The following is a 72,089-nucleotide window of genomic DNA, read 5'->3' as shown; positions in this document are numbered from 1 at the left end:
TTTTAGTGGCTGGAACTGGTTTTATCACATTCTGAATTGAACGTTGAAAATGAGCTTTTCAGAGCCAGCAGAGGTCAAAATAAGCAGTAATGCAAACTCAGTCAGAGACAAAGATTTTCACTTGCAACTTGCTTTAACATATTTAACAGTGCATGAAATGTTGTCTAAAACAAAAAGAAAATGCTTTTTAGTGGCTGGAACTGGTTTTATCACATTCTGAATTGAACGTTGAAAATGAGCTTTTCAGAGCCAGCAGAGGTCAAAATAAGCAGTAATGCAAACTCAGTCATAGACATAGATTTTCACTTGCAACTTTCTTAAACATATTTAACAGTGCATGAAATGTTGTCTAAAACAAAAAGATAATGCTTTTTAGTGGCTGGAACTGGTTTTATCACATTCTGAATTGAACGTTGAAAATGAGCTTTTCAGAGCCAGCAGAGGTCAAAATAAGCAGTAATGCAAACTCAGTCAGAGACATAGATTTTCACTTGCAACTTGCTTTAACATGTTTAACAGTGCATGAAATGTTGTCTAAAACAAAAACATAATGCTTTTTAGTGGCTGGAACTGGTTTTATCACATTCTGATCTGAACGTTGAAAATGAGCTTTTCAGAGCCAGCAGAGGTCAAAATAAGCAGTAATGCAAACTCAGTCAGAGACAAAGATTTTCACTTGCAACTTGCTTTAACATATTTAACAGTGCATGAAATGTTGTCTAAAACAAAAAGAAAATGCTTTTTAGTGGCTGGATCTGGTTTTATCACATTCTGAATTGAACGTTGAAAATTAGCTTTTCAGAGCCAGCAGAGGTCAAAATTAGCAGTAATGCAAACTCAGTCATAGACATAGATTTTCACTTGCAACTTGCTTTAACATGTTTAACAGTGCATGAAATGTTATCTAAAACAAAAAGAATAATGCATTTTAGTGGCTGGAACTGGTTTTATCACATTCTGAATTGAACGTTGAAAATGAGCTTTTCAGAGCCAGCAGAGGTCAAAATAAGCAGTAATGCAAACTCAGTCATAGACATAGATTTTCACTTGCAACTTTCTTAAACATATTTAACAGTGCATGAAATGTTGTCTAAAACAAAAAGCTAATGCTTTTTAGTGGCTGGAACTGGTTTTTATCACATTCTAAATTGAACGTTGAAAATGAGCTTTTCAGAGCCAGCAGAGGTCAAAATAAGCAGTAATGCAAACTCAGTCATAGACATAGATTTTCACTTGCAACTTGCTTTAACATGTTTAACAGTGCATGAAATGTTGTCTAAAACAAAAAGAAAATGCTTTTTAGTGGCTGGAACTGGTTTTATCACATTCTGAATTGAACGTTGAAAACGAGCTTTTCAGAGCCAGCAGAGGTCAAAATAAGCAGTAATGCAAACTCAGTCAGAGACAAAGATTTTCACTTGCAACTTGCTTTAACATGTTTAACAGTGCATGAAATGTTATCTAAAACAAAAAGAATAATGCATTTTAGTGGCTGGATCTGGTTTTATCACTTTCTGAATTCAACGTTGAAAATGAGCTTTTCAGAGCCAGCAGAGGTCAAAATAAGCAGTAATGCAAACTCAGTCATAGACATAGATTTTCACTTGCAACTTGCTTTAACATGTTTAACAGTGCATGAAATGTTGTCTAAAACAAAAAGAAAATGCTTTTTAGTGGCTGGAACTGGTTTTATCACATTCTGAATTGAACGTTGAAAATGAGCTTTTCAGAGCCAGCAGAGGTCAAAATAAGCAGTAATGCAAACTCAGTCAGAGACAAAGATTTTCACTTGCAACTTGCTTTAACATATTTAACAGTGCATGAAATGTTGTCTAAAACAAAAAGAAAATGCTTTTTAGTGGCTGGATCTGGTTTTATCACATTCTGAATTGAACGTTGAAAATGAGCTTTTCAGAGCCAGCAGAGGTCAAAATAAGCAGTAATGCAAACTCAGTCATAGACATAGATTTTCACTTGCAACTTGCTTTAACATGTTTAACAGTGCATGAAATGTTATCTAAAACAAAAAGAATAATGCATTTTAGTGGCTGGATCTGGTTTTATCACTTTCTGAATTCAACGTTGAAAATGAGCTGTTCTCAGCCAGCAGAGGTCAAAATAAGCAGTAATGCAAACTCAGTCATAGACATAGATTTTCACTTGCAACTTGCTTTAACATATTTAACAGTGCATGAAATGTTGTCTAAAACAAAAAGAAAATGCTTTTTAGTGGCTGGATCTGGTTTTATCACATTCTGAATTGAACGTTGAAAATGAGCTTTTCAGAGCCAGCAGAGGTCAAAATAAGCAGTAATGCAAACTCAGTCAGAGACATAGATTTTCACTTGCAACTTGCTTTAACATGTTTAACAGTGCATGAAATGTTGTCTAAAACAAAAAGATAATGCTTTTTAGTGGCTGGAACTGGTTTTATCACATTCTGAATTGAACGTTGAAAATGAGCTTTTTAGAGCCAGCAGAGGTCAAAATAAGCAGTAATGCAAACTCAGTCATAGACATAGATTTTCACTTGCAACTTGCTTTAACATGTTTAACAGTGCATGAAATGTTGTCTAAAACAAAAAGAAAATGCTTTTTAGTGGCTGGAACTGGTTTTATCACTTTCTGAATTGAACGTTGAAAATGAGCTTTTCAGAGCCAGCAGAGGTCAAAATAAGCAGTAATGCAAACTCAGTCAGAGACAAAGATTTTCACTTGCAACTTGCTTTAACATGTTTAACAGTGCATGAAATGTTGTCTAAAACAAAAAGAAAATGCTTTTTAGTGGCTGGATCTGGTTTTATCACATTCTGAATTGAACGTTGAAAATGAGCTTTTCAGAGCCAGCAGAGGTCAAAATAAGCAGTAATGCAAACTCAGTCATAGACATAGATTTTCACTTGCAACTTGCTTTAACATGTTTAACAGTGCATGAAATGTTATCTAAAACAAAAAGAATAATGCATTTTAGTGGCTGGATCTGGTTTTATCACTTTCTGAATTCAACGTTGAAAATGAGCTTTTCAGAGCCAGCAGAGGTCAAAATAAGCAGTAATGCAAACTCAGTCATAGACATAGATTTTCACTTGCAACTTGCTTTAACATGTTTAACAGTGCATGAAATGTTGTCTAAAACAAAAAGAAAATGCTTTTTAGTGGCTGGAACTGGTTTTATCACATTCTGAATTGAACGTTGAAAATGAGCTTTTCAGAGCCAGCAGAGGTCAAAATAAGCAGTGATGCAAACTCAGTCATAGACATAGATTTTCACTTGCAACTTGCTTTAACATGTTTAACAGTGCATGAAATGTTGTCTAAAACAAAAAGAAAATGCTTTTTAGTGGCTGGAACTGGTTTTATCACATTCTGAATTGAACGTTGAAAATGAGCTTTTCAGAGCCAGCAGAGGTCAAAATAAGCAGTAATGCAAACTCAGTCAGAGACAAAGATTTTCACTTGCAACTTGCTTTAACATATTTAACAGTGCATGAAATGTTGTCTAAAACAAAAAGAAAATGCTTTTTAGTGGCTGGATCTGGTTTTATCACATTCTGAATTGAACGTTGAAAATGAGCTTTTCAGAGCCAGCAGAGGTCAAAGTAAGCAGTAATGCAAACTCAGTCATAGACATAGATTTTCACTTGCAACTTGCTTTAACATGTTTAACAGTGCATGAAATGTTATCTAAAACAAAAAGAATAATGCATTTTAGTGGCTGGAACTGGTTTTATCACATTCTGAATTGAACGTTGAAAATGAGCTTTTCAGAGCCAGCAGAGGTCAAAATAAGCAGTAATGCAAACTCAGTCATAGACATAGATTTTCACTTGCAACTTGCTTTAACATGTTTAACAGTGCATGAAATGTTATCTTAAACAAAAAGAATAATGCATTTTAGTGGCTGGAACTGGTTTTATCACATTCTGAATTGAACGTTGAAAATGAGCTTTTCAGAGCCAGCAGAGGTCAAAATAAGCAGTAATGCAAACTCAGTCATAGACATAGATTTTCACTTGCAACTTTCTTAAACATATTTAACAGTGCATGAAATGTTGTCTAAAACAAAAAGCTAATGCTTTTTAGTGGCTGGAACTGGTTTTATCACATTCTGAATTGAACGTTGAAAATGAGCTTTTCAGAGCCAGCAGAGGTCAAAATAAGCAGTAATGCAAACTCAGTCAGAGACATAGATTTTCACTTGCAACTTGCTTTAACATGTTTACCAGTGCATGAAATGTTGTCTAAAACAAAAACATAATGCTTTTTAGTGGCTGGAACTGGTTTTATCACATTCTGAATTGAACGTTGAAAATGAGCTTTTCAGAGCCAGCAGAGGTCAAAATAAGCAGTAATGCAAACTCAGTCATAGACATAGATTTTCACTTGCAACTTGCTTTAACATGTTTAACGGTGCATGAAATGTTGTCTAAAACAAAAAGAAAATGCTTTTTAGTGGCTGGAACTGGTTTTATCACATTCTGAATTGAACGTTGAAAATGAGCTTTTCAGAGCCAGCAGAGGTCAAAATAAGCAGTAATGCAAACTCAGTCAGAGACAAAGATTTTCACTTGCAACTTGCTTTAACATATTTAACAGTGCATGAAATGTTGTCTAAAACAAAAAGAAAATGCTTTTTAGTGGCTGGAACTGGTTTTATCACATTCTGAATTGAACGTTGAAAATGAGCTTTTCAGAGCCAGCAGAGGTCAAAATAAGCAGTAATGCAAACTCAGTCATAGACATAGATTTTCACTTGCAACTTTCTTAAACATATTTAACAGTGCATGAAATGTTGTCTAAAACAAAAAGATAATGCTTTTTAGTGGCTGGAACTGGTTTTATCACATTCTGAATTGAACGTTGAAAATGAGCTTTTCAGAGCCAGCAGAGGTCAAAATAAGCAGTAATGCAAACTCAGTCAGAGACATAGATTTTCACTTGCAACTTGCTTTAACATGTTTAACAGTGCATGAAATGTTGTCTAAAACAAAAACATAATGCTTTTTAGTGGCTGGAACTGGTTTTATCACATTCTGATCTGAACGTTGAAAATGAGCTTTTCAGAGCCAGCAGAGGTCAAAATAAGCAGTAATGCAAACTCAGTCATAGACATAGATTTTCACTTGCAACTTGCTTTAACATGTTTAACAGTGCATGAAATGTTGTCTAAAACAAAAAGAAAATGCTTTTTAGTGGCTGGAACTGGTTTTATCACATTCTGAATTGAACGTTGAAAATGAGCTTTTCAGAGCCAGCAGAGGTCAAAATAAGCAGTAATGCAAACTCAGTCATAGACATAGATTTTCACTTGCAACTTGCTTTAACATGTTTAACAGTGCATGAAATGTTGTCTAAAACAAAAAGAAAATGCTTTTTAGTGGCTGGAACTGGTTTTATCACATTCTGAATTGAACGTTGAAAATGAGCTTTTCAGAGCCAGCAGAGGTCAAAATAAGCAGTAATGCAAACTCAGTCAGAGACAAAGATTTTCACTTGCAACTTGCTTTAACATGTTTAACAGTGCATGAAATGTTGTCTAAAACAAAAAGAAAATGCTTTTTAGTGGCTGGATCTGGTTTTATCACATTCTGAATTGAACGTTGAAAATGAGCTTTTCAGAGCCAGCAGAGGTCAAAATAAGCAGTAATGCAAACTCAGTCAGAGACAAAGATTTTCACTTGCAACTTGCTTTAACATATTTAACAGTGCATGAAATGTTGTCTAAAACAAAAAGAAAATGCTTTTTAGTGGCTGGATCTGGTTTTATCACATTCTGAATTGAACGTTGAAAATTAGCTTTTCAGAGCCAGCAGAGGTCAAAATTAGCAGTAATGCAAACTCAGTCATAGACATAGATTTTCACTTGCAACTTGCTTTAACATGTTTAACAGTGCATGAAATGTTATCTAAAACAAAAAGAATAATGCATTTTAGTGGCTGGAACTGGTTTTATCACATTCTGAATTGAACGTTGAAAATGAGCTTTTCAGAGCCAGCAGAGGTCAAAATAAGCAGTAATGCAAACTCAGTCATAGACATAGATTTTCACTTGCAACTTGCTTTAACATGTTTAACAGTGCATGAAATGTTATCTTAAACAAAAAGAATAATGCATTTTAGTGGCTGGAACTGGTTTTATCACATTCTGAATTGAACGTTGAAAATGAGCTTTTCAGAGCCAGCAGAGGTCAAAATAAGCAGTAATGCAAACTCAGTCATAGACATAGATTTTCACTTGCAACTTTCTTAAACATATTTAACAGTGCATGAAATGTTGTCTAAAACAAAAAGCTAATGCTTTTTAGTGGCTGGAACTGGTTTTTATCACATTCTAAATTGAACGTTGAAAATGAGCTTTTCAGAGCCAGCAGAGGTCAAAATAAGCAGTAATGCAAACTCAGTCATAGACATAGATTTTCACTTGCAACTTGCTTTAACATGTTTAACAGTGCATGAAATGTTGTCTAAAACAAAAAGAAAATGCTTTTTAGTGGCTGGAACTGGTTTTATCACATTCTGAATTGAACGTTGAAAACGAGCTTTTCAGAGCCAGCAGAGGTCAAAATAAGCAGTAATGCAAACTCAGTCAGAGACAAAGATTTTCACTTGCAACTTGCTTTAACATGTTTAACAGTGCATGAAATGTTATCTAAAACAAAAAGAATAATGCATTTTAGTGGCTGGATCTGGTTTTATCACTTTCTGAATTCAACGTTGAAAATGAGCTTTTCAGAGCCAGCAGAGGTCAAAATAAGCAGTAATGCAAACTCAGTCATAGACATAGATTTTCACTTGCAACTTGCTTTAACATGTTTAACAGTGCATGAAATGTTGTCTAAAACAAAAAGAAAATGCTTTTTAGTGGCTGGAACTGGTTTTATCACATTCTGAATTGAACGTTGAAAATGAGCTTTTCAGAGCCAGCAGAGGTCAAAATAAGCAGTAATGCAAACTCAGTCAGAGACAAAGATTTTCACTTGCAACTTGCTTTAACATATTTAACAGTGCATGAAATGTTGTCTAAAACAAAAAGAAAATGCTTTTTAGTGGCTGGATCTGGTTTTATCACATTCTGAATTGAACGTTGAAAATGAGCTTTTCAGAGCCAGCAGAGGTCAAAATAAGCAGTAATGCAAACTCAGTCATAGACATAGATTTTCACTTGCAACTTGCTTTAACATGTTTAACAGTGCATGAAATGTTATCTAAAACAAAAAGAATAATGCATTTTAGTGGCTGGATCTGGTTTTATCACTTTCTGAATTCAACGTTGAAAATGAGCTGTTCTCAGCCAGCAGAGGTCAAAATAAGCAGTAATGCAAACTCAGTCATAGACATAGATTTTCACTTGCAACTTGCTTTAACATATTTAACAGTGCATGAAATGTTGTCTAAAACAAAAAGAAAATGCTTTTTAGTGGCTGGATCTGGTTTTATCACATTCTGAATTGAACGTTGAAAATGAGCTTTTCAGAGCCAGCAGAGGTCAAAATAAGCAGTAATGCAAACTCAGTCAGAGACATAGATTTTCACTTGCAACTTGCTTTAACATGTTTAACAGTGCATGAAATGTTGTCTAAAACAAAAAGATAATGCTTTTTAGTGGCTGGAACTGGTTTTATCACATTCTGAATTGAACGTTGAAAATGAGCTTTTTAGAGCCAGCAGAGGTCAAAATAAGCAGTAATGCAAACTCAGTCATAGACATAGATTTTCACTTGCAACTTGCTTTAACATGTTTAACAGTGCATGAAATGTTGTCTAAAACAAAAAGAAAATGCTTTTTAGTGGCTGGAACTGGTTTTATCACTTTCTGAATTGAACGTTGAAAATGAGCTTTTCAGAGCCAGCAGAGGTCAAAATAAGCAGTAATGCAAACTCAGTCAGAGACAAAGATTTTCACTTGCAACTTGCTTTAACATGTTTAACAGTGCATGAAATGTTGTCTAAAACAAAAAGAAAATGCTTTTTAGTGGCTGGATCTGGTTTTATCACATTCTGAATTGAACGTTGAAAATGAGCTTTTCAGAGCCAGCAGAGGTCAAAATAAGCAGTAATGCAAACTCAGTCATAGACATAGATTTTCACTTGCAACTTGCTTTAACATGTTTAACAGTGCATGAAATGTTATCTAAAACAAAAAGAATAATGCATTTTAGTGGCTGGATCTGGTTTTATCACTTTCTGAATTCAACGTTGAAAATGAGCTTTTCAGAGCCAGCAGAGGTCAAAATAAGCAGTAATGCAAACTCAGTCATAGACATAGATTTTCACTTGCAACTTGCTTTAACATGTTTAACAGTGCATGAAATGTTGTCTAAAACAAAAAGAAAATGCTTTTTAGTGGCTGGAACTGGTTTTATCACATTCTGAATTGAACGTTGAAAATGAGCTTTTCAGAGCCAGCAGAGGTCAAAATAAGCAGTGATGCAAACTCAGTCATAGACATAGATTTTCACTTGCAACTTGCTTTAACATGTTTAACAGTGCATGAAATGTTGTCTAAAACAAAAAGAAAATGCTTTTTAGTGGCTGGAACTGGTTTTATCACATTCTGAATTGAACGTTGAAAATGAGCTTTTCAGAGCCAGCAGAGGTCAAAATAAGCAGTAATGCAAACTCAGTCAGAGACAAAGATTTTCACTTGCAACTTGCTTTAACATATTTAACAGTGCATGAAATGTTGTCTAAAACAAAAAGAAAATGCTTTTTAGTGGCTGGATCTGGTTTTATCACATTCTGAATTGAACGTTGAAAATGAGCTTTTCAGAGCCAGCAGAGGTCAAAGTAAGCAGTAATGCAAACTCAGTCATAGACATAGATTTTCACTTGCAACTTGCTTTAACATGTTTAACAGTGCATGAAATGTTATCTAAAACAAAAAGAATAATGCATTTTAGTGGCTGGAACTGGTTTTATCATATTCTGAATTGAACGTTGAAAATGAGCTTTTCAGAGCCAGCAGAGGTCAAAATAAGCAGTAATGCAAACTCAGTCATAGACATAGATTTTCACTTGCAACTTGCTTTAACATGTTTAACAGTGCATGAAATGTTATCTTAAACAAAAAGAATAATGCATTTTAGTGGCTGGAACTGGTTTTATCACATTCTGAATTGAACGTTGAAAATGAGCTTTTCAGAGCCAGCAGAGGTCAAAATAAGCAGTAATGCAAACTCAGTCATAGACATAGATTTTCACTTGCAACTTTCTTAAACATATTTAACAGTGCATGAAATGTTGTCTAAAACAAAAAGCTAATGCTTTTTAGTGGCTGGAACTGGTTTTATCACATTCTGAATTGAACGTTGAAAATGAGCTTTTCAGAGCCAGCAGAGGTCAAAATAAGCAGTAATGCAAACTCAGTCAGAGACATAGATTTTCACTTGCAACTTGCTTTAACATGTTTAACAGTGCATGAAATGTTGTCTAAAACAAAAACATAATGCTTTTTAGTGGCTGGAACTGGTTTTATCACATTCTGAATTGAACGTTGAAAATGAGCTTTTCAGAGCCAGCAGAGGTCAAAATAAGCAGTAATGCAAACTCAGTCATAGACATAGATTTTCACTTGCAACTTGCTTTAACATGTTTAACAGTGCATGAAATGTTGTCTAAAACAAAAAGAAAATGCTTTTTAGTGGCTGGAACTGGTTTTATCACATTCTGAATTGAACGTTGAAAATGAGCTTTTCAGAGCCAGCAGAGGTCAAAATAAGCAGTAATGCAAACTCAGTCAGAGACAAAGATTTTCACTTGCAACTTGCTTTAACATATTTAACAGTGCATGAAATGTTGTCTAAAACAAAAACATAATGCTTTTTAGTGGCTGGAACTGGTTTTATCACATTCTGAATTGAACGTTGAAAATGAGCTTTTCAGAGCCAGCAGAGGTCAAAATAAGCAGTAATGCAAACTCAGTCATAGACATAGATTTTCACTTGCAACTTGCTTTAACATGTTTAACAGTGCATGAAATGTTGTCTAAAACAAAAAGAAAATGCTTTTTAGTGGCTGGAACTGGTTTTATCACATTCTGAATTGAACGTTGAAAATGAGCTTTTCAGAGCCAGCAGAGGTCAAAATAAGCAGTAATGCAAACTCAGTCAGAGACAAAGATTTTCACTTGCAACTTGCTTTAACATATTTAACAGTGCATGAAATGTTGTCTAAAACAAAAAGAAAATGCTTTTTAGTGGCTGGAACTGGTTTTATCACATTCTGAATTGAACGTTGAAAATGAGCTTTTCAGAGCCAGCAGAGGTCAAAATAAGCAGTAATGCAAACTCAGTCAGAGACATAGATTTTCACTTGCAACTTGCTTTAACATGTTTAACAGTGCATGAAATGTTGTCTAAAACAAAAACATAATGCTTTTTAGTGGCTGGAACTGGTTTTATCACATTCTGAATTGAACGTTGAAAATGAGCTTTTCAGAGCCAGCAGAGGTCAAAATAAGCAGTAATGCAAACTCAGTCATAGACATAGATTTTCACTTGCAACTTGCTTTAACATGTTTAACAGTGCATGAAATGTTGTCTAAAACAAAAAGAAAATGCTTTTTAGTGGCTGGAACTGGTTTTATCACATTCTGAATTGAACGTTGAAAATGAGCTTTTCAGAGCCAGCAGAGGTCAAAATAAGCAGTAATGCAAACTCAGTCATAGACATAGATTTTCACTTGCAACTTGCTTTAACATGTTTAACAGTGCATGAAATGTTATCTAAAACAAAAAGAATAATGCATTTTAGTGGCTGGATCTGGTTTTATCACTTTCTGAATTCAACGTTGAAAATGAGCTTTTCAGAGCCAGCAGAGGTCAAAATAAGCAGTAATGCAAACTCAGTCATAGACATAGATTTTCACTTGCAACTTGCTTTAACATGTTTAACAGTGCATGAAATGTTGTCTAAAACAAAAAGAAAATGCTTTTTAGTGGCTGGAACTGGTTTTATCACATTCTGAATTGAACGTTGAAAATGAGCTTTTCAGAGCCAGCAGAGGTCAAAATAAGCAGTGATGCAAACTCAGTCATAGACATAGATTTTCACTTGCAACTTGCTTTAACATGTTTAACAGTGCATGAAATGTTGTCTAAAACAAAAAGAAAATGCTTTTTAGTGGCTGGAACTGGTTTTATCACATTCTGAATTGAACGTTGAAAATGAGCTTTTCAGAGCCAGCAGAGGTCAAAATAAGCAGTAATGCAAACTCAGTCAGAGACAAAGATTTTCACTTGCAACTTGCTTTAACATATTTAACAGTGCATGAAATGTTGTCTAAAACAAAAAGAAAATGCTTTTTAGTGGCTGGATCTGGTTTTATCACATTCTGAATTGAACGTTGAAAATGAGCTTTTCAGAGCCAGCAGAGGTCAAAGTAAGCAGTAATGCAAACTCAGTCATAGACATAGATTTTCACTTGCAACTTGCTTTAACATGTTTAACAGTGCATGAAATGTTATCTAAAACAAAAAGAATAATGCATTTTAGTGGCTGGAACTGGTTTTATCATATTCTGAATTGAACGTTGAAAGTGAGCTTTTCAGAGCCAGCAGAGGTCAAAATAAGCAGTAATGCAAACTCAGTCATAGACATAGATTTTCACTTGCAACTTGCTTTAACATGTTTAACAGTGCATGAAATGTTATCTTAAACAAAAAGAATAATGCATTTTAGTGGCTGGAACTGGTTTTATCACATTCTGAATTGAACGTTGAAAATGAGCTTTTCAGAGCCAGCAGAGGTCAAAATAAGCAGTAATGCAAACTCAGTCATAGACATAGATTTTCACTTGCAACTTTCTTAAACATATTTAACAGTGCATGAAATGTTGTCTAAAACAAAAAGCTAATGCTTTTTAGTGGCTGGAACTGGTTTTATCACATTCTGAATTGAACGTTGAAAATGAGCTTTTCAGAGCCAGCAGAGGTCAAAATAAGCAGTAATGCAAACTCAGTCATAGACATAGATTTTCACTTGCAACTTGCTTTAACATGTTTAACAGTGCATGAAATGTTATCTAAAACAAAAAGAATAATGCATTTTAGTGGCTGGATCTGGTTTTATCACTTTCTGAATTCAACGTTGAAAATGAGCTTTTCAGAGCCAGCAGAGGTCAAAATAAGCAGTAATGCAAACTCAGTCATAGACATAGATTTTCACTTGCAACTTGCTTTAACATGTTTAACAGTGCATGAAATGTTGTCTAAAACAAAAAGAAAATGCTTTTTAGTGGCTGGAACTGGTTTTATCACATTCTGAATTGAACGTTGAAAATGAGCTTTTCAGAGCCAGCAGAGGTCAAAATAAGCAGTGATGCAAACTCAGTCATAGACATAGATTTTCACTTGCAACTTGCTTTAACATGTTTAACAGTGCATGAAATGTTGTCTAAAACAAAAAGAAAATGCTTTTTAGTGGCTGGAACTGGTTTTATCACATTCTGAATTGAACGTTGAAAATGAGCTTTTCAGAGCCAGCAGAGGTCAAAATAAGCAGTAATGCAAACTCAGTCAGAGACAAAGATTTTCACTTGCAACTTGCTTTAACATATTTAACAGTGCATGAAATGTTGTCTAAAACAAAAAGAAAATGCTTTTTAGTGGCTGGATCTGGTTTTATCACATTCTGAATTGAACGTTGAAAATGAGCTTTTCAGAGCCAGCAGAGGTCAAAGTAAGCAGTAATGCAAACTCAGTCATAGACATAGATTTTCACTTGCAACTTGCTTTAACATGTTTAACAGTGCATGAAATGTTATCTAAAACAAAAAGAATAATGCATTTTAGTGGCTGGAACTGGTTTTATCATATTCTGAATTGAACGTTGAAAATGAGCTTTTCAGAGCCAGCAGAGGTCAAAATAAGCAGTAATGCAAACTCAGTCATAGACATAGATTTTCACTTGCAACTTGCTTTAACATGTTTAACAGTGCATGAAATGTTATCTTAAACAAAAAGAATAATGCATTTTAGTGGCTGGAACTGGTTTTATCACATTCTGAATTGAACGTTGAAAATGAGCTTTTCAGAGCCAGCAGAGGTCAAAATAAGCAGTAATGCAAACTCAGTCATAGACATAGATTTTCACTTGCAACTTTCTTAAACATATTTAACAGTGCATGAAATGTTGTCTAAAACAAAAAGCTAATGCTTTTTAGTGGCTGGAACTGGTTTTATCACATTCTGAATTGAACGTTGAAAATGAGCTTTTCAGAGCCAGCAGAGGTCAAAATAAGCAGTAATGCAAACTCAGTCAGAGACATAGATTTTCACTTGCAACTTGCTTTAACATGTTTAACAGTGCATGAAATGTTGTCTAAAACAAAAACATAATGCTTTTTAGTGGCTGGAACTGGTTTTATCACATTCTGAATTGAACGTTGAAAATGAGCTTTTCAGAGCCAGCAGAGGTCAAAATAAGCAGTAATGCAAACTCAGTCATAGACATAGATTTTCACTTGCAACTTGCTTTAACATGTTTAACAGTGCATGAAATGTTGTCTAAAACAAAAAGAAAATGCTTTTTAGTGGCTGGAACTGGTTTTATCACATTCTGAATTGAACGTTGAAAATGAGCTTTTCAGAGCCAGCAGAGGTCAAAATAAGCAGTAATGCAAACTCAGTCAGAGACAAAGATTTTCACTTGCAACTTGCTTTAACATATTTAACAGTGCATGAAATGTTGTCTAAAACAAAAACATAATGCTTTTTAGTGGCTGGAACTGGTTTTATCACATTCTGAATTGAACGTTGAAAATGAGCTTTTCAGAGCCAGCAGAGGTCAAAATAAGCAGTAATGCAAACTCAGTCATAGACATAGATTTTCACTTGCAACTTGCTTTAACATGTTTAACAGTGCATGAAATGTTGTCTAAAACAAAAAGAAAATGCTTTTTAGTGGCTGGAACTGGTTTTATCACATTCTGAATTGAACGTTGAAAATGAGCTTTTCAGAGCCAGCAGAGGTCAAAATAAGCAGTAATGCAAACTCAGTCAGAGACAAAGATTTTCACTTGCAACTTGCTTTAACATATTTAACAGTGCATGAAATGTTGTCTAAAACAAAAAGAAAATGCTTTTTAGTGGCTGGAACTGGTTTTATCACATTCTGAATTGAACGTTGAAAATGAGCTTTTCAGAGCCAGCAGAGGTCAAAATAAGCAGTAATGCAAACTCAGTCAGAGACATAGATTTTCACTTGCAACTTGCTTTAACATGTTTAACAGTGCATGAAATGTTGTCTAAAACAAAAACATAATGCTTTTTAGTGGCTGGAACTGGTTTTATCACATTCTGAATTGAACGTTGAAAATGAGCTTTTCAGAGCCAGCAGAGGTCAAAATAAGCAGTAATGCAAACTCAGTCATAGACATAGATTTTCACTTGCAACTTGCTTTAACATGTTTAACAGTGCATGAAATGTTGTCTAAAACAAAAAGAAAATGCTTTTTAGTGGCTGGAACTGGTTTTATCACATTCTGAATTGAACGTTGAAAATGAGCTTTTCAGAGCCAGCAGAGGTCAAAATAAGCAGTAATGCAAACTCAGTCATAGACATAGATTTTCACTTGCAACTTGCTTTAACATGTTTAACAGTGCATGAAATGTTATCTAAAACAAAAAGAATAATGCATTTTAGTGGCTGGATCTGGTTTTATCACTTTCTGAATTCAACGTTGAAAATGAGCTTTTCAGAGCCAGCAGAGGTCAAAATAAGCAGTAATGCAAACTCAGTCATAGACATAGATTTTCACTTGCAACTTGCTTTAACATGTTTAACAGTGCATGAAATGTTGTCTAAAACAAAAAGAAAATGCTTTTTAGTGGCTGGAACTGGTTTTATCACATTCTGAATTGAACGTTGAAAATGAGCTTTTCAGAGCCAGCAGAGGTCAAAATAAGCAGTGATGCAAACTCAGTCATAGACATAGATTTTCACTTGCAACTTGCTTTAACATGTTTAACAGTGCATGAAATGTTGTCTAAAACAAAAAGAAAATGCTTTTTAGTGGCTGGAACTGGTTTTATCACATTCTGAATTGAACGTTGAAAATGAGCTTTTCAGAGCCAGCAGAGGTCAAAATAAGCAGTAATGCAAACTCAGTCAGAGACAAAGATTTTCACTTGCAACTTGCTTTAACATATTTAACAGTGCATGAAATGTTGTCTAAAACAAAAAGAAAATGCTTTTTAGTGGCTGGATCTGGTTTTATCACATTCTGAATTGAACGTTGAAAATGAGCTTTTCAGAGCCAGCAGAGGTCAAAGTAAGCAGTAATGCAAACTCAGTCATAGACATAGATTTTCACTTGCAACTTGCTTTAACATGTTTAACAGTGCATGAAATGTTATCTAAAACAAAAAGAATAATGCATTTTAGTGGCTGGAACTGGTTTTATCATATTCTGAATTGAACGTTGAAAGTGAGCTTTTCAGAGCCAGCAGAGGTCAAAATAAGCAGTAATGCAAACTCAGTCATAGACATAGATTTTCACTTGCAACTTGCTTTAACATGTTTAACAGTGCATGAAATGTTATCTTAAACAAAAAGAATAATGCATTTTAGTGGCTGGAACTGGTTTTATCACATTCTGAATTGAACGTTGAAAATGAGCTTTTCAGAGCCAGCAGAGGTCAAAATAAGCAGTAATGCAAACTCAGTCATAGACATAGATTTTCACTTGCAACTTTCTTAAACATATTTAACAGTGCATGAAATGTTGTCTAAAACAAAAAGCTAATGCTTTTTAGTGGCTGGAACTGGTTTTATCACATTCTGAATTGAACGTTGAAAATGAGCTTTTCAGAGCCAGCAGAGGTCAAAATAAGCAGTAATGCAAACTCAGTCAGAGACATAGATTTTCACTTGCAACTTGCTTTAACATGTTTAACAGTGCATGAAATGTTGTCTAAAACAAAAACATAATGCTTTTTAGTGGCTGGAACTGGTTTTATCACATTCTGAATTGAACGTTGAAAATGAGCTTTTCAGAGCCAGCAGAGGTCAAAATAAGCAGTAATGCAAACTCAGTCATAGACATAGATTTTCACTTGCAACTTGCTTTAACATGTTTAACAGTGCATGAAATGTTGTCTAAAACAAAAAGAAAATGCTTTTTAGTGGCTGGAACTGGTTTTATCACATTCTGAATTGAACGTTGAAAATGAGCTTTTCAGAGCCAGCAGAGGTCAAAATAAGCAGTAATGCAAACTCAGTCAGAGACAAAGATTTTCACTTGCAACTTGCTTTAACATATTTAACAGTGCATGAAATGTTGTCTAAAACAAAAAGAAAATGCTTTTTAGTGGCTGGAACTGGTTTTATCACATTCTGAATTGAACGTTGAAAATGAGCTTTTCAGAGCCAGCAGAGGTCAAAATAAGCAGTAATGCAAACTCAGTCATAGACATAGATTTTCACTTGCAACTTTCTTAAACATATTTAACAGTGCATGAAATGTTGTCTAAAACAAAAAGATAATGCTTTTTAGTGGCTGGAACTGGTTTTATCACATTCTGAATTGAACGTTGAAAATGAGCTTTTCAGAGCCAGCAGAGGTCAAAATAAGCAGTAATGCAAACTCAGTCAGAGACATAGATTTTCACTTGCAACTTGCTTTAACATGTTTAACAGTGCATGAAATGTTGTCTAAAACAAAAACATAATGCTTTTTAGTGGCTGGAACTGGTTTTATCACATTCTGAATTGAACGTTGAAAATGAGCTTTTCAGAGCCAGCAGAGGTCAAAATAAGCAGTAATGCAAACTCAGTCATAGACATAGATTTTCACTTGCAACTTGCTTTAACATGTTTAACAGTGCATGAAATGTTGTCTAAAACAAAAAGAAAATGCTTTTTAGTGGCTGGAACTGGTTTTATCACATTCTGAATTGAACGTTGAAAATGAGCTTTTCAGAGCCAGCAGAGGTCAAAATAAGCAGTAATGCAAACTCAGTCATAGACATAGATTTTCACTTGCAACTTGCTTTATCATGTTTAACAGTGCATGAAATGTTATCTAAAACAAAAAGAATAATGCATTTTAGTGGCTGGATCTGGTTTTATCACTTTCTGAATTCAACGTTGAAAATGAGCTTTTCAGAGCCAGCAGAGGTCAAAATAAGCAGTAATGCAAACTCAGTCATAGACATAGATTTTCACTTGCAACTTGCTTTAACATGTTTAACAGTGCATGAAATGTTATCTTAAACAAAAAGAATAATGCATTTTAGTGGCTGGAACTGGTTTTATCACATTCTGAATTGAACGTTGAAAATGAGCTTTTCAGAGCCAGCAGAGGTCAAAATAAGCAGTAATGCAAACTCAGTCATAGACATAGATTTTCACTTGCAACTTTCTTAAACAAATTTAACAGTGCATGAAATGTTGTCTAAAACAAAAAGCTAATGCTTTTTAGTGGCTGGAACTGGTTTTATCACATTCTGAATTGAACGTTGAAAATGAGCTTTTCAGAGCCAGCAGAGGTCAAAATAAGCAGTAATGCAAACTCAGTCATAGACATAGATTTTCACTTGCAACTTGCTTTAACATGTTTAACAGTGCATGAAATGTTGTCTAAAACAAAAAGAAAATGCTTTTTAGTGGCTGGAACTGGTTTTATCACATTCTGAATTGAACGTTGAAAATGAGCTTTTCAGAGCCAGCAGAGGTCAAAATAAGCAGTAATGCAAACTCAGTCATAGACATAGATTTTCACTTGCAACTTTCTTAAACATATTTAACAGTGCATGAAATGTTGTCTAAAACAAAAAGATAATGCTTTTTAGTGGCTGGAACTGGTTTTATCACATTCTGAATTGAACGTTGAAAATGAGCTTTTCAGAGCCAGCAGAGGTCAAAATAAGCAGTAATGCAAACTCAGTCAGAGACATAGATTTTCACTTGCAACTTGCTTTAACATGTTTAACAGTGCATGAAATGTTGTCTAAAACAAAAACATAATGCTTTTTAGTGGCTGGAACTGGTTTTATCACATTCTGAATTGAACGTTGAAAATGAGCTTTTCAGAGCCAGCAGAGGTCAAAATAAGCAGTAATGCAAACTCAGTCATAGACATAGATTTTCACTTGCAACTTGCTTTATCATGTTTAACAGTGCATGAAATGTTATCTAAAACAAAAAGAATAATGCATTTTAGTGGCTGGATCTGGTTTTATCACTTTCTGAATTCAACGTTGAAAATGAGCTTTTCAGAGCCAGCAGAGGTCAAAATAAGCAGTAATGCAAACTCAGTCATAGACATAGATTTTCACTTGCAACTTGCTTTAACATGTTTAACAGTGCATGAATTGTTGTCTAAAACAAAAAGATAATGCTTTTTAGTGGCTGGAACTGGTTTTATCACATTCTGAATTGAACGTTGAAAATGAGCTTTTCAGAGCCAGCAGAGGTCAAAATAAGCAGTAATGCAAACTCAGTCATAGACATAGATTTTCACTTGCAACTTGCTTTAACATGTTTAACAGTGCATGAAATGTTGTCTAAAACAAAAACATAATGCTTTTTAGTGGCTGGAACTGGTTTTATCACATTCTGAATTGAACGTTGAAAATGAGCTTTTCAGAGCCAGCAGAGGTCAAAATAAGCAGTAATGCAAACTCAGTCAGAGACAAAGATTTTCACTTGCAACTTGCTTTAACATATTTAACAGTGCATGAAATGTTGTCTAAAACAAAAAGAATGATGCATTTTAGTAGCTGGATCTGGTTTTATCACATTCTGTGATGGACGTTGAAAATGAGCTTTTCAGAGCCAGCAGAGGTCAAAATAAGCAGTAATGCAAACTCAGTCAGAGACATAGATTTTCACTTGCAACTTTCTTAAACATATTTAACAGTGCATGAAATGTTGTCTAAAACAAAAAGAAAATGCTTTTTAGTGGCTGGAACTGGTTTTATCACATTCTGAATTGAACGTTGAAAATGAGCTTTTCAGAGCCAGCAGAGGTCAAAATAAGCAGTAATGCAAACTCAGTCAGAGACAAAGATTTTCACTTGCAACTTGCTTTAACATATTTAACAGTGCATGAAATGTTATCTTAAACAAAAAGAATAATGCATTTTAGTGGCTGGAACTGGTTTTATCACATTCTGAATTGAACGTTGAAAATGAGCTTTTCAGAGCCAGCAGAGGTCAAAATAAGCAGTAATGCAAACTCAGTCAGAGACATAGATTTTCACTTGCAACTTGCTTTAACATGTTTAACAGTGCATGAAATGTTATCTTAAACAAAAAGAATAATGCATTTTAGTGGCTGGAACTGGTTTTATCACATTCTGAATTGAACGTTGAAAATGAGCTTTTTAGAGCCAGCAGAGGTCAAAATAAGCAGTAATGCAAACTCAGTCAGAGACATAGATTTTCACTTGCAACTTGCTTTAACATGTTTAACAGTGCATGAAATGTTATCTTAAACAAAAAGAAAATGCATTTTAGTGGCTGGAACTGGTTTTATCACATTCTGAATTGAACGTTGAAAATGAGCTTTTCAGAGCCAGCAGAGGTCAAAATAAGCAGTAATGCAAACTCAGTCAGAGACATAGATTTTCACTTGCAACTTGCTTTAACATGTTTAACAGTGCATGAAATGTTGTCTAAAACAAAAACATAATGCTTTTTAGTGGCTGGAACTGGTTTTATCACATTCTGAATTGAACGTTGAAAATGAGCTTTTCAGAGCCAGCAGAGGTCAAAATAAGCAGTAATGCAAACTCAGTCATAGACATAGATTTTCACTTGCAACTTGCTTTAACATGTTTAACAGTGCATGAAATGTTGTCTAAAACAAAAAGAAAATGCTTTTTAGTGGCTGGAACTGGTTTTATCACATTCTGAATTGAACGTTGAAAATGAGCTTTTCAGAGCCAGCAGAGGTCAAAATAAGCAGTAATGCAAACTCAGTCAGAGACAAAGATTTTCACTTGCAACTTGCTTTAACATGTTTAACAGTGCATGAAATGTTGTCTAAAACAAAAAGAAAATGCTTTTTAGTGGCTGGAACTGGTTTTATCATATTCTGAATTGAACGTTGAAAATGAGCTTTTCAGAGCCAACAGAGGTCAAAATAAGCAGTAATGCAAACTCAGTCAGAGACATAGATTTTCACTTGCAACTTGCTTTAACATGTTTAACAGTGCATGAAATGTTATCTTAAACAAAAAGAATAATGCATTTTAGTGGCTGGAACTGGTTTTATTACATTCTGAATTGAACGTTGAAAATGAGCTTTTCAGAGCCAGCAGAGGTCAAAATAAGCAGTAATGCAAACTCAGTCAGAGACATAGAGTTTCACTTGCAACTTGCTTTAACATGTTTAACAGTGCATGAAATGTTGTCTAAAACAAAAAGAAAATGCTTTTTAGTGGCTGGAACTGGTTTTATCACATTCTGAATTGAACGTTGAAAATGAGCTTTTCAGAGCCAGCAGAGGTCAAAATAAGCAGTAATGCAAACTCAGTCAGAGACAAAGATTTTCACTTGCAACTTGCTTTAACATGTTTAACAGTGCATGAAATGTTGTCTAAAACAAAAAGAAAATGCTTTTTAGTGGCTGGAACTGGTTTTATCACATTCTGAATTGAACGTTGAAAATGAGCTTTTCAGAGCCAGCAGAGGTCAAAATAAGCAGTAATGCAAACTCAGTCAGAGACAAAGATTTTCACTTGCAACTTGCTTTAACATGTTTAACAGTGCATGAAATGTTGTCTAAAACAAAAAGAAAATGCATTTTAGTGGCTGGAACTGGTTTTATCACATTCTGAATTGAACGTTGAAAATGAGCTTTTCAGAGCCAGCAGAGGTCAAAATAAGCAGTAATGCAAACTCAGTCAGAGACATAGATTTTCACTTGCAACTTGCTTTAACATGTTTAACAGTGCATGAAATGTTGTCTAAAACAAAAACATAATGCTTTTTAGTGGCTGGAACTGGTTTTATCACATTCTGAATTGAACGTTGAAAATGAGCTTTTCAGAGCCAGCAGAGGATAAAATAAGCAGTAATGCAAACTCAGTCATAGACATAGATTTTCACTTGCAACTTGCTTTAACATGTTTAACAGTGCATGAAATGTTGTCTAAAACAAAAAGAAAATGCTTTTTAGTGGCTGGAACTGGTTTTATCACATTCTGAATTGAACGTTGAAAATGAGCTTTTCAGAGCCAGCAGAGGTCAAAATAAGCAGTAATGCAAACTCAGTCAGAGACAAAGATTTTCACTTGCAACTTGCTTTAACATGTTTAACAGTGCATGAAATGTTGTCTAAAACAAAAAGAAAATGCTTTTTAGTGGCTGGAACTGGTTTTATCATATTCTGAATTGAACGTTGAAAATGAGCTTTTCAGAGCCAACAGAGGTCAAAATAAGCAGTAATGCAAACTCAGTCAGAGACATAGATTTTCACTTGCAACTTGCTTTAACATGTTTAACAGTGCATGAAATGTTATCTTAAACAAAAAGAATAATGCATTTTAGTGGCTGGAACTGGTTTTATCACATTCTGAATTGAACGTTGAAAATGAGCTTTTCAGAGCCAGCAGAGGTCAAAATAAGCAGTAATGCAAACTCAGTCAGAGACATAGATTTTCACTTGCAACTTGCTTTAACATGTTTAACAGTGCATGAAATGTTGTCTAAAACAAAAAGAAAATGCTTTTTAGTGGCTGGAACTGGTTTTATCACATTCTGAATTGAACGTTGAAAATGAGCTTTTCAGAGCCAGCAGAGGTCAAAATAAGCAGTAATGCAAACTCAGTCAGAGACAAAGATTTTCACTTGCAACTTGCTTTAACATGTTTAACAGTGCATGAAATGTTGTCTAAAACAAAAAGAAAATGCTTTTTAGTGGCTGGAACTGGTTTTATCATATTCTGAATTGAACGTTGAAAATGAGCTTTTCAGAGCCAGCAGAGGTCAAAATAAGCAGTAATGCAAACTCAGTCAGAGACATAGATTTTCACTTGCAACTTGCTTTAACATGTTTAACAGTGCATGAAATGTTGTCTAAAACAAAAAGAAAATGCTTTTTAGTGGCTGGAACTGGTTTTATCACATTCTGAATTGAACGTTGAAAATGAGCTTTTCAGAGCCAGCAGAGGTCAAAATAAGCAGTAATGCAAACTCAGTCAGAGACAAAGATTTTCACTTGCAACTTGCTTTAACATGTTTAACAGTGCATGAAATGTTGTCTAAAACAAAAAGAAAATGCTTTTTAGTGGCTGGAACTGGTTTTATCATATTCTGAATTGAACGTTGAAAATGAGCTTTTCAGAGCCAGCAGAGGTCAAAATAAGCAGTAATGCAAACTCAGTCAGAGACATAGATTTTCACTTGCAACTTGCTTTAACATGTTTAAGAGTGCATGAAATGTTATCTTAAACAAAAAGAATAATGCATTTTAGTGGCTGGAACTGGTTTTATCACATTCTGAATTGAACGTTGAAAATGAGCTTTTCAGAGCCAGCAGAGGTCAAAATAAGCAGTAATGCAAACTCAGTCAGAGACATAGATTTTCACTTGCAACTTGCTTTAACATGTTTAACAGTGCATGAAATGTTGTCTAAAACAAAAACATAATGCTTTTTAGTGGCTGGAACTGGTTTTATCACATTCTGAATTGAACGTTGAAAATGAGCTTTTCAGAGCCAGCAGAGGTCAAAATAAGCAGTAATGCAAACTCAGTCAGAGACAAAGATTTTCACTTGCAACTTGCTTTAACATATTTAACAGTGCATGAAATGTTGTCTAAAACAAAAAGAAAATGCTTTTTAGTGGCTGGAACTGGTTTTATCACATTCTGAATTGAACGTTGAAAATGAGCTTTTCAGAGCCAGCAGAGGTCAAAATAAGCAGTAATGCAAACTCAGTCATAGACATAGATTTTCACTTGCAACTTGCTTTAACATGTTTAACAGTGCATGAAATGTTGTCTAAAACAAAAAGAAAATGCTTTTTAGTGGCTGGAACTGGTTTTATCACATTCTGAATTGAACGTTGAAAATGAGCTTTTCAGAGCCAGCAGAGGTCAAAATAAGCAGTAATGCAAACTCAGTCAGAGACAAAGATTTTTACTTGCAACTTGCTTTAACATATTTAACAGTGCATGAAATGTTGTCTAAAACAAAAAGAAAATGCTTTTTAGTGGCTGGAACTGGTTTTATCACATTCTGAATTGAACGTTGAAAATGAGCTTTTCAGAGCCAGCAGAGGTCAAAATAAGCAGTAATGCAAACTCAGTCATAGACATAGATTTTCACTTGCAACTTTCTTAAACATATTTAACAGTGCATGAAATGTTGTCTAAAACAAAAAGATAATGCTTTTTAGTGGCTGGAACTGGTTTTATCACATTCTGAATTGAACGTTGAAAATGAGCTTTTCAGAGCCAGCAGAGGTCAAAATAAGCAGTAATGCAAACTCAGTCAGAGACATAGAGTTTCACTTGCAACTTGCTTTAACATGTTTAACAGTGCATGAAATGTTGTCTAAAACAAAAACATAATGCTTTTTAGTGGCTGGAACTGGTTTTATCACATTCTGAATTGAACGTTGAAAATGAGCTTTTCAGAGCCAGCAGAGGTCAAAATAAGCAGTAATGCAAACTCAGTCATAGACATAGATTTTCACTTGCAACTTGCTTTAACATGTTTAACAGTGCATGAAATGTTGTCTAAAACAAAAAGAAAATGCTTTTTAGTGGCTGGAACTGGTTTTATCACATTCTGAATTGAACGTTGAAAATGAGCTTTTCAGAGCCAGCAGAGGTCAAAATAAGCAGTAATGCAAACTCAGTCATAGACATAGATTTTCACTTGCAACTTGCTTTATCATGTTTAACAGTGCATGAAATGTTATCTAAAACAAAAAGAATAATGCATTTTAGTGGCTGGATCTGGTTTTATCACTTTCTGAATTCAACGTTGAAAATGAGCTTTTCAGAGCCAGCAGAGGTCAAAATAAGCAGTAATGCAAACTCAGTCATAGACATAGATTTTCACTTGCAACTTTCTTAAACATATTTAACAGTGCATGAAATGTTGTCTAAAACAAAAAGATAATGCTTTTTAGTGGCTGGAACTGGTTTTATCATATTCTGAATTGAACGTTGAAAATGAGCTTTTCAGAGCCAGCAGAGGTCAAAATAAGCAGTAATGCAAACTCAGTCAGAGACATAGATTTTCACTTGCAACTTGCTTTAACATGTTTAACAGTGCATGAAATGTTGTCTAAAACAAAAAGAAAATGCTTTTTAGTGGCTGGAACTGGTTTTATCACATTCTGAATTGAACGTTGAAAATGAGCTTTTCAGAGCCAGCAGAGGTCAAAATAAGCAGTAATGCAAACTCAGTCAGAGACAAAGATTTTTACTTGCAACTTGCTTTAACATATTTAACAGTGCATGAAATGTTGTCTAAAACAAAAAGAAAATGCTTTTTAGTGGCTGGAACTGGTTTTATCACATTCTGAATTGAACGTTGAAAATGAGCTTTTCAGAGCCAGCAGAGGTCAAAATAAGCAGTAATGCAAACTCAGTCATAGACATAGATTTTCACTTGCAACTTTCTTAAACATATTTAACAGTGCATGAAATGTTGTCTAAAACAAAAAGATAATGCTTTTTAGTGGCTGGAACTGGTTTTATCACATTCTGAATTGAACGTTGAAAATGAGCTTTTCAGAGCCAGCAGAGGTCAAAATAAGCAGTAATGCAAACTCAGTCAGAGACATAGATTTTCACTTGCAACTTGCTTTAACATGTTTAACAGTGCATGAAATGTTGTCTAAAACAAAAAGAAAATGCTTTTTAGTGGCTGGAACTGGTTTTATCACATTCTGAATTGAACGTTGAAAATGAGCTTTTCAGAGCCAGCAGAGGTCAAAATAAGCAGTAATGCAAACTCAGTCAGAGACAAAGATTTTCACTTGCAACTTGCTTTAACATGTTTAACAGTGCATGAAATGTTGTCTAAAACAAAAAGAAAATGCTTTTTAGTGGCTGGAACTGGTTTTATCACATTCTGAATTGAACGTTGAAAATGAGCTTTTCAGAGCCAGCAGAGGTCAAAATAAGCAGTAATGCAAACTCAGTCATAGACATAGATTTTCACTTGCAACTTGCTTTAACATGTTTAACAGTGCATGAAATGTTATCTAAAACAAAAAGAATAATGCATTTTAGTGGCTGGATCTGGTTTTATCACTTTCTGAATTCAACGTTGAAAATGAGCTGTTCTCAGCCAGCAGAGGTCAAAATAAGCAGTAATGCAAACTCAGTCATAGACATAGATTTTCACTTGCAACTTGCTGTAACATAATTAACAGTGCATGAAATGTTGTCTAAAACAAAAACATAATGCTTTTTAGTGGCTGGAACTGGTTTTATCACATTCTGAATTGAACGTTGAAAATGAGCTTTTCAGAGCCAGCAGAGGTCAAAATAAGCAGTAATGCAAACTCAGTCATAGACATAGATTTTCACTTGCAACTTGCTTTAACATGTTTAACAGTGCATGAAATGTTGTCTAAAACAAAAAGAAAATGCTTTTTAGTGGCTGGAACTGGTTTTATCACATTCTGAATTGAACGTTGAAAATGAGCTTTTCAGAGCCAGCAGAGGTCAAAATAAGCAGTAATGCAAACTCAGTCAGAGACAAAGATTTTCACTTGCAACTTGCTTTAACATATTTAACAGTGCATGAAATGTTGTCTAAAACAAAAAGAAAATGCTTTTTAGTGGCTGGAACTGGTTTTATCACATTCTGAATTGAACGTTGAAAATGAGCTTTTCAGAGCCAGCAGAGGTCAAAATAAGCAGTAATGCAAACTCAGTCATAGACATAGATTTTCACTTGCAACTTTCTTAAACATATTTAACAGTGCATGAAATGTTGTCTAAAACAAAAAGATAATGCTTTTTAGTGGCTGGAACTGGTTTTATCACATTCTGAATTCAACGTTGAAAATGAGCTTTTCAGAGCCAGCAGAGGTCAAAATAAGCAGTAATGCAAACTCAGTCAGAGACATAGATTTTCACTTGCAACTTGCTTTAACATGTTTAACAGTGCATGAAATGTTGTCTAAAACAAAAACATAATGCTTTTTAGTGGCTGGAACTGGTTTTATCACATTCTGAATTGAACGTTGAAAATGAGCTTTTCAGAGCCAGCAGAGGTCAAAATAAGCAGTAATGCAAACTCAGTCATAGACATAGATTTTCACTTGCAACTTGCTTTATCATGTTTAACAGTGCATGAAATGTTATCTAAAACAAAAAGAATAATGCATTTTAGTGGCTGGATCTGGTTTTATCACTTTCTGAATTCAACGTTGAAAATAAGCTTTTCAGAGCCAGCAGAGGTCAAAATAAGCAGTAATGCAAACTCAGTCATAGACATAGATTTTCACTTGCAACTTGCTTTAACATGTTTAACAGTGCATGAAATGTTGTCTAAAACAAAAAGATAATGCTTTTTAGTGGCTGGAACTGGTTTTATCACATTCTGAATTGAACGTTGAAAATGAGCTTTTCAGAGCCAGCAGAGGTCAAAATAAGCAGTAATGCAAACTCAGTCATAGACATAGATTTTCACTTGCAACTTGCTTTAACATGTTTAACAGTGCATGAAATGTTGTCTAAAACAAAAACATAATGCTTTTTAGTGGCTGGAACTGGTTTTATCACATTCTGAATTGAACGTTGAAAATGAGCTTTTCAGAGCCAGCAGAGGTCAAAATAAGCAGTAATGCAAACTCAGTCAGAGACAAAGATTTTCACTTGCAACTTGCTTTAACATATTTAACAGTGCATGAAATGTTGTCTAAAACAAAAAGAATGATGCATTTTAGTAGCTGGATCTGGTTTTATCACATTCTGTGATGGACGTTGAAAATGAGCTTTTCAGAGCCAGCAGAGGTCAAAATAAGCAGTAATGCAAACTCAGTCAGAGACATAGATTTTCACTTGCAACTTTCTTAAACATATTTAACAGTGCATGAAATGTTGTCTAAAACAAAAAGAAAATGCTTTTTAGTGGCTGGAACTGGTTTTATCACATTCTGAATTGAACGTTGAAAATGAGCTTTTCAAAGCCAGCAGAGGTCAAAATAAGCAGTAATGCAAACTCAGTCAGAGACAAAGATTTTCACTTGCAACTTGCTTTAACATGTTTAACAGTGCATGAAATGTTGTCTAAAACAAAAAGAAAATGCTTTTTAGTGGCTGGAACTGCTTTTATCATATTCTGAATTGAACGTTGAAAATGAGCTTTTCAGAGCCAGCAGAGGTCAAAATAAGCAGTAATGCAAACTCAGTCAGAGACATAGATTTTCACTTGCAACTTGCTTTAACATGTTTAACAGTGCATGAAATGTTGTCTAAAACAAAAAGAAAATGCTTTTTAGTGGCTGGAACTGGTTTTATCATATTCTGAATTGAACGTTGAAAATGAGCTTTTCAGAGCCAGCAGAGGTCAAAATAAGCAGTAATGCAAACTCAGTCATAGACATAGATTTTCACTTGCAACTTGCTTTAACATGTTTAACAGTGCATGAAATGTTGTCTAAAAAAAAAGAAAATGCTTTTTAGTGGCTGGAACTGGTTTTATCACATTCTGAATTGAACGTTGAAAATGAGCTTTTCAGAGCCAGCAGAGGTCAAAATAAGCAGTAATGCAAACTCAGTCATAGACATAGATTTTCACTTGCAACTTCCTTTATCATGTTTAACAGTGCATGAAATGTTATCTAAAACAAAAAGAATAATGCATTTTAGTGGCTGGATCTGGTTTTATCACTTTCTGAATTCAACGTTGAAAATGAGCTTTTCAGAGCCAGCAGAGGTCAAAATAAGCAGTAATGCAAACTCAGTCATAGACATAGATTTTCACTTGCAACTTGCTTTAACATGTTTAACAGTGCATGAAATGTTATCTTAAACAAAAAGAATAATGCATTTTAGTGGCTGGAACTGGTTTTATCACATTCTGAATTGAACGTTGAAAATGAGCTTTTCAGAGCCAGCAGAGGTCAAAATAAGCAGTAATGCAAACTCAGTCATAGACATAGATTTTCACTTGCAACTTTCTTAAACAAATTTAACAGTGCATGAAATGTTGTCTAAAACAAAAAGCTAATGCTTTTTAGTGGCTGGAACTGGTTTTATCACATTCTGAATTGAACGTTGAAAATGAGCTTTTCAGAGCCAGCAGAGGTCAAAATAAGCAGTAATGCAAACTCAGTCAGAGACATAGATTTTCACTTGCAACTTGCTTTAACATGTTTAACAGTGCATGAAATGTTGTCTAAAACAAAAACATAATGCTTTTTAGTGGCTGGAACTGGTTTTATCACATTCTGAATTGAACGTTGAAAATGAGCTTTTCAGAGCCAGCAGAGGTCAAAATAAGCAGTAATGCAAACTCAGTCATAGACATAGATTTTCACTTGCAACTTGCTTTAACATGTTTAACAGTGCATGAAATGTTGTCTAAAACAAAAAGAAAATGCTTTTTAGTGGCTGGAACTGGTTTTATCACATTCTGAATTGAACGTTGAAAATGAGCTTTTCAGAGCCAGCAGAGGTCAAAATAAGCAGTAATGCAAACTCAGTCAGAGACAAAGATTTTCACTTGCAACTTGCTTTAACATATTTAACAGTGCATGAAATGTTGTCTAAAACAAAAAGCTAATGCTTTTTAGTGGCTGGAACTGGTTTTATCACATTCTGAATTGAACGTTGAAAATGAGCTTTTCAGAGCCAGCAGAGGTCAAAATAAGCAGTAATGCAAACTCAGTCAGAGACATAGATTTTCACTTGCAACTTGCTTTAACATGTTTAACAGTGCATGAAATGTTGTCTAAAACAAAAACATAATGCTTTTTAGTGGCTGGAACTGGTTTTATCACATTCTGAATTGAACGTTGAAAATGAGCTTTTCAGAGCCAGCAGAGGTCAAAATAAGCAGTAATGCAAACTCAGTCATAGACATAGATTTTCACTTGCAACTTGCTTTAACATGTTTAACAGTGCATGAAATGTTGTCTAAAACAAAAAGAAAATGCTTTTTAGTGGCTGGAACTGGTTTTATCACATTCTGAATTGAACGTTGAAAATGAGCTTTTCAGAGCCAGCAGAGGTCAAAATAAGCAGTAATGCAAACTCAGTCAGAGACAAAGATTTTCACTTGCAACTTGCTTTAACATATTTAACAGTGCATGAAATGTTGTCTAAAACAAAAAGAAAATGCTTTTTAGTGGCTGGAACTGGTTTTATCACATTCTGAATTGAACGTTGAAAATGAGCTTTTCAGAGCCAGCAGAGGTCAAAATAAGCAGTAATGCAAACTCAGTCATAGACATAGATTTTCACTTGCAACTTTCTTAAACATATTTAACAGTGCATGAAATGTTGTCTAAAACAAAAAGATAATGCTTTTTAGTGGCTGGAACTGGTTTTATCACATTCTGAATTGAACGTTGAAAATGAGCTTTTCAGAGCCAGCAGAGGTCAAAATAAGCAGTAATGCAAACTCAGTCAGAGACATAGATTTTCACTTGCAACTTGCTTTAACATGTTTAACAGTGCATGAAATGTTGTCTAAAACAAAAACATAATGCTTTTTAGTGGCTGGAACTGGTTTTATCACATTCTGAATTGAACGTTGAAAATGAGCTTTTCAGAGCCAGCAGAGGTCAAAATAAGCAGTAATGCAAACTCAGTCATAGACATAGATTTTCACTTGCAACTTGCTTTAACATGTTTAACAGTGCATGAAATGTTGTCTAAAACAAAAAGAAAATGCTTTTTAGTGGCTGGAACTGGTTTTATCACATTCTGAATTGAACGTTGAAAATGAGCTTTTCAGAGCCAGCAGAGGTCAAAATAAGCAGTAATGCAAACTCAGTCATAGACATAGATTTTCACTTGCAACTTGCTTTATCATGTTTAACAGTGCATGAAATGTTATCTAAAACAAAAAGAATAATGCATTTTAGTGGCTGGATCTGGTTTTATCACTTTCTGAATTCAACGTTGAAAATGAGCTTTTCAGAGCCAGCAGAGGTCAAAATAAGCAGTAATGCAAACTCAGTCATAGACATAGATTTTCACTTGCAACTTGCTTTAACATGTTTAACAGTGCATGAAATGTTATCTTAAACAAAAAGAATAATGCATTTTAGTGGCTGGAACTGGTTTTATCACATTCTGAATTGAACGTTGAAAATGAGCTTTTCAGAGCCAGCAGAGGTCAAAATAAGCAGTAATGCAAACTCAGTCATAGACATAGATTTTCACTTGCAACTTTCTTAAACAAATTTAACAGTGCATGAAATGTTGTCTAAAACAAAAAGCTAATGCTTTTTAGTGGCTGGAACTGGTTTTATCACATTCTGAATTGAACGTTGAAAATGAGCTTTTCAGAGCCAGCAGAGGTCAAAATAAGCAGTAATGCAAACTCAGTCATAGACATAGATTTTCACTTGCAACTTGCTTTAACATGTTTAACAGTGCATGAAATGTTGTCTAAAACAAAAAGAAAATGCTTTTTAGTGGCTGGAACTGGTTTTATCACATTCTGAATTGAACGTTGAAAATGAGCTTTTCAGAGCCAGCAGAGGTCAAAATAAGCAGTAATGCAAACTCAGTCATAGACATAGATTTTCACTTGCAACTTTCTTAAACATATTTAACAGTGCATGAAATGTTGTCTAAAACAAAAAGATAATGCTTTTTAGTGGCTGGAACTGGTTTTATCACATTCTGAATTGAACGTTGAAAATGAGCTTTTCAGAGCCAGCAGAGGTCAAAATAAGCAGTAATGCAAACTCAGTCAGAGACATAGATTTTCACTTGCAACTTGCTTTAACATGTTTAACAGTGCATGAAATGTTGTCTAAAACAAAAACATAATGCTTTTTAGTGGCTGGAACTGGTTTTATCACATTCTGAATTGAACGTTGAAAATGAGCTTTTCAGAGCCAGCAGAGGTCAAAATAAGCAGTAATGCAAACTCAGTCATAGACATAGATTTTCACTTGCAACTTGCTTTATCATGTTTAACAGTGCATGAAATGTTATCTAAAACAAAAAGAATAATGCATTTTAGTGGCTGGATCTGGTTTTATCACTTTCTGAATTCAACGTTGAAAATGAGCTTTTCAGAGCCAGCAGAGGTCAAAATAAGCAGTAATGCAAACTCAGTCATAGACATAGATTTTCACTTGCAACTTGCTTTAACATGTTTAACAGTGCATGAATTGTTGTCTAAAACAAAAAGATAATGCTTTTTAGTGGCTGGAACTGGTTTTATCACATTCTGAATTGAACGTTGAAAATGAGCTTTTCAGAGCCAGCAGAGGTCAAAATAAGCAGTAATGCAAACTCAGTCATAGACATAGATTTTCACTTGCAACTTGCTTTAACATGTTTAACAGTGCATGAAATGTTGTCTAAAACAAAAACATAATGCTTTTTAGTGGCTGGAACTGGTTTTATCACATTCTGAATTGAACGTTGAAAATGAGCTTTTCAGAGCCAGCAGAGGTCAAAATAAGCAGTAATGCAAACTCAGTCAGAGACAAAGATTTTCACTTGCAACTTGCTTTAACATATTTAACAGTGCATGAAATGTTGTCTAAAACAAAAAGAATGATGCATTTTAGTAGCTGGATCTGGTTTTATCACATTCTGTGATGGACGTTGAAAATGAGCTTTTCAGAGCCAGCAGAGGTCAAAATAAGCAGTAATGCAAACTCAGTCAGAGACATAGATTTTCACTTGCAACTTTCTTAAACATATTTAACAGTGCATGAAATGTTGTCTAAAACAAAAAGAAAATGCTTTTTAGTGGCTGGAACTGGTTTTATCACATTCTGAATTGAACGTTGAAAATGAGCTTTTCAGAGCCAGCAGAGGTCAAAATAAGCAGTAATGCAAACTCAGTCAGAGACAAAGATTTTCACTTGCAACTTGCTTTAACATATTTAACAGTGCATGAAATGTTATCTTAAACAAAAAGAATAATGCATTTTAGTGGCTGGAACTGGTTTTATCACATTCTGAATTGAACGTTGAAAATGAGCTTTTCAGAGCCAGCAGAGGTCAAAATAAGCAGTAATGCAAACTCAGTCAGAGACATAGATTTTCACTTGCAACTTGCTTTAACATGTTTAACAGTGCATGAAATGTTATCTTAAACAAAAAGAATAATGCATTTTAGTGGCTGGAACTGGTTTTATCACATTCTGAATTGAACGTTGAAAATGAGCTTTTTAGAGCCAGCAGAGGTCAAAATAAGCAGTAATGCAAACTCAGTCAGAGACATAGATTTTCACTTGCAACTTGCTTTAACATGTTTAACAGTGCATGAAATGTTATCTTAAACAAAAAGAAAATGCATTTTAGTGGCTGGAACTGGTTTTATCACATTCTGAATTGAACGTTGAAAATGAGCTTTTCAGAGCCAGCAGAGGTCAAAATAAGCAGTAATGCAAACTCAGTCAGAGACATAGATTTTCACTTGCAACTTGCTTTAACATGTTTAACAGTGCATGAAATGTTGTCTAAAACAAAAACATAATGCTTTTTAGTGGCTGGAACTGGTTTTATCACATTCTGAATTGAACGTTGAAAATGAGCTTTTCAGAGCCAGCAGAGGTCAAAATAAGCAGTAATGCAAACTCAGTCATAGACATAGATTTTCACTTGCAACTTGCTTTAACATGTTTAACAGTGCATGAAATGTTGTCTAAAACAAAAAGAAAATGCTTTTTAGTGGCTGGAACTGGTTTTATCACATTCTGAATTGAACGTTGAAAATGAGCTTTTCAGAGCCAGCAGAGGTCAAAATAAGCAGTAATGCAAACTCAGTCAGAGACAAAGATTTTCACTTGCAACTTGCTTTAACATGTTTAACAGTGCATGAAATGTTGTCTAAAACAAAAAGAAAATGCTTTTTAGTGGCTGGAACTGGTTTTATCATATTCTGAATTGAACGTTGAAAATGAGCTTTTCAGAGCCAACAGAGGTCAAAATAAGCAGTAATGCAAACTCAGTCAGAGACATAGATTTTCACTTGCAACTTGCTTTAACATGTTTAACAGTGCATGAAATGTTATCTTAAACAAAAAGAATAATGCATTTTAGTGGCTGGAACTGGTTTTATTACATTCTGAATTGAACGTTGAAAATGAGCTTTTCAGAGCCAGCAGAGGTCAAAATAAGCAGTAATGCAAACTCAGTCAGAGACATAGATTTTCACTTGCAACTTGCTTTAACATGTTTAACAGTGCATGAAATGTTGTCTAAAACAAAAAGAAAATGCTTTTTAGTGGCTGGAACTGGTTTTATCACATTCTGAATTGAACGTTGAAAATGAGCTTTTCAGAGCCAGCAGAGGTCAAAATAAGCAGTAATGCAAACTCAGTCAGAGACAAAGATTTTCACTTGCAACTTGCTTTAACATGTTTAACAGTGCATGAAATGTTGTCTAAAACAAAAAGAAAATGCTTTTTAGTGGCTGGAACTGGTTTTATCACATTCTGAATTGAACGTTGAAAATGAGCTTTTCAGAGCCAGCAGAGGTCAAAATAAGCAGTAATGCAAACTCAGTCAGAGACAAAGATTTTCACTTGCAACTTGCTTTAACATGTTTAACAGTGCATGAAATGTTGTCTAAAACAAAAAGAAAATGCATTTTAGTGGCTGGAACTGGTTTTATCACATTCTGAATTGAACGTTGAAAATGAGCTTTTCAGAGCCAGCAGAGGTCAAAATAAGCAGTAATGCAAACTCAGTCAGAGACATAGATTTTCACTTGCAACTTGCTTTAACATGTTTAACAGTGCATGAAATGTTGTCTAAAACAAAAACATAATGCTTTTTAGTGGCTGGAACTGGTTTTATCACATTCTGAATTGAACGTTGAAAATGAGCTTTTCAGAGCCAGCAGAGGATAAAATAAGCAGTAATGCAAACTCAGTCATAGACATAGATTTTCACTTGCAACTTGCTTTAACATGTTTAACAGTGCATGAAATGTTGTCTAAAACAAAAAGAAAATGCTTTTTAGTGGCTGGAACTGGTTTTATCACATTCTGAATTGAACGTTGAAAATGAGCTTTTCAGAGCCAGCAGAGGTCAAAATAAGCAGTAATGCAAACTCAGTCAGAGACAAAGATTTTCACTTGCAACTTGCTTTAACATGTTTAACAGTGCATGAAATGTTGTCTAAAACAAAAAGAAAATGCTTTTTAGTGGCTGGAACTGGTTTTATCATATTCTGAATTGAACGTTGAAAATGAGCTTTTCAGAGCCAACAGAGGTCAAAATAAGCAGTAATGCAAACTCAGTCAGAGACATAGATTTTCACTTGCAACTTGCTTTAACATGTTTAACAGTGCATGAAATGTTATCTTAAACAAAAAGAATAATGCATTTTAGTGGCTGGAACTGGTTTTATCACATTCTGAATTGAACGTTGAAAATGAGCTTTTCAGAGCCAGCAGAGGTCAAAATAAGCAGTAATGCAAACTCAGTCAGAGACATAGATTTTCACTTGCAACTTGCTTTAACATGTTTAACAGTGCATGAAATGTTGTCTAAAACAAAAAGAAAATGCTTTTTAGTGGCTGGAACTGGTTTTATCACATTCTGAATTGAACGTTGAAAATGAGCTTTTCAGAGCCAGCAGAGGTCAAAATAAGCAGTAATGCAAACTCAGTCAGAGACAAAGATTTTCACTTGCAACTTGCTTTAACATGTTTAACAGTGCATGAAATGTTGTCTAAAACAAAAAGAAAATGCTTTTTAGTGGCTGGAACTGGTTTTATCATATTCTGAATTGAACGTTGAAAATGAGCTTTTCAGAGCCAGCAGAGGTCAAAATAAGCAGTAATGCAAACCTCAGTCAGAGACATAGATTTTCACTTGCAACTTGCTTTAACATGTTTAACAGTGCATGAAATGTTGTCTAAAACAAAAAGAAAATGCTTTTTAGTGGCTGGAACTGGTTTTATCACATTCTGAATTGAACGTTGAAAATGAGCTTTTCAGAGCCAGCAGAGGTCAAAATAAGCAGTAATGCAAACTCAGTCAGAGACAAAGATTTTCACTTGCAACTTGCTTTAACATGTTTAACAGTGCATGAAATGTTGTCTAAAACAAAAAGAAAATGCTTTTTAGTGGCTGGAACTGGTTTTATCATATTCTGAATTGAACGTTGAAAATGAGCTTTTCAGAGCCAGCAGAGGTCAAAATAAGCAGTAATGCAAACTCAGTCAGAGACATAGATTTTCACTTGCAACTTGCTTTAACATGTTTAAGAGTGCATGAAATGTTATCTTAAACAAAAAGAATAATGCATTTTAGTGGCTGGAACTGGTTTTATCACATTCTGAATTGAACGTTGAAAATGAGCTTTTCAGAGCCAGCAGAGGTCAAAATAAGCAGTAATGCAAACTCAGTCAGAGACATAGATTTTCACTTGCAACTTGCTTTAACATGTTTAACAGTGCATGAAATGTTGTCTAAAACAAAAACATAATGCTTTTTAGTGGCTGGAACTGGTTTTATCACATTCTGAATTGAACGTTGAAAATGAGCTTTTCAGAGCCAGCAGAGGTCAAAATAAGCAGTAATGCAAACTCAGTCAGAGACAAAGATTTTCACTTGCAACTTGCTTTAACATATTTAACAGTGCATGAAATGTTGTCTAAAACAAAAAGAAAATGCTTTTTAGTGGCTGGAACTGGTTTTATCACATTCTGAATTGAACGTTGAAAATGAGCTTTTCAGAGCCAGCAGAGGTCAAAATAAGCAGTAATGCAAACTCAGTCATAGACATAGATTTTCACTTGCAACTTGCTTTAACATGTTTAACAGTGCATGAAATGTTGTCTAAAACAAAAAGAAAATGCTTTTTAGTGGCTGGAACTGGTTTTATCACATTCTGAATTGAACGTTGAAAATGAGCTTTTCAGAGCCAGCAGAGGTCAAAATAAGCAGTAATGCAAACTCAGTCAGAGACAAAGATTTTTACTTGCAACTTGCTTTAACATATTTAACAGTGCATGAAATGTTGTCTAAAACAAAAAGAAAATGCTTTTTAGTGGCTGGAACTGGTTTTATCACATTCTGAATTGAACGTTGAAAATGAGCTTTTCAGAGCCAGCAGAGGTCAAAATAAGCAGTAATGCAAACTCAGTCATAGACATAGATTTTCACTTGCAACTTTCTTAAACATATTTAACAGTGCATGAAATGTTGTCTAAAACAAAAAGATAATGCTTTTTAGTGGCTGGAACTGGTTTTATCACATTCTGAATTGAACGTTGAAAATGAGCTTTTCAGAGCCAGCAGAGGTCAAAATAAGCAGTAATGCAAACTCAGTCAGAGACATAGAGTTTCACTTGCAACTTGCTTTAACATGTTTAACAGTGCATGAAATGTTGTCTAAAACAAAAACATAATGCTTTTTAGTGGCTGGAACTGGTTTTATCACATTCTGAATTGAACGTTGAAAATGAGCTTTTCAGAGCCAGCAGAGGTCAAAATAAGCAGTAATGCAAACTCAGTCATAGACATAGATTTTCACTTGCAACTTGCTTTAACATGTTTAACAGTGCATGAAATGTTGTCTAAAACAAAAAGAAAATGCTTTTTAGTGGCTGGAACTGGTTTTATCACATTCTGAATTGAACGTTGAAAATGAGCTTTTCAGAGCCAGCAGAGGTCAAAATAAGCAGTAATGCAAACTCAGTCATAGACATAGATTTTCACTTGCAACTTGCTTTATCATGTTTAACAGTGCATGAAATGTTATCTAAAACAAAAAGAATAATGCATTTTAGTGGCTGGATCTGGTTTTATCACTTTCTGAATTCAACGTTGAAAATGAGCTTTTCAGAGCCAGCAGAGGTCAAAATAAGCAGTAATGCAAACTCAGTCATAGACATAGATTTTCACTTGCAACTTTCTTAAACATATTTAACAGTGCATGAAATGTTGTCTAAAACAAAAAGATAATGCTTTTTAGTGGCTGGAACTGGTTTTATCATATTCTGAATTGAACGTTGAAAATGAGCTTTTCAGAGCCAGCAGAGGTCAAAATAAGCAGTAATGCAAACTCAGTCAGAGACATAGATTTTCACTTGCAACTTGCTTTAACATGTTTAACAGTGCATGAAATGTTGTCTAAAACAAAAAGAAAATGCTTTTTAGTGGCTGGAACTGGTTTTATCACATTCTGAATTGAACGTTGAAAATGAGCTTTTCAGAGCCAGCAGAGGTCAAAATAAGCAGTAATGCAAACTCAGTCAGAGACAAAGATTTTTACTTGCAACTTGCTTTAACATATTTAACAGTGCATGAAATGTTGTCTAAAACAAAAAGAAAATGCTTTTTAGTGGCTGGAACTGGTTTTATCACATTCTGAATTGAACGTTGAAAATGAGCTTTTCAGAGCCAGCAGAGGTCAAAATAAGCAGTAATGCAAACTCAGTCATAGACATAGATTTTCACTTGCAACTTTCTTAAACATATTTAACAGTGCATGAAATGTTGTCTAAAACAAAAAGATAATGCTTTTTAGTGGCTGGAACTGGTTTTATCACATTCTGAATTGAACGTTGAAAATGAGCTTTTCAGAGCCAGCAGAGGTCAAAATAAGCAGTAATGCAAACTCAGTCAGAGACATAGATTTTCACTTGCAACTTGCTTTAACATGTTTAACAGTGCATGAAATGTTGTCTAAAACAAAAAGAAAATGCTTTTTAGTGGCTGGAACTGGTTTTATCACATTCTGAATTGAACGTTGAAAATGAGCTTTTCAGAGCCAGCAGAGGTCAAAATAAGCAGTAATGCAAACTCAGTCAGAGACAAAGATTTTCACTTGCAACTTGCTTTAACATGTTTAACAGTGCATGAAATGTTGTCTAAAACAAAAAGAAAATGCTTTTTAGTGGCTGGAACTGGTTTTATCACATTCTGAATTGAACGTTGAAAATGAGCTTTTCAGAGCCAGCAGAGGTCAAAATAAGCAGTAATGCAAACTCAGTCATAGACATAGATTTTCACTTGCAACTTGCTTTAACATGTTTAACAGTGCATGAAATGTTATCTAAAACAAAAAGAATAATGCATTTTAGTGGCTGGATCTGGTTTTATCACTTTCTGAATTCAACGTTGAAAATGAGCTGTTCTCAGCCAGCAGAGGTCAAAATAAGCAGTAATGCAAACTCAGTCATAGACATAGATTTTCACTTGCAACTTGCTGTAACATAATTAACAGTGCATGAAATGTTGTCTAAAACAAAAACATAATGCTTTTTAGTGGCTGGAACTGGTTTTATCACATTCTGAATTGAACGTTGAAAATGAGCTTTTCAGAGCCAGCAGAGGTCAAAATAAGCAGTAATGCAAACTCAGTCATAGACATAGATTTTCACTTGCAACTTGCTTTAACATGTTTAACAGTGCATGAAATGTTGTCTAAAACAAAAAGAAAATGCTTTTTAGTGGCTGGAACTGGTTTTATCACATTCTGAATTGAACGTTGAAAATGAGCTTTTCAGAGCCAGCAGAGGTCAAAATAAGCAGTAATGCAAACTCAGTCAGAGACAAAGATTTTCACTTGCAACTTGCTTTAACATATTTAACAGTGCATGAAATGTTGTCTAAAACAAAAAGAAAATGCTTTTTAGTGGCTGGAACTGGTTTTATCACATTCTGAATTGAACGTTGAAAATGAGCTTTTCAGAGCCAGCAGAGGTCAAAATAAGCAGTAATGCAAACTCAGTCATAGACATAGATTTTCACTTGCAACTTTCTTAAACATATTTAACAGTGCATGAAATGTTGTCTAAAACAAAAAGATAATGCTTTTTAGTGGCTGGAACTGGTTTTATCACATTCTGAATTGAACGTTGAAAATGAGCTTTTCAGAGCCAGCAGAGGTCAAAATAAGCAGTAATGCAAACTCAGTCAGAGACATAGATTTTCACTTGCAACTTGCTTTAACATGTTTAACAGTGCATGAAATGTTGTCTAAAACAAAAACATAATGCTTTTTAGTGGCTGGAACTGGTTTTATCACATTCTGAATTGAACGTTGAAAATGAGCTTTTCAGAGCCAGCAGAGGTCAAAATAAGCAGTAATGCAAACTCAGTCATAGACATAGATTTTCACTTGCAACTTGCTTTATCATGTTTAACAGTGCATGAAATGTTATCTAAAACAAAAAGAATAATGCATTTTAGTGGCTGGATCTGGTTTTATCACTTTCTGAATTCAACGTTGAAAATAAGCTTTTCAGAGCCAGCAGAGGTCAAAATAAGCAGTAATGCAAACTCAGTCATAGACATAGATTTTCACTTGCAACTTGCTTTAACATGTTTAACAGTGCATGAAATGTTGTCTAAAACAAAAAGATAATGCTTTTTAGTGGCTGGAACTGGTTTTATCACATTCTGAATTGAACGTTGAAAATGAGCTTTTCAGAGCCAGCAGAGGTCAAAATAAGCAGTAATGCAAACTCAGTCATAGACATAGATTTTCACTTGCAACTTGCTTTAACATGTTTAACAGTGCATGAAATGTTGTCTAAAACAAAAACATAATGCTTTTTAGTGGCTGGAACTGGTTTTATCACATTCTGAATTGAACGTTGAAAATGAGCTTTTCAGAGCCAGCAGAGGTCAAAATAAGCAGTAATGCAAACTCAGTCAGAGACAAAGATTTTCACTTGCAACTTGCTTTAACATATTTAACAGTGCATGAAATGTTGTCTAAAACAAAAAGAATGATGCATTTTAGTAGCTGGATCTGGTTTTATCACATTCTGTGATGGACGTTGAAAATGAGCTTTTCAGAGCCAGCAGAGGTCAAAATAAGCAGTAATGCAAACTCAGTCAGAGACATAGATTTTCACTTGCAACTTTCTTAAACATATTTAACAGTGCATGAAATGTTGTCTAAAACAAAAAGAAAATGCTTTTTAGTGGCTGGAACTGGTTTTATCACATTCTGAATTGAACGTTGAAAATGAGCTTTTCAAAGCCAGCAGAGGTCAAAATAAGCAGTAATGCAAACTCAGTCAGAGACAAAGATTTTCACTTGCAACTTGCTTTAACATGTTTAACAGTGCATGAAATGTTGTCTAAAACAAAAAGAAAATGCTTTTTAGTGGCTGGAACTGGTTTTATCATATTCTGAATTGAACGTTGAAAATGAGCTTTTCAGAGCCAGCAGAGGTCAAAATAAGCAGTAATGCAAACTCAGTCAGAGACATAGATTTTCACTTGCAACTTGCTTTAACATGTTTAACAGTGCATGAAATGTTGTCTAAAACAAAAAGAAAATGCTTTTTAGTGGCTGGAACTGGTTTTATCATATTCTGAATTGAACGTTGAAAATGAGCTTTTCAGAGCCAGCAGAGGTCAAAATAAGCAGTAATGCAAACTCAGTCATAGACATAGATTTTCACTTGCAACTTGCTTTAACATGTTTAACAGTGCATGAAATGTTGTCTAAAAAAAAAGAAAATGCTTTTTAGTGGCTGGAACTGGTTTTATCACATTCTGAATTGAACGTTGAAAATGAGCTTTTCAGAGCCAGCAGAGGTCAAAATAAGCAGTAATGCAAACTCAGTCATAGACATAGATTTTCACTTGCAACTTCCTTTATCATGTTTAACAGTGCATGAAATGTTATCTAAAACAAAAAGAATAATGCATTTTAGTGGCTGGATCTGGTTTTATCACTTTCTGAATTCAACGTTGAAAATGAGCTTTTCAGAGCCAGCAGAGGTCAAAATAAGCAGTAATGCAAACTCAGTCATAGACATAGATTTTCACTTGCAACTTGCTTTAACATGTTTAACAGTGCATGAAATGTTATCTTAAACAAAAAGAATAATGCATTTTAGTGGCTGGAACTGGTTTTATCACATTCTGAATTGAACGTTGAAAATGAGCTTTTCAGAGCCAGCAGAGGTCAAAATAAGCAGTAATGCAAACTCAGTCATAGACATAGATTTTCACTTGCAACTTTCTTAAACAAATTTAACAGTGCATGAAATGTTGTCTAAAACAAAAAGCTAATGCTTTTTAGTGGCTGGAACTGGTTTTATCACATTCTGAATTGAACGTTGAAAATGAGCTTTTCAGAGCCAGCAGAGGTCAAAATAAGCAGTAATGCAAACTCAGTCAGAGACATAGATTTTCACTTGCAACTTGCTTTAACATGTTTAACAGTGCATGAAATGTTGTCTAAAACAAAAACATAATGCTTTTTAGTGGCTGGAACTGGTTTTATCACATTCTGAATTGAACGTTGAAAATGAGCTTTTCAGAGCCAGCAGAGGTCAAAATAAGCAGTAATGCAAACTCAGTCATAGACATAGATTTTCACTTGCAACTTGCTTTAACATGTTTAACAGTGCATGAAATGTTGTCTAAAACAAAAAGAAAATGCTTTTTAGTGGCTGGAACTGGTTTTATCACATTCTGAATTGAACGTTGAAAATGAGCTTTTCAGAGCCAGCAGAGGTCAAAATAAGCAGTAATGCAAACTCAGTCAGAGACAAAGATTTTCACTTGCAACTTGCTTTAACATATTTAACAGTGCATGAAATGTTGTCTAAAACAAAAAGAAAATGCTTTTTAGTGGCTGGAACTGGTTTTATCACATTCTGAATTGAACGTTGAAAATGAGCTTTTCAGAGCCAGCAGAGGTCAAAATAAGCAGTAATGCAAACTCAGTCAGAGACATAGATTTTCACTTGCAACTTGCTTTAACATGTTTAACAGTGCATGAAATGTTGTCTAAAACAAAAACATAATGCTTTTTAGTGGCTGGAACTGGTTTTATCACATTCTGAATTGAACGTTGAAAATGAGCTTTTCAGAGCCAGCAGAGGTCAAAATAAGCAGTAATGCAAACTCAGTCATAGACATAGATTTTCACTTGCAACTTGCTTTATCATGTTTAACAGTGCATGAAATGTTATCTAAAACAAAAAGAATAATGCATTTTAGTGGCTGGATCTGGTTTTATCACTTTCTGAATTCAACGTTGAAAATGAGCTTTTCAGAGCCAGCAGAGGTCAAAATAAGCAGTAATGCAAACTCAGTCATAGACATAGATTTTCACTTGCAACTTGCTTTAACATGTTTAACAGTGCATGAAATGTTGTCTAAAACAAAAAGAAAATGCTTTTTAGTGGCTGGAACTGGTTTTATCACATTCTGAATTGAACGTTGAAAATGAGCTTTTCAGAGCCAGCAGAGGTCAAAATAAGCAGTAATGCAAACTCAGTCAGAGACATAGATTTTCACTTGCAACTTGCTTTAACATGTTTAACAGTGCATGAAATGTTGTCTAAAACAAAAACATAATGCTTTTTAGTGGCTGGAACTGGTTTTATCACATTCTGAATTGAACGTTGAAAATGAGCTTTTCAGAGCCAGCAGAGGTCAAAATAAGCAGTAATGCAAACTCAGTCAGAGACAAAGATTTTCACTTGCAACTTGCTTTAACATATTTAACAGTGCATGAAATGTTGTCTAAAACAAAAAGAATGATGCATTTTAGTAGCTGGATCTGGATTTATCACATTCTGTGATGGACGTTGAAAATGAGCTTTTCAGAGCCAGCAGAGGTCAAAATAAGCAGTAATGCAAACTCAGTCAGAGACATAGATTTTCACTTGCAACTTTCTTAAACATATTTAACAGTGCATGAAATGTTGTCTAAAACAAAAAGAAAATGCTTTTTAGTGGCTGGAACTGGTTTTATCACATTCTGAATTGAACGTTGAAAATGAGCTTTTCAGAGCCAGCAGAGGTCAAAATAAGCAGTAATGCAAACTCAGTCAGAGACAAAGATTTTCACTTGCAACTTGCTTTAACATATTTAACAGTGCATGAAATGTTATCTTAAACAAAAAGAATAATGCATTTTAGTGGCTGGAACTGGTTTTATCACATTCTGAATTGAACGTTGAAAATGAGCTTTTCAGAGCCAGCAGAGGTCAAAATAAGCAGTAATGCAAACTCAGTCAGAGACATAGATTTTCACTTGCAACTTGCTTTAACATGTTTAACAGTGCATGAAATGTTATCTTAAACAAAAAGAATAATGCATTTTAGTGGCTGGAACTGGTTTTATCACATTCTGAATTGAACGTTGAAAATGAGCTGTTCTCAGCCAGCAGAGGTCAAAATAAGCAGTAATGCAAACTCAGTCAGAGACATAGATTTTCACTTGCAACTTGCTTTAACATGTTTAACAGTGCATGAAATGTTGTCTAAAACAAAAACATAATGCTTTTTAGTGGCTGGAACTGGTTTTATCACATTCTGAATTGAACGTTGAAAATGAGCTTTTCAGAGCCAGCAGAGGTCAAAATAAGCAGTAATGCAAACTCAGTCATAGACATAGATTTTCACTTGCAACTTGCTTTAACATGTTTAACAGTGCATGAAATGTTGTCTAAAACAAAAAGAAAATGCTTTTTAGTGGCTGGAACTGGTTTTATCACATTCTGAATTGAACGTTGAAAATGAGCTTTTCAGAGCCAGCAGAGGTCAAAATAAGCAGTAATGCAAACTCAGTCAGAGACAAAGATTTTCACTTGCAACTTGCTTTAACATGTTTAACAGTGCATGAAATGTTGTCTAAAACAAAAAGAAAATGCTTTTTAGTGGCTGGAACTGGTTTTATCATATTCTGAATTGAACGTTGAAAATGAGCTTTTCAGAGCCAGCAGAGGTCAAAATAAGCAGTAATGCAAACTCAGTCAGAGACATTGATTTTCACTTGCAACTTGCTTTAACATGTTTAACAGTGCATGAAATGTTATCTTAAACAAAAAGAATAATGCATTTTAGTGGCTGGAACTGGTTTTATGACATTCTGAATTGAACGTTGAAAATGAGCTTTTCAGAGCCAGCAGAGGTCAAAATAAGCAGTAATGCAAACTCAGTCAGAGACATAGATTTTCACTTGCAACTTGCTTTAACATGTTTAACAGTGCATGAAATGTTGTCTAAAACAAAAAGAAAATGCTTTTTAGTGGCTGGAACTGGTTTTATCATATTCTGAATTGAACGTTGAAAATGAGCTTTTCAGAGCCAGCAGAGGTCAAAATAAGCAGTAATGCAAACTCAGTCAGAGACATAGATTTTCACTTGCAACTTGCTTTAACATGTTTAACAGTGCATGAAATGTTGTCTAAAACAAAAAGAAAATGCTTTTTAGTGGCTGGAACTGGTTTTATCACATTCTGAATTGAACGTTGAAAATGAGCTTTTCAGAGCCAGCAGAGGTCAAAATAAGCAGTAATGCAAACTCAGTCAGAGACAAAGATTTTCACTTGCAACTTGCTTTAACATGTTTAACAGTGCATGAAATGTTGTCTAAAACAAAAAGAAAATGCTTTTTAGTGGCTGGAACTGGTTTTATCATATTCTGAATTGAACGTTGAAAATGAGCTTTTCAGAGCCAGCAGAGGTCAAAATAAGCAGTAATGCAAACTCAGTCAGAGACATAGATTTTCACTTGCAACTTGCTTTAACATGTTTAACAGTGCATGAAATGTTATCTTAAACAAAAAGAAAATGCTTTTTAGTGGCTGGAACTGGTTTTATCACATTCTGAATTGAACGTTGAAAATGAGCTTTTCAGAGCCAGCAGAGGTCAAAATAAGCAGTAATGCAAACTCAGTCAGAGACATAGATTTTCACTTGCAACTTGCTTTAACATGTTTAACAGTGCATGAAATGTTGTCTAAAACAAAAACATAATGCTTTTTAGTGGCTGGAACTGGTTTTATCACATTCTGAATTGAACGTTGAAAATGAGCTTTTCAGAGCCAGCAGAGGTCAAAATAAGCAGTAATGCAAACTCAGTCATAGACATAGATTTTCACTTGCAACTTGCTTTAACATGTTTAACAGTGCATGAAATGTTGTCTAAAACAAAAAGAAAATGCTTTTTAGTGGCTGGAACTGGTTTTATCACATTCTGAATTGAACGTTGAAAATGAGCTTTTCAGAGCCAGCAGAGGTCAAAATAAGCAGTAATGCAAACTCAGTCAGAGACAAAGATTTTCACTTGCAACTTGCTTTAACATATTTAACAGTGCATGAAATGTTATCTAAAACAAAAAGAATAATGCATTTTAGTGGCTGGATCTGGTTTTATCACTTTCTGAATTCAACGTTGAAAATGAGCTGTTCTCAGCCAGCAGAGGTCAAAATAAGCAGTAATGCAAACTCAGTCTTAGACATAGATTTTCACTTGCAACTTGCTGTAACATATTTAACAGTGCATGAAATGTTGTCTAAAACAAAAACATAATGCTTTTTAGTGGCTGGAACTGGTTTTATCACATTCTGAATTGAACGTTGAAAATGAGCTTTTCAGAGCCAGCAGAGGTCAAAATAAGCAGTAATGCAAACTCAGTCATAGACATAGATTTTCACTTGCAACTTGCTTTAACATGTTTAACAGTGCATGAAATGTTGTCTAAAACAAAAAGAAAATGCTTTTTAGTGGCTGGAACTGGTTTTATCACATTCTGAATTGAACGTTGAAAATGAGCTTTTCAGAGCCAGCAGAGGTCAAAATAAGCAGTAATGCAAACTCAGTCAGAGACAAAGATTTTCACTTGCAACTTGCTTTAACATATTTAACAGTGCATGAAATGTTGTCTAAAACAAAAAGAAAATGCTTTTTAGTGGCTGGAACTGGTTTTATCACATTCTGAATTGAACGTTGAAAATGAGCTTTTCAGAGCCAGCAGAGGTCAAAATAAGCAGTAATGCAAACTCAGTCATAGACATAGATTTTCACTTGCAACTTTCTTAAACATATTTAACAGTGCATGAAATGTTGTCTAAAACAAAAAGAAAATGCTTTTTAGTGGCTGGAACTGGTTTTATCACATTCTGAATTGAACGTTGAAAATGAGCTTTTCAGAGCCAGCAGAGGTCAAAATAAGCAGTAATGCAAACTCAGTCAGAGACAAAGATTTTTACTTGCAACTTGCTTTAACATATTTAACAGTGCATGAAATGTTGTCTAAAACAAAAAGAAAATGCTTTTTAGTGGCTGGAACTGGTTTTATCACATTCTGAATTGAACGTTGAAAATGAGCTTTTCAGAGCCAGCAGAGGTCAAAATAAGCAGTAATGCAAACTCAGTCATAGACATAGATTTTCACTTGCAACTTTCTTAAACATATTTAACAGTGCAAGAAATGTTGTCTAAAACAAAAAGATAATGCTTTTTAGTGGCTGGAACTGGTTTTATCACATTCTGAATTGAACTTTGAAAATGAGCTTTTCAGAGCCAGCAGAGGTCAAAATAAGCAGTAATGCAAACTCAGTCAGAGACATAGATTTTCACTTGCAACTTGCTTTAACATGTTTAACAGTGCATGAAATGTTGTCTAAAACAAAAAGAAAATGCTTTTTAGTGGCTGGAACTGGTTTTATCACATTCTGAATTGAACGTTGAAAATGAGCTTTTCAGAGCCAGCAGAGGTCAAAATAAGCAGTAATGCAAACTCAGTCAGAGACAAAGATTTTCACTTGCAACTTGCTTTAACATGTTTAACAGTGCATGAAATGTTGTCTAAAACAAAAAGAAAATGCTTTTTAGTGGCTGGAACTGGTTTTATCACATTCTGAATTGAACGTTGAAAATGAGCTTTTCAGAGCCAGCAGAGGTCAAAATAAGCAGTAATGCAAACTCAGTCATAGACATAGATTTTCACTTGCAACTTGCTTTAACATGTTTAACAGTGCATGAAATGTTATCTAAAACAAAAAGAATAATGCATTTTAGTGGCTGGATCTGGTTTTATCACTTTCTGAATTCAACGTTGAAAATGAGCTGTTCTCAGCCAGCAGAGGTCAAAATAAGCAGTAATGCAAACTCAGTCATAGACATAGATTTTCACTTGCAACTTGCTGTAACATATTTAACAGTGCATGAAATGTTGTCTAAAACAAAAACATAATGCTTTTTAGTGGCTGGAACTGGTTTTATCACATTCTGAATTGAACGTTGAAAATGAGCTTTTCAGAGCCAGCAGAGGTCAAAATAAGCAGTAATGCAAACTCAGTCATAGACATAGATTTTCACTTGCAACTTGCTTTAACATGTTTAACAGTGCATGAAATGTTGTCTAAAACAAAAAGAAAATGCTTTTTAGTGGCTGGAACTGGTTTTATCACATTCTGAATTGAACGTTGAAAATGAGCTTTTCAGAGCCAGCAGAGGTCAAAATAAACAGTAATGCAAACTCAGTCATAGACATAGATTTTCACTTGCAACTTGCTTTATCATGTTTAACAGTGCATGAAATGTTATCTAAAACAAAAAGAATAATGCATTTTAGTGGCTGGATCTGGTTTTATCACTTTCTGAATTCAACGTTGAAAATGAGCTTTTCAGAGCCAGCAGAGGTCAAAATAAGCAGTAATGCAAACTCAGTCATAGACATAGATTTTCACTTGCAACTTTCTTAAACATATTTAACAGTGCATGAAATGTTGTCTAAAACAAAAAGCTAATGCTTTTTAGTGGCTGGAACTGGTTTTATCACATTCTGAATTGAACGTTGAAAATGAGCTTTTCAGAGCCAGCAGAGGTCAAAATAAGCAGTAATGCAAACTCAGTCATAGACATAGATTTTCACTTGCAACTTGCTTTAACATGTTTAACAGTGCATGAAATGTTGTCTAAAACAAAAAGATAATGCTTTTTAGTGGCTGGAACTGGTTTTATCACATTCTGAATTGAACGTTGAAAATGAGCTTTTCAGAGCCAGCAGAGGTCAAAATAAGCAGTAATGCAAACTCAGTCATAGACATAGATTTTCACTTGCAACTTGCTTTAACATGTTTAACAGTGCATGAAATGTTGTCTAAAACAAAAAGAAAATGCTTTTTAGTGGCTGGAACTGGTTTTATCACATTCTGAATTGAACGTTGAAAATGAGCTTTTCAGAGCCAGCAGAGGTCAAAATAAGCAGTAATGCAAACTCAGTCAGAGACAAAGATTTTTACTTGCAACTTGCTTTAACATATTTAACAGTGCATGAAATGTTGTCTAAAACAAAAAGAAAATGCTTTTTAGTGGCTGGAACTGGTTTTATCACATTCTGAATTGAACGTTGAAAATGAGCTTTTCAGAGCCAGCAGAGGTCAAAATAAGCAGTAATGCAAACTCAGTCATAGACATAGATTTTCACTTGCAACTTTCTTAAACATATTTAACAGTGCATGAAATGTTGTCTAAAACAAAAAGATAATGCTTTTTAGTGGCTGGAACTGGTTTTATCACATTCTGAATTGAACGTTGAAAATGAGCTTTTCAGAGCCAGCAGAGGTCAAAATAAGCAGTAATGCAAACTCAGTCAGAGACATAGATTTTCACTTGCAACTTGCTTTAACATGTTTAACAGTGCATGAAATGTTGTCTAAAACAAAAAGAAAATGCTTTTTAGTGGCTGGAACTGGTTTTATCACATTCTGAATTGAACGTTGAAAATGAGCTTTTCAGAGCCAGCAGAGGTCAAAATAAGCAGTAATGCAAACTCAGTCAGAGACAAAGATTTTCACTTGCAACTTGCTTTAACATGTTTAACAGTGCATGAAATGTTGTCTAAAACAAAAAGAAAATGCTTTTTAGTGGCTGGATCTGGTTTTATCACATTCTGAATTGAACGTTGAAAATGAGCTTTTCAGAGCCAGCAGAGGTCAAAATAAGCAGTAATGCAAACTCAGTCATAGACATAGATTTTCACTTGCAACTTGCTTTAACATGTTTAACAGTGCATGAAATGTTATCTAAAACAAAAAGAATAATGCATTTTAGTGGCTGGATCTGGTTTTATCACTTTCTGAATTCAACGTTGAAAATGAGCTGTTCTCAGCCAGCAGAGGTCAAAATAAGCAGTAATGCAAACTCAGTCTTAGACATAGATTTTCACTTGCAACTTGCTGTAACATATTTAACAGTGCATGAAATGTTGTCTAAAACAAAAACATAATGCTTTTTAGTGGCTGGAACTGGTTTTATCACATTCTGAATTGAACGTTGAAAATGAGCTTTTCAGAGCCAGCAGAGGTCAAAATAAGCAGTAATGCAAACTCAGTCATAGACATAGATTTTCACTTGCAACTTGCTTTAACATGTTTAACAGTGCATGAAATGTTGTCTAAAACAAAAAGAAAATGCTTTTTAGTGGCTGGAACTGGTTTTATCACATTCTGAATTGAACGTTGAAAATGAGCTTTTCAGAGCCAGCAGAGGTCAAAATAAGCAGTAATGCAAACTCAGTCAGAGACAAAGATTTTTACTTGCAACTTGCTTTAACATATTTAACAGTGCATGAAATGTTGTCTAAAACAAAAAGAAAATGCTTTTTAGTGGCTGGAACTGGTTTTATCACATTCTGAATTGAACGTTGAAAATGAGCTTTTCAGAGCCAGCAGAGGTCAAAATAAGCAGTAATGCAAACTCAGTCATAGACATAGATTTTCACTTGCAACTTTCTTAAACATATTTAACAGTGCATGAAATGTTGTCTAAAACAAAAAGATAATGCTTTTTAGTGGCTGGAACTGGTTTTATCACATTCTGAATTGAACGTTGAAAATGAGCTTTTCAGAGCCAGCAGAGGTCAAAATAAGCAGTAATGCAAACTCAGTCAGAGACATAGATTTTCACTTGCAACTTGCTTTAACATGTTTAACAGTGCATGAAATGTTGTCTAAAACAAAAAGAAAATGCTTTTTAGTGGCTGGAACTGGTTTTATCACATTCTGAATTGAACGTTGAAAATGAGCTTTTCAGAGCCAGCAGAGGTCAAAATAAGCAGTAATGCAAACTCAGTCAGAGACAAAGATTTTCACTTGCAACTTGCTTTAACATGTTTAACAGTGCATGAAATGTTGTCTAAAACAAAAAGAAAATGCTTTTTAGTGGCTGGATCTGGTTTTATCACATTCTGAATTGAACGTTGAAAATGAGCTTTTCAGAGCCAGCAGAGGTCAAAATAAGCAGTAATGCAAACTCAGTCATAGACATAGATTTTCACTTGCAACTTGCTTTAACATGTTTAACAGTGCATGAAATGTTATCTAAAACAAAAAGAATAATGCATTTTAGTGGCTGGATCGGGTTTTATCACTTTCTGAATTCAACGTTGAAAATGAGCTGTTCTCAGCCAGCAGAGGTCAAAATAAGCAGTAATGCAAACTCAGTCTTAGACATAGATTTTCACTTGCAACTTGCTGTAACATATTTAACAGTGCATGAAATGTTGTCTAAAACAAAAACATAATGCTTTTTAGTGGCTGGAACTGGTTTTATCACATTCTGAATTGAACGTTGAAAATGAGCTTTTCAGAGCCAGCAGAGGTCAAAATAAGCAGTAATGCAAACTCAGTCATAGACAAAGATTTTCACTTGCAACTTGCTTTAACATGTTTAACAGTGCATGAAATGTTGTCTAAAACAAAAAGAAAATGCTTTTTAGTGGCTGGATCTGGTTTTATCACATTCTGAATTGAACGTTGAAAATGAGCTTTTCAGAGCCAGCAGAGGTCAAAATAAGCAGTAATGCAAACTCAGTCATAGACATAGATTTTCACTTGCAACTTTCTTAAACATATTTAACAGTGCATGAAATGTTGTCTAAAACAAAAAGAAAATGCTTTTTAGTGGCTGGAACTGGTTTTATCACATTCTGAATTGAACGTTGAAAATGAGCTTTTCAGAGCCAGCAGAGGTCAAAATAAGCAGTAATGCAAACTCAGTCAGAGACAAAGATTTTTACTTGCAACTTGCTTTAACATATTTAACAGTGCATGAAATGTTGTCTAAAACAAAAAGAAAATGCTTTTTAGTGGCTGGAACTGGTTTTATCACATTCTGAATTGAACGTTGAAAATGAGCTTTTCAGAGCCAGCAGAGGTCAAAATAAGCAGTAATGCAAACTCAGTCATAGACATAGATTTTCACTTGCAACTTTCTTAAACATATTTAACAGTGCATGAAATGTTGTCTAAAACAAAAAGATAATGCTTTTTAGTGGCTGGAACTGGTTTTATCACATTCTGAATTGAACGTTGAAAATGAGCTTTTCAGAGCCAGCAGAGGTCAAAATAAGCAGTAATGCAAACTCAGTCAGAGACATAGATTTTCACTTGCAACTTGCTTTAACATGTTTAACAGTGCATGAAATGTTGTCTAAAACAAAAAGAAAATGCTTTTTAGTGGCTGGAACTGGTTTTATCACATTCTGAATTGAACGTTGAAAATGAGCTTTTCAGAGCCAGCAGAGGTCAAAATAAGCAGTAATGCAAACTCAGTCAGAGACAAAGATTTTCACTTGCAACTTGCTTTAACATGTTTAACAGTGCATGAAATGTTGTCTAAAACAAAAAGAAAATGCTTTTTAGTGGCTGGAACTGGTTTTATCACATTCTGAATTGAACGTTGAAAATGAGCTTTTCAGAGCCAGCAGAGGTCAAAATAAGCAGTAATGCAAACTCAGTCATAGACATAGATTTTCACTTGCAACTTGCTTTAACATGTTTAACAGTGCATGAAATGTTATCTAAAACAAAAAGAATAATGCATTTTAGTGGCTGGATCTGGTTTTATCACTTTCTGAATTCAACGTTGAAAATGAGCTGTTCTCAGCCAGCAGAGGTCAAAATAAGCAGTAATGCAAACTCAGTCATAGACATAGATTTTCACTTGCAACTTGCTGTAACATATTTAACAGTGCATGAAATGTTGTCTAAAACAAAAACATAATGCTTTTTAGTGGCTGGAACTGGTTTTATCACATTCTGAATTGAACGTTGAAAATGAGCTTTTCAGAGCCAGCAGAGGTCAAAATAAGCAGTAATGCAAACTCAGTCATAGACATAGATTTTCACTTGCAACTTGCTTTAACATGTTTAACAGTGCATGAAATGTTGTCTAAAACAAAAAGAAAATGCTTTTTAGTGGCTGGAACTGGTTTTATCACATTCTGAATTGAACGTTGAAAATGAGCTTTTCAGAGCCAGCAGAGGTCAAAATAAGCAGTAATGCAAACTCAGTCAGAGACAAAGATTTTCACTTGCAACTTGCTTTAACATATTTAACAGTGCATGAAATGTTGTCTAAAACAAAAAGAAAATGCTTTTTAGTGGCTGGAACTGGTTTTATCACATTCTGAATTGAACGTTGAAAATGAGCTTTTCAGAGCCAGCAGAGGTCAAAATAAGCAGTAATGCAAACTCAGTCATAGACATAGATTTTCACTTGCAACTTTCTTAAACATATTTAACAGTGCATGAAATGTTGTCTAAAACAAAAAGATAATGCTTTTTAGTGGCTGGAACTGGTTTTATCACATTCTGAATTGAACGTTGAAAATGAGCTTTTCAGAGCCAGCAGAGGTCAAAATAAGCAGTAATGCAAACTCAGTCAGAGACATAGATTTTCACTTGCAACTTGCTTTAACATGTTTAACAGTGCATGAAATGTTGTCTAAAACAAAAACATAATGCTTTTTAGTGGCTGGAACTGGTTTTATCACATTCTGAATTGAACGTTGAAAATGAGCTTTTCAGAGCCAGCAGAGGTCAAAATAAGCAGTAATGCAAACTCAGTCATAGACATAGATTTTCACTTGCAACTTGCTTTATCATGTTTAACAGTGCATGAAATGTTATCTAAAACAAAAAGAATAATGCATTTTAGTGGCTGGATCTGGTTTTATCACTTTCTGAATTCAACGTTGAAAATAAGCTTTTCAGAGCCAGCAGAGGTCAAAATAAGCAGTAATGCAAACTCAGTCATAGACATAGATTTTCACTTGCAACTTGCTTTAACATGTTTAACAGTGCATGAAATGTTGTCTAAAACAAAAAGATAATGCTTTTTAGTGGCTGGAACTGGTTTTATCACATTCTGAATTGAACGTTGAAAATGAGCTTTTCAGAGCCAGCAGAGGTCAAAATAAGCAGTAATGCAAACTCAGTCAGAGACAAAGATTTTCACTTGCAACTTGCTTTAACATATTTAACAGTGCATAAAATGTTGTCTAAAACAAAAAGAATGATGCATTTTAGTAGCTGGATCTGGTTTTATCACATTCTGTGATGGACGTTGAAAATGAGCTTTTCAGAGCCAGCAGAGGTCAAAATAAGCAGTAATGCAAACTCAGTCAGAGACATAGATTTTCACTTGCAACTTTCTTAAACATATTTAACAGTGCATGAAATGTTGTCTAAAACAAAAAGAAAATGCTTTTTAGTGGCTGGAACTGGTTTTATCACATTCTGAATTGAACGTTGAAAATGAGCTTTTCAGAGCCAGCAGAGGTCAAAATAAGCAGTAATGCAAACTCAGTCAGAGACAAAGATTTTCACTTGCAACTTGCTTTAACATGTTTAACAGTGCATGAAATGTTGTCTAAAACAAAAAGAAAATGCTTTTTAGTGGCTGGAACTGGTTTTATCATATTCTGAATTGAACGTTGAAAATGAGCTTTTCAGAGCCAGCAGAGGTCAAAATAAGCAGTAATGCAAACTCAGTCAGAGACATAGATTTTCACTTGCAACTTGCTTTAACATGTTTAACAGTGCATGAAATGTTATCTTAAACAAAAAGAATAATGCATTTTAGTGGCTGGAACTGGTTTTATCACATTCTGAATTGAACGTTGAAAATGAGCTTTTCAGAGCCAGCAGAGGTCAAAATAAGCAGTAATGCAAACTCAGTCAGAGACATAGATTTTCACTTGCAACTTGCTTTAACATGTTTAACAGTGCATGAAATGTTGTCTAAAACAAAAACATAATGCTTTTTAGTGGCTGGAACTGGTTTTATCACATTCTGAATTGAACGTTGAAAATGAGCTTTTCAGAGCCAGCAGAGGTCAAAATAAGTAGTAATGCAAACTCAGTCAGAGACATAGATTTTCACTTGCAACTTGCTTTAACATGTTTAACAGTGCATGAAATGTTGTCTAAAACAAAAAGAAAATGCTTTTTAGTGGCTGGAACTGGTTTTATCACATTCTGAATTGAACGTTGAAAATGAGCTTTTCAGAGCCAGCAGAGGTCAAAATAAGCAGTAATGCAAACTCAGTCAGAGACAAAGATTTTCACTTGCAACTTGCTTTAACATATTTAACAGTGCATGAAATGTTGTCTAAAACAAAAAGAAAATGCTTTTTAGTGGCTGGAACTGGTTTTATCACATTCTGAATTGAACGTTGAAAATGAGCTTTTCAGAGCCAGCAGAGGTCAAAATAAGCAGTAATGCAAACTCAGTCATAGACATAGATTTTCACTTGCAACTTTCTTAAACATATTTAACAGTGCATGAAATGTTGTCTAAAACAAAAAGATAATGCTTTTTAGTGGCTGGAACTGGTTTTATCACATTCTGAATTGAACGTTGAAAATTAGCTTTTCAGAGCCAGCAGAGGTCAAAATAAGCAGTAATGCAAACTCAGTCAGAGACATAGAGTTTCACTTGCAACTTGCTTTAACATGTTTAACAGTGCATGAAATGTTGTCTAAAACAAAAACATAATGCTTTTTAGTGGCTGGAACTGGTTTTATCACATTCTGAATTGAACGTTGAAAATGAGCTTTTCAGAGCCAGCAGAGGTCAAAATAAGCAGTAATGCAAACTCAGTCATAGACATAGATTTTCACTTGCAACTTGCTTTAACATGTTTAACAGTGCATGAAATGTTGTCTAAAACAAAAAGAAAATGCTTTTTAGTGGCTGGAACTGGTTTTATCACATTCTGAATTGAACGTTGAAAATGAGCTTTTCAGAGCCAGCAGAGGTCAAAATAAGCAGTAATGCAAACTCAGTCATAGACAGATTTTCACTTGCAACTTGCTTTATCATGTTTAACAGTGCATGAAATGTTATCTAAAACAAAAAGAATAATGCATTTTAGTGGCTGGATCTGGTTTTATCACTTTCTGAATTCAACGTTGAATATGAGCTGTTCTCAGCCAGCAGAGGTCAAAATAAGCAGTAATGCAAACTCAGTCATAGACATAGATTTTCACTTGCAACTTGCTGTAACATATTTAACAGTGCATGAAATGTTGTCTAAAACAAAAACATAATGCTTTTTAGTGGCTGGAACTGGTTTTATCACATTCTGAATTGAACGTTGAAAATGAGCTTTTCAGAGCCAGCAGAGGTCAAAATAAGCAGTAATGCAAACTCAGTCATAGACATAGATTTTCACTTGCAACTTGCTTTAACATGTTTAACAGTGCATGAAATGTTGTCTAAAACAAAAAGAAAATGCTTTTTAGTGGCTGGAACTGGTTTTATCACATTCTGAATTGAACGTTGAAAATGAGCTTTTCAGAGCCAGCAGAGGTCAAAATAAGCAGTAATGCAAACTCAGTCAGAGACAAAGATTTTCACTTGCAACTTGCTTTAACATATTTAACAGTGCATGAAATGTTGTCTAAAACAAAAAGAAAATGCTTTTTAGTGGCTGGAACTGGTTTTATCACATTCTGAATTGAACGTTGAAAATGAGCTTTTCAGAGCCAGCAGAGGTCAAAATAAGCAGTAATGCAAACTCAGTCATAGACATAGATTTTCACTTGCAACTTTCTTAAACATATTTAACAGTGCATGAAATGTTGTCTAAAACAAAAAGATAATGCTTTTTAGTGGCTGGAACTGGTTTTATCACATTCTGAATTGAACGTTGAAAATGAGCTTTTCAGAGCCAGCAGAGGTCAAAATAAGCAGTAATGCAAACTCAGTCAGAGACATAGAGTTTCACTTGCAACTTGCTTTAACATGTTTAACAGTGCATGAAATGTTGTCTAAAACAAAAACATAATGCTTTTTAGTGGCTGGAACTGGTTTTATCACATTCTGAATTGAACGTTGAAAATGAGCTTTTCAGAGCCAGCAGAGGTCAAAATAAGCAGTAATGCAAACTCAGTCAGAGACATAGATTTTCACTTGCAACTTGCTTTAACATGTTTAACAGTGCATGAAATGTTGTCTAAAACAAAAAGAAAATGCTTTTTAGTGGCTGGAACTGGTTTTATCACATTCTGAATTGAACGTTGAAAATGAGCTTTTCAGAGCCAGCAGAGGTCAAAATAAGCAGTAATGCAAACTCAGTCATAGACATAGATTTTCACTTGCAACTTGCTTTATCATGTTTAACAGTGCATGAAATGTTATCTAAAACAAAAAGAATAATGCATTTTAGTGGCTGGATCTGGTTTTATCACTTTCTGAATTCAACGTTGAAAATGAGCTTTTCAGAGCCAGCAGAGGTCAAAATAAGCAGTAATGCAAACTCAGTCATAGACATAGATTTTCACTTGCAACTTTCTTAAACATATTTAACAGTGCATGAAATGTTGTCTAAAACAAAAAGATAATGCTTTTTAGTGGCTGGAACTGGTTTTATCATATTCTGAATTGAACGTTGAAAATGAGCTTTTCAGAGCCAGCAGAGGTCAAAATAAGCAGTAATGCAAACTCAGTCAGAGACATAGATTTTCACTTGCAACTTGCTTTAACATGTTTAACAGTGCATGAAATGTTGTCTAAAACAAAAAGAAAATGCTTTTTAGTGGCTGGAACTGGTTTTATCACATTCTGAATTGAACGTTGAAAATGAGCTTTTCAGAGCCAGCAGAGGTCAAAATAAGCAGTAATGCAAACTCAGTCAGAGACAAAGATTTTTACTTGCAACTTGCTTTAACATATTTAACAGTGCATGAAATGTTGTCTAAAACAAAAAGAAAATGCTTTTTAGTGGCTGGAACTGGTTTTATCACATTCTGAATTGAACGTTGAAAATGAGCTTTTCAGAGCCAGCAGAGGTCAAAATAAGCAGTAATGCAAACTCAGTCATAGACATAGATTTTCACTTGCAACTTTCTTAAACATATTTAACAGTGCATGAAATGTTGTCTAAAACAAAAAGATAATGCTTTTTAGTGGCTGGAACTGGTTTTATCACATTCTGAATTGAACGTTGAAAATGAGCTTTTCAGAGCCAGCAGAGGTCAAAATAAGCAGTAATGCAAACTCAGTCATAGACATAGATTTTCACTTGCAACTTGCTTTAACATGTTTAACAGTGCATGAAATGTTATCTTAAACAAAAAGAATAATGCATTTTAGTGGCTGGAACTGGTTTTATCACATTCTGAATTGAACGTTGAAAATGAGCTTTTCAGAGCCAGCAGAGGTCAAAATAAGCAGTAATGCAAACTCAGTCAGAGACATAGATTTTCACTTGCAACTTGCTTTAACATGTTTAACAGTGCATGAAATGTTGTCTAAAACAAAAACATAATGCTTTTTAGTGGCTGGAACTGGTTTTATCACATTCTGAATTGAACGTTGAAAATGAGCTTTTCAGAGCCAGCAGAGGTCAAAATAAGCAGTAATGCAAACTCAGTCAGAGACAAAGATTTTCACTTGCAACTTGCTTTAACATATTTAACAGTGCATGAAATGTTGTCTAAAACAAAAAGAAAATGCTTTTTAGTGGCTGGAACTGGTTTTATCACATTCTGAATTGAACGTTGAAAATGAGCTTTTCAGAGCCAGCAGAGGTCAAAATAAGCAGTAATGCAAACTCAGTCATAGACATAGATTTTCACTTGCAACTTGCTTTAACATGTTTAACAGTGCATGAAATGTTGTCTAAAACAAAAAGAAAATGCTTTTTAGTGGCTGGAACTGGTTTTATCACATTCTGAATTGAACGTTGAAAATGAGCTTTTCAGAGCCAGCAGAGGTCAAAATAAGCAGTAATGCAAACTCAGTCAGAGACAAAGATTTTTACTTGCAACTTGCTTTAACATATTTAACAGTGCATGAAATGTTGTCTAAAACAAAAAGAAAATGCTTTTTAGTGGCTGGAACTGGTTTTATCACATTCTGAATTGAACGTTGAAAATGAGCTTTTCAGAGCCAGCAGAGGTCAAAATAAGCAGTAATGCAAACTCAGTCATAGACATAGATTTTCACTTGCAACTTTCTTAAACATATTTAACAGTGCATGAAATGTTGTCTAAAACAAAAAGATAATGCTTTTTAGTGGCTGGAACTGGTTTTATCACATTCTGAATTGAACGTTGAAAATGAGCTTTTCAGAGCCAGCAGAGGTCAAAATAAGCAGTAATGCAAACTCAGTCAGAGACATAGAGTTTCACTTGCAACTTGCTTTAACATGTTTAACAGTGCATGAAATGTTGTCTAAAACAAAAACATAATGCTTTTTAGTGGCTGGAACTGGTTTTATCACATTCTGAATTGAACGTTGAAAATGAGCTTTTCAGAGCCAGCAGAGGTCAAAATAAGCAGTAATGCAAACTCAGTCATAGACATAGATTTTCACTTGCAACTTGCTTTAACATGTTTAACAGTGCATGAAATGTTGTCTAAAACAAAAAGAAAATGCTTTTTAGTGGCTGGAACTGGTTTTATCACATTCTGAATTGAACGTTGAAAATGAGCTTTTCAGAGCCAGCAGAGGTCAAAATAAGCAGTAATGCAAACTCAGTCATAGACATAGATTTTCACTTGCAACTTGCTTTATCATGTTTAACAGTGCATGAAATGTTATCTAAAACAAAAAGAATAATGCATTTTAGTGGCTGGATCTGGTTTTATCACTTTCTGAATTCAACGTTGAAAATGAGCTTTTCAGAGCCAGCAGAGGTCAAAATAAGCAGTAATGCAAACTCAGTCATAGACATAGATTTTCACTTGCAACTTTCTTAAACATATTTAACAGTGCATGAAATGTTGTCTAAAACAAAAAGATAATGCTTTTTAGTGGCTGGAACTGGTTTTATCATATTCTGAATTGAACGTTGAAAATGAGCTTTTCAGAGCCAGCAGAGGTCAAAATAAGCAGTAATGCAAACTCAGTCAGAGACATAGATTTTCACTTGCAACTTGCTTTAACATGTTTAACAGTGCATGAAATGTTGTCTAAAACAAAAAGAAAATGATTTTTAGTGGCTGGAACTGGTTTTATCACATTCTGAATTGAACGTTGAAAATGAGCTTTTCAGAGCCAGCAGAGGTCAAAATAAGCAGTAATGCAAACTCAGTCAGAGACAAAGATTTTTACTTGCAACTTGCTTTAACATATTTAACAGTGCATGAAATGTTGTCTAAAACAAAAAGAAAATGCTTTTTAGTGGCTGGAACTGGTTTTATCACATTCTGAATTGAACGTTGAAAATGAGCTTTTCAGAGCCAGCAGAGGTCAAAATAAGCAGTAATGCAAACTCAGTCATAGACATAGATTTTCACTTGCAACTTTCTTAAACATATTTAACAGTGCATGAAATGTTGTCTAAAACAAAAAGATAATGCTTTTTAGCTGCTGGAACTGGTTTTATCACATTCTGAATTGAACGTTGAAAATGAGCTTTTCAGAGCCAGCAGAGGTCAAAATAAGCAGTAATGCAAACTCAGTCAGAGACATAGATTTTCACTTGCAACTTGCTTTAACATGTTTAACAGTGCATGAAATGTTGTCTAAAACAAAAAGAAAATGCTTTTTAGTGGCTGGAACTGGTTTTATCACATTCTGAATTGAACGTTGAAAATGAGCTTTTCAGAGCCAGCAGAGGTCAAAATAAGCAGTAATGCAAACTCAGTCAGAGACAAAGATTTTCACTTGCAACTTGCTTTAACATGTTTAACAGTGCATGAAATGTTGTCTAAAACAAAAAGAAAATGCTTTTTAGTGGCTGGAACTGGTTTTATCACATTCTGAATTGAACGTTGAAAATGAGCTTTTCAGAGCCAGCAGAGGTCAAAATAAGCAGTAATGCAAACTCAGTCATAGACATAGATTTTCACTTGCAACTTGCTTTAACATGTTTAACAGTGCATGAAATGTTATCTAAAACAAAAAGAATAATGCATTTTAGTGGCTGGATCTGGTTTTATCACTTTCTGAATTCAACGTTGAAAATGAGCTGTTCTCAGCCAGCAGAGGTCAAAATAAGCAGTAATGCAAACTCAGTCATAGACATAGATTTTCACTTGCAACTTGCTGTAACATATTTAACAGTGCATGAAATGTTGTCTAAAACAAAAACATAATGCTTTTTAGTGGCTGGAACTGGTTTTATCACATTCTGAATTGAACGTTGAAAATGAGCTTTTCAGAGCCAGCAGAGGTCAAAATAAGCAGTAATGCAAACTCAGTCATAGACATAGATTTTCACTTGCAACTTGCTTTAACATGTTTAACAGTGCATGAAATGTTGTCTAAAACAAAAAGAAAATGCTTTTTAGTGGCTGGAACTGGTTTTATCACATTCTGAATTGAACGTTGAAAATGAGCTTTTCAGAGCCAGCAGAGGTCAAAATAAGCAGTAATGCAAACTCAGTCAGAGACAAAGATTTTCACTTGCAACTTGCTTTAACATATTTAACAGTGCATGAAATGTTGTCTAAAACAAAAAGAAAATGCTTTTTAGTGGCTGGAACTGGTTTTATCACATTCTGAATTGAACGTTGAAAATGAGCTTTTCAGAGCCAGCAGAGGTCAAAATAAGCAGTAATGCAAACTCAGTCATAGACATAGATTTTCACTTGCAACTTTCTTAAACATATTTAACAGTGCATGAAATGTTGTCTAAAACAAAAAGATAATGCTTTTTAGTGGCTGGAACTGGTTTTATCACATTCTGAATTGAACGTTGAAAATGAGCTTTTCAGAGCCAGCAGAGGTCAAAATAAGCAGTAATGCAAACTCAGTCAGAGACATAGATTTTCACTTGCAACTTGCTTTAACATGTTTAACAGTGCATGAAATGTTGTCTAAAACAAAAACATAATGCTTTTTAGTGGCTGGAACTGGTTTTATCACATTCTGAATTGAACGTTGAAAATGAGCTTTTCAGAGCCAGCAGAGGTCAAAATAAGCAGTAATGCAAACTCAGTCATAGACATAGATTTTCACTTGCAACTTGCTTTAACATGTTTAACAGTGCATGAAATGTTGTCTAAAACAAAAAGAAAATGCTTTTTAGTGGCTGGAACTGGTTTTATCACATTCTGAATTGAACGTTGAAAATGAGATTTTCAGAGCCAGCAGAGGTCAAAATAAGCAGTAATGCAAACTCAGTCATAGACATAGATTTTCACTTGCAACTTGCTTTATCATGTTTAACAGTGCATGAAATGTTATCTAAAACAAAAAGAATAATGCATTTTAGTGGCTGGATCTGGTTTTATCACTTTCTGAATTCAACGTTGAAAATGAGCTTTTCAGAGCCAGCAGAGGTCAAAATAAGCAGTAATGCAAACTCAGTCATAGACATAGATTTTCACTTGCAACTTTCTTAAACATATTTAACAGTGCATGAAATGTTGTCTAAAACAAAAAGATAATGCTTTTTAGTGGCTGGAACTGGTTTTATCATATTCTGAATTGAACGTTGAAAATGAGCTTTTCAGAGCCAGCAGAGGTCAAAATAAGCAGTAATGCAAACTCAGTCAGAGACATAGATTTTCACTTGCAACTTGCTTTAACATGTTTAACAGTGCATGAAATGTTGTCTAAAACAAAAAGAAAATGATTTTTAGTGGCTGGAACTGGTTTTATCACATTCTGAATTGAACGTTGAAAATGAGCTTTTCAGAGCCAGCAGAGGTCAAAATAAGCAGTAATGCAAACTCAGTCAGAGACAAAGATTTTTACTTGCAACTTGCTTTAACATATTTAACAGTGCATGAAATGTTGTCTAAAACAAAAAAGAAAATGCTTTTTAGTGGCTGGAACTGGTTTTATCACATTCTGAATTGAACGTTGAAAATGAGCTTTTCAGAGCCAGCAGAGGTCAAAATAAGCAGTAATGCAAACTCAGTCATAGACATAGATTTTCACTTGCAACTTTCTTTAACATATTTAACAGTGCATGAAATGTTGTCTAAAACAAAAAGATAATGCTTTTTAGTGGCTGGAACTGGTTTTATCACATTCTGAATTGAACGTTGAAAATGAGCTTTTCAGAGCCAGCAGAGGTCAAAATAAGCAGTAATGCAAACTCAGTCAGAGACATAGATTTTCACTTGCAACTTGCTTTAACATGTTTAACAGTGCATGAAATGTTGTCTAAAACAAAAAGAAAATGCTTTTTAGTGGCTGGAACTGGTTTTATCACATTCTGAATTGAACGTTGAAAATGAGCTTTTCAGAGCCAGCAGAGGTCAAAATAAGCAGTAATGCAAACTCAGTCAGAGACAAAGATTTTCACTTGCAACTTGCTTTAACATGTTTAACAGTGCATGAAATGTTGTCTAAAACAAAAAGAAAATGCTTTTTAGTGGCTGGAACTGGTTTTATCACATTCTGAATTGAACGTTGAAAATGAGCTTTTCAGAGCCAGCAGAGGTCAAAATAAGCAGTAATGCAAACTCAGTCATAGACATAGATTTTCACTTGCAACTTGCTTTAACATGTTTAACAGTGCATGAAATGTTATCTAAAACAAAAAGAATAATGCATTTTAGTGGCTGGATCTGGTTTTATCACATTCTGAATTGAACGTTGAAAATGAGCTTTTCAGAGCCAGCAGAGGTCAAAATAAGCAGTAATGCAAACTCAGTCAGAGACAAAGATTTTCACTTGCAACTTGCTTTAACATATTTAACAGTGCATGAAATGTTGTCTAAAACAAAAAGAAAATGCTTTTTAGTGGCTGGAACTGGTTTTATCACATTCTGAATTGAACGTTGAAAATGAGCTTTTCAGAGCCAGCAGAGGTCAAAATAAGCAGTAATGCAAACTCAGTCATAGACATAGATTTTCACTTGCAACTTTCTTAAACATATTTAACAGTGCATGAAATGTTGTCTAAAACAAAAAGATAATGCTTTTTAGTGGCTGGAACTGGTTTTATCACATTCTGAATTGAACGTTGAAAATGAGCTTTTCAGAGCCAGCAGAGGTCAAAATAAGCAGTAATGCAAACTCAGTCAGAGACATAGATTTTCACTTGCAACTTGCTTTAACATGTTTAACAGTGCATGAAATGTTGTCTAAAACAAAAACATAATGCTTTTTAGTGGCTGGAACTGGTTTTATCACATTCTGAATTGAACGTTGAAAATGAGCTTTTCAGAGCCAGCAGAGGTCAAAATAAGCAGTAATGCAAACTCAGTCATAGACATAGATTTTCACTTGCAACTTGCTTTATCATGTTTAACAGTGCATGAAATGTTATCTAAAACAAAAAGAATAATGCATTTTAGTGGCTGGATCTGGTTTTATCACTTTCTGAATTCAACGTTGAAAATAAGCTTTTCAGAGCCAGCAGAGGTCAAAATAAGCAGTAATGCAAACTCAGTCATAGACATAGATTTTCACTTGCAACTTGCTTTAACATGTTTAACAGTGCATGAAATGTTGTCTAAAACAAAAAGATAATGCTTTTTAGTGGCTGGAACTGGTTTTATCACATTCTGAATTGAACGTTGAAAATGAGCTTTTCAGAGCCAGCAGAGGTCAAAATAAGCAGTAATGCAAACTCAGTCATAGACATAGATTTTCACTTGCAACTTGCTTTAACATGTTTAACAGTGCATGAAATGTTGTCTAAAACAAAAACATAATGCTTTTTAGTGGCTGGAACTGGTTTTATCACATTCTGAATTGAACGTTGAAAATGAGCTTTTCAGAGCCAGCAGAGGTCAAAATAAGCAGTAATGCAAACTCAGTCAGAGACAAAGATTTTCACTTGCAACTTGCTTTAACATATTTAACAGTGCATGAAATGTTGTCTAAAACAAAAAGAATGATGCATTTTAGTAGCTGGATCTGGTTTTATCACATTCTGTGATGGACGTTGAAAATGAGCTTTTCAGAGCCAGCAGAGGTCAAAATAAGCAGTAATGCAAACTCAGTCAGAGACATAGATTTTCACTTGCAACTTTCTTAAACATATTTAACAGTGCATGAAATGTTGTCTAAAACAAAAAGAAAATGCTTTTTAGTGGCTGGAACTGGTTTTATCACATTCTGAATTGAACGTTGAAAATGAGCTTTTCAAAGCCAGCAGAGGTCAAAATAAGCAGTAATGCAAACTCAGTCAGAGACAAAGATTTTCACTTGCAACTTGCTTTAACATGTTTAACAGTGCATGAAATGTTGTCTAAAACAAAAAGAAAATGCTTTTTAGTGGCTGGAACTGGTTTTATCATATTCTGAATTGAACGTTGAAAATGAGCTTTTCAGAGCCAGCAGAGGTCAAAATAAGCAGTAATGCAAACTCAGTCAGAGACAAAGATTTTCACTTGCAACTTGCTTTAACATATTTAACAGTGCATGAAATGTTGTCTAAAACAAAAAGTAAATGCTTTTTAGTGGCTGGAACTGGTTTTATCACATTCTGAATTGAACGTTGAAAATGAGCTTTTCAGAGCCAGCAGAGGTCAAAATAAGCAGTAATGCAAACTCAGTCATAGACATAGATTTTCACTTGCAACTTTCTTAAACATATTTAACAGTGCATGAAATGTTGTCTAAAACAAAAAGATAATGCTTTTTAGTGGCTGGAACTGGTTTTATCACATTCTGAATTGAACGTTGAAAATGAGCTTTTCAGAGCCAGCAGAGGTCAAAATAAGCAGTAATGCAAACTCAGTCAGAGACATAGATTTTCACTTGCAACTTGCTTTAACATGTTTAACAGTGCATGAAATGTTGTCTAAAACAAAAACATAATGCTTTTTAGTGGCTGGAACTGGTTTTATCACATTCTGAATTGAACGTTGAAAATGAGCTTTTCAGAGCCAGCAGAGGTCAAAATAAGCAGTAATGCAAACTCAGTCATAGACATAGATTTTCACTTGCAACTTGCTTTATCATGTTTAACAGTGCATGAAATGTTATCTAAAACAAAAAGAATAATGCATTTTAGTGGCTGGATCTGGTTTTATCACTTTCTGAATTCAACGTTGAAAATAAGCTTTTCAGAGCCAGCAGAGGTCAAAATAAGCAGTAATGCAAACTCAGTCATAGACATAGATTTTCACTTGCAACTTGCTTTAACATGTTTAACAGTGCATGAAATGTTGTCTAAAACAAAAAGATAATGCTTTTTAGTGGCTGGAACTGGTTTTATCACATTCTGAATTGAACGTTGAAAATGAGCTTTTCAGAGCCAGCAGAGGTCAAAATAAGCAGTAATGCAAACTCAGTCATAGACATAGATTTTCACTTGCAACTTGCTTTAACATGTTTAACAGTGCATGAAATGTTGTCTAAAACAAAAACATAATGCTTTTTAGTGGCTGGAACTGGTTTTATCACATTCTGAATTGAACGTTGAAAATGAGCTTTTCAGAGCCAGCAGAGGTCAAAATAAGCAGTAATGCAAACTCAGTCAGAGACAAAGATTTTCACTTGCAACTTGCTTTAACATATTTAACAGTGCATGAAATGTTGTCTAAAACAAAAAGAATGATGCATTTTAGTAGCTGGATCTGGTTTTATCACATTCTGTGATGGACGTTGAAAATGAGCTTTTCAGAGCCAGCAGAGGTCAAAATAAGCAGTAATGCAAACTCAGTCAGAGACATAGATTTTCACTTGCAACTTTCTTAAACATATTTAACAGTGCATGAAATGTTGTCTAAAACAAAAAGAAAATGCTTTTTAGTGGCTGGAACTGGTTTTATCACATTCTGAATTGAACGTTGAAAATGAGCTTTTCAAAGCCAGCAGAGGTCAAAATAAGCAGTAATGCAAACTCAGTCAGAGACAAAGATTTTCACTTGCAACTTGCTTTAACATGTTTAACAGTGCATGAAATGTTGTCTAAAACAAAAAGAAAATGCTTTTTAGTGGCTGGAACTGGTTTTATCATATTCTGAATTGAACGTTGAAAATGAGCTTTTCAGAGCCAGCAGAGGTCAAAATAAGCAGTAATGCAAACTCAGTCAGAGACATAGATTTTCACTTGCAACTTGCTTTAACATGTTTAACAGTGCATGAAATGTTGTCTAAAACAAAAAGAAAATGCTTTTTAGTGGCTGGAACTGGTTTTATCATATTCTGAATTGAACGTTGAAAATGAGCTTTTCAGAGCCAGCAGAGGTCAAAATAAGCAGTAATGCAAACTCAGTCATAGACATAGATTTTCACTTGCAACTTGCTTTAACATGTTTAACAGTGCATGAAATGTTGTCTAAAACAAAAAGAAAATGCTTTTTAGTGGCTGGAACTGGTTTTATCACATTCTGAATTGAACGTTGAAAATGAGCTTTTCAGAGCCAGCAGAGGTCAAAATAAGCAGTAATGCAAACTCAGTCATAGACATAGATTTTCACTTGCAACTTCCTTTATCATGTTTAACAGTGCATGAAATGTTATCTAAAACAAAAAGAATAATGCATTTTAGTGGCTGGATCTGGTTTTATCACTTTCTGAATTCAACGTTGAAAATGAGCTTTTCAGAGCCAGCAGAGGTCAAAATAAGCAGTAATGCAAACTCAGTCATAGACATAGATTTTCACTTGCAACTTGCTTTAACATGTTTAACAGTGCATGAAATGTTATCTTAAACAAAAAGAATAATGCATTTTAGTGGCTGGAACTGGTTTTATCACATTCTGAATTGAACGTTGAAAATGAGCTTTTCAGAGCCAGCAGAGGTCAAAATAAGCAGTAATGCAAACTCAGTCATAGACATAGATTTTCACTTGCAACTTTCTTAAACAAATTTAACAGTGCATGAAATGTTGTCTAAAACAAAAAGCTAATGCTTTTTAGTGGCTGGAACTGGTTTTATCACATTCTGAATTGAACGTTGAAAATGAGCTTTTCAGAGCCAGCAGAGGTCAAAATAAGCAGTAATGCAAACTCAGTCAGAGACATAGATTTTCACTTGCAACTTGCTTTAACATGTTTAACAGTGCATGAAATGTTGTCTAAAACAAAAACATAATGCTTTTTAGTGGCTGGAACTGGTTTTATCACATTCTGAATTGAACGTTGAAAATGAGCTTTTCAGAGCCAGCAGAGGTCAAAATAAGCAGTAATGCAAACTCAGTCATAGACATAGATTTTCACTTGCAACTTGCTTTAACATGTTTAACAGTGCATGAAATGTTGTCTAAAACAAAAAGAAAATGCTTTTTAGTGGCTGGAACTGGTTTTATCACATTCTGAATTGAACGTTGAAAATGAGCTTTTCAGAGCCAGCAGAGGTCAAAATAAGCAGTAATGCAAACTCAGTCAGAGACAAAGATTTTCACTTGCAACTTGCTTTAACATATTTAACAGTGCATGAAATGTTGTCTAAAACAAAAAGAAAATGCTTTTTAGTGGCTGGAACTGGTTTTATCACATTCTGAATTGAACGTTGAAAATGAGCTTTTCAGAGCCAGCAGAGGTCAAAATAAGCAGTAATGCAAACTCAGTCATAGACATAGATTTTCACTTGCAACTTTCTTAAACATGTTTAACAGTGCATGAAATGTTGTCTAAAACAAAAAGATAATGCTTTTTAGTGGCTGGAACTGGTTTTATCACATTCTGAATTGAACGTTGAAAATGAGCTTTTCAGAGCCAGCAGAGGTCAAAATAAGCAGTAATGCAAACTCAGTCAGAGACATAGATTTTCACTTGCAACTTGCTTTAACATGTTTAACAGTGCATGAAATGTTGTCTAAAACAAAAACATAATGCTTTTTAGTGGCTGGAACTGGTTTTATCACATTCTGAATTGAACGTTGAAAATGAGCTTTTCAGAGCCAGCAGAGGTCAAAATAAGCAGTAATGCAAACTCAGTCATAGACATAGATTTTCACTTGCAACTTGCTTTATCATGTTTAACAGTGCATGAAATGTTATCTAAAACAAAAAGAATAATGCATTTTAGTGGCTGGATCTGGTTTTATCACTTTCTGAATTCAACGTTGAAAATGAGCTTTTCAGAGCCAGCAGAGGTCAAAATAAGCAGTAATGCAAACTCAGTCATAGACATAGATTTTCACTTGCAACTTGCTTTAACATGTTTAACAGTGCATGAAATGTTGTCTAAAACAAAAAGATAATGCTTTTTAGTGGCTGGAACTGGTTTTATCACATTCTGAATTGAACGTTGAAAATGAGCTTTTCAGAGCCAGCAGAGGTCAAAATAAGCAGTAATGCAAACTCAGTCATAGACATAGATTTTCACTTGCAACTTGCTTTAACATGTTTAACAGTGCATGAAATGTTGTCTAAAACAAAAACATAATGCTTTTTAGTGGCTGGAACTGGTTTTATCACATTCTGAATTGAACGTTGAAAATGAGCTTTTCAGAGCCAGCAGAGGTCAAAATAAGCAGTAATGCAAACTCAGTCAGAGACAAAGATTTTCACTTGCAACTTGCTTTAACATATTTAACAGTGCATGAAATGTTGTCTAAAACAAAAAGAATGATGCATTTTAGTAGCTGGATCTGGTTTTATCACATTCTGTGATGGACGTTGAAAATGAGCTTTTCAGAGCCAGCAGAGGTCAAAATAAGCAGTAATGCAAACTCAGTCAGAGACATAGATTTTCACTTGCAACTTTCTTAAACATATTTAACAGTGCATGAAATGTTGTCTAAAACAAAAAGAAAATGCTTTTTAGTGGCTGGAACTGGTTTTATCACATTCTGAATTGAACGTTGAAAATGAGCTTTTCAGAGCCAGCAGAGGTCAAAATAAGCAGTAATGCAAACTTAGTCAGAGACAAAGATTTTCACTTGCAACTTGCTTTAACATATTTAACAGTGCATGAAATGTTATCTTAAACAAAAAGAATAATGCATTTTAGTGGCTGGAACTGGTTTTATCACATTCTGAATTGAACGTTGAAAATGAGCTTTTCAGAGCCAGCAGAGGTCAAAATAAGCAGTAATGCAAACTCAGTCAAAGACATAGATTTTCACTTGCAACTTGCTTTAACATGTTTAACAGTGCATGAAATGTTATCTTAAACAAAAAGAATAATGCATTTTAGTGGCTGGAACTGGTTTTATCACATTCTGAATTGAACGTTGAAAATGAGCTGTTCTCAGCCAGCAGAGGTCAAAATAAGCAGTAATGCAAACTCAGTCAGAGACATAGATTTTCACTTGCAACTTGCTTTAACATGTTTAACAGTGCATGAAATGTTGTCTAAAACAAAAACATAATGCTTTTTAGTGGCTGGAACTGGTTTTATCACATTCTGAATTGAACGTTGAAAATGAGCTTTTCAGAGCCAGCAGAGGTCAAAATAAGCAGTAATGCAAACTCAGTCAGAGACATAGATTTTCACTTGCAACTTGCTTTAACATGTTTAACAGTGCATGAAATGTTGTCTAAAACAAAAAGAAAATGCTTTTTAGTGGCTGGAACTGGTTTTATCACATTCTGAATTGAACGTTGAAAATGAGCTTTTCAGAGCCAGCAGAGGTCAAAATAAGCAGTAATGCAAACTCAGTCAGAGACAAAGATTTTCACTTGCAACTTGCTTTAACATGTTTAACAGTGCATGAAATGTTGTCTAAAACAAAAAGAAAATGCTTTTTAGTGGCTGGAACTGGTTTTATCATATTCTGAATTGAACGTTGAAAATGAGCTTTTCAGAGCCAGCAGAGGTCAAAATAAGCAGTAATGCAAACTCAGTCAGAGACATAGATTTTCACTTGCAACTTGCTTTAACATGTTTAACAGTGCATGAAATGTTGTCTAAAACAAAAAGAAAATGCTTTTTAGTGGCTGGAACTGGTTTTATCACATTCTGAATTGAACGTTGAAAATGAGCTTTTCAGAGCCAGCAGAGGTCAAAATAAGCAGTAATGCAAACTCAGTCAGAGACAAAGATTTTCACTTGCAACTTGCTTTAACATGTTTAACAGTGCATGAAATGTTGTCTAAAACAAAAAGAAAATGCTTTTTAGTGGCTGGAACTGGTTTTATCATATTCTGAATTGAACGTTGAAAATGAGCTTTTCAGAGCCAGCAGAGGTCAAAATAAGCAGTAATGCAAACTCAGTCAGAGACATAGATTTTCACTTGCAACTTGCTTTAACATGTTTAACAGTGCATGAAATGTTATCTTAAACAAAAAGAAAATGCTTTTTAGTGGCTGGAACTGGTTTTATCACATTCTGAATTGAACGTTGAAAATGAGCTTTTCAGAGCCAGCAGAGGTCAAAATAAGCAGTAATGCAAACTCAGTCAGAGACATAGATTTTCACTTGCAACTTGCTTTAACATGTTTAACAGTGCATGAAATGTTGTCTAAAACAAAAACATAATGCTTTTTAGTGGCTGGAACTGGTTTTATCACATTCTGAATTGAACGTTGAAAATGAGCTTTTCAGAGCCAGCAGAGGTCAAAATAAGCAGTAATGCAAACTCAGTCATAGACATAGATTTTCACTTGCAACTTGCTTTAACATGTTTAACAGTGCATGAAATGTTGTCTAAAACAAAAAGAAAATGCTTTTTAGTGGCTGGAACTGGTTTTATCACATTCTGAATTGAACGTTGAAAATGACCTTTTCAGAGCCAGCAGAGGTCAAAATAAGCAGTAATGCAAACTCAGTCAGAGACAAAGATTTTCACTTGCAACTTGCTTTAACATATTTAACAGTGCATGAAATGTTGTCTAAAACAAAAAGAAAATGCTTTTTAGTGGCTGGAACTGGTTTTATCACATTCTGAATTGAACGTTGAAAATGAGCTTTTCAGAGCCAGCAGAGGTCAAAATAAGCAGTAATGCAAACTCAGTCATAGACATAGATTTTCACTTGCAACTTGCTTTAACATGTTTAACAGTGCATGAAATGTTGTCTAAAACAAAAAGAAAATGCTTTTTAGTGGCTGGAACTGGTTTTATCACAATCTGAATTGAACGTTGAAAATGAGCTTTTCAGAGCCAGCAGAGGTCAAAATAAGCAGTAATGCAAACTCAGTCAGAGACAAAGATTTTTACTTGCAACTTGCTTTAACATATTTAACAGTGCATGAAATGTTGTCTAAAACAAAAAGAAAATGCTTTTTAGTGGCTGGAACTGGTTTTATCACATTCTGAATTGAACGTTGAAAATGAGCTTTTCAGAGCCAGCAGAGGTCAAAATAAGCAGTAATGCAAACTCAGTCATAGACATAGATTTTCACTTGCAACTTTCTTAAACATATTTAACAGTGCATGAAATGTTGTCTAAAACAAAAAGATAATGCTTTTTAGTGGCTGGAACTGGTTTTATCACATTCTGAATTGAACGTTGAAAATGAGCTTTTCAGAGCCAGCAGAGGTCAAAATAAGCAGTAATGCAAACTCAGTCAGAGACATAGATTTTCACTTGCAACTTGCTTTAACATGTTTAACAGTGCATGAAATGTTGTCTAAAACAAAAAGAAAATGCTTTTTGGTGGCTGGAACTGGTTTTATCACATTCTGAATTGAACGTTGAAAATGAGCTTTTCAGAGCCAGCAGAGGTCAAAATAAGCAGTAATGCAAACTCAGTCAGAGACAAAGATTTTCACTTGCAACTTGCTTTAACATGTTTAACAGTGCATGAAATGTTGTCTAAAACAAAAAGAAAATGCTTTTTAGTGGCTGGATCTGGTTTTATCACATTCTGAATTGAACGTTGAAAATGAGCTTTTCAGAGCCAGCAGAGGTCAAAATAAGCAGTAATGCAAACTCAGTCATAGACATAGATTTTCACTTGCAACTTGCTTTAACATGTTTAACAGTGCATGAAATGTTATCTAAAACAAAAAGAATAATGCATTTTAGTGGCTGGATCTGGTTTTATCACTTTCTGAATTCAACGTTGAAAATGAGCTGTTCTCAGCCAGCAGAGGTCAAAATAAGCAGTAATGCAAACTCAGTCTTAGACATAGATTTTCACTTGCAACTTGCTGTAACATATTTAACAGTGCATGAAATGTTGTCTAAAACAAAAACATAATGCTTTTTAGTGGCTGGAACTGGTTTTATCACATTCTGAATTGA

Source organism: Danio rerio, chromosome 16 (assembly GCF_052040795.2).
Source record: "Danio rerio strain M-AB ecotype USA chromosome 16, GRCz13ab, whole genome shotgun sequence".
Lineage (NCBI taxonomy): Eukaryota > Metazoa > Chordata > Actinopteri > Cypriniformes > Danionidae > Danio > Danio rerio.
This window is presented reverse-complemented; position numbering follows the sequence as displayed.